We start from the raw sequence: 60,948 nt of genomic DNA, 5'->3' as shown, positions 1-60,948 counted from the left end.
GCCAGGCAGCCGATACCACTAGCTAATAGCTCTCATTATGTGCATGTAGTTCTCCGTTGACCTACTGAAATTACCCTTTAAACACAACAACGAAAGAACAATTCAAGATATACATTTATGTTGCACATCATAACGGTGTAACAAAAGATTATGTTAGATAGTAGAAAAGACTTGTGATGTAATATTTCAACATTAAAAACAAAAGCAATGTAATATGGACTTAAATTTACCGGTACATGGACACAATACTGATGAGAATATATAAACAAACAAGTCAAGCTCAATCATGAATGTACAACATCTTCATAAATAAATTGACAGTCCATGATTGCCTGCCCTAACAACTTGACCAGAAATGCTTGAAAATCAAAAACATATTGAGTTTCACAATGCTTAGTAGAAGTATGTGTAATAAATGGTATAACAAACAACCATGAAAACAAGATAACATTAATTTCAAATCATGATCTAGGTTTACAATCCATTATATATATGAAACAAGAATATTGCCAAGCAATAAATGTCCCCTACCAGCTCCACCATTGTCAGATTATTTTTTATAAATATTTGTTGCCATAGCAACCAAATTATTTGACGTAGGAACAAAATGAAATGACATGCATAATGTCCATATTGCTATCTATCCATGTTTCAAGTTTCATGAAAAAATATAAAGATCTTTTAAAGTTATCGCAGGATCCAGAAAAGTTTGACAGACTCGCAGAGCGCAAACCATAAGTCCCCTCAGGTGAAACTGGCAGGGGACAAAAATATGCATATGTTTAAAAACAACAATATGGCAACAAGGTAATCAAATATATACACAAAGTTGAATCTCAACTACAGGTAGTAATTAAGCTTAAACAAGTTTTGTTTTCTATCCAAATCAGATGCTTTTTAACATCAAGGTCATTGCTGTGCATGAAAAACATTCCACTTGCTGGTTTGTTAGATAGCATAGTTAGTTCAGGTTTAAAACAAAGAAACAAGCAAATTCTTTGAATTGATATCCTCCGACAATATGCTTCTGGACACAAAAGTGTTTTATTAGATACTAAAAAAAGCATTTTTTCAAGATACAAAGGGCCATAACTCTTGTTATTATCAGATGGTGTACGATGCCATTTTGCGTGCATCATCCTATTATTCATATATATACTTATACCAAGTTTCGATGAAATCCGCCAAAGCACTTCCAAGATATGGCTCCTGATGGACGGACAGACGGAAAGACGGACGGACAACGACAAAACAATATCCCTCCGCCTATGGCGGAGGATAATTACTCTGAAAATATGGATGCAAGATTTGTGCTTCTTGGGCAATTCACTTCCCTCCATTCAATTTATCTACGGATGAATTTTCACCTTGCTTCTTCTCAGTTTTCAAAATATGACAACAGCAAACATAATGAATAAACATTACCAAAGAGCCATATGATATGGAAGCAGTATTAACAGGCATGGCTCTTGTGTACTGCACTAAACCTCTCAGAGATCCATCTACCAATAAAGAATGAAGATTCACTTAATTTGTTTAACCCTTTACCACTTAGATACATATTTTGACGCATTTGTAGTCCCTTAGAAAGTAACATTTAATTAAATACCTTTCTTACTAAATTCAAGTTTTAAAAGCAACCCTCATTTACTGATGAGCAGCTAACAGCATAAAACCTGAACAGACTGCGAGTTACTTGAGCCTTGTTTTAAGAAAACTGAGCATAATGCATGTGCGTAAAGTGTCGTCCCAGATAAGCCTGTGCAGTCTGCACAGGCTAATCAGGGATGACACTTTCCGCTTAAACTAGATTTTCGGTTAAAAGGGACTTCCTTTAAATGAAAAATACCATTAAAGCGGAAAGTGTCTTCCCTTATTAGCCTGTGCGGACTGCACAGGCTAATCTGGGACAACACTTTACGCACATGCATTATGCCCAGTTTTCTCAGAACAAGAGTCAATTCATGACAAACTATGCAAACATGATCAACCAAGTCTCCTCATATAACGTGAATGTGTGTCTATTATATTTTCAATAAAACGTTTAAACCTTCATTGAGTTCTATGTTACAATGCACTATCAATATACTAATTGCTTTTAAACATCTGTTTTTGTCTTATACAATTCAAAAACCAATAATATCAAAACAGTAATCATAATAAACGTTTCTTAGAATTAACCAAAACCTTGTTTACAATGAACAATGTCAATGCCAGAAATATAATTCATTAGAAATGACTTCCAATTGTCCAGACCTGATATTGCAAAAAATTATTTCAAAGATAATATTGTACAGCATTATCAAACAACTTTTCCTTTTCCAAACTGTAAATCAAGCAATCACCAGTTCCCTTCAATTGCACCCAGATTTAAGACAACACGAACGAAATGTTTTGCAGCATTCCAAAGATACTAATTATAAAAATGTTTTGTACTACACATAATTACGTAAAAGTAACATCCATTATTATATGAATTTAAGTGCAAATCTGAATAATGTTCAAACATTACCCTTTTACAATTACGAATCATCAGTGAACTTAACAACAAATTGCCCCATGGGAGCAAAAAGTAACCCTGTGCCGACTAATTTCCATGTAACATGGTACCTTTTTGCACCAAGGGGGCGATTAATGAAAAATAATGTGTTAATTTACAAATTAATCAATTGTTTGATTCTTTGATTCTGCATGTTTACTTCAAATATGTCTGTGTCACCTACATTAAATGAATCAGAACGTTATTTTTGCCATAAAATGTGTACCCCATTTGTAATAGCAGCTTTGAGATACATAAAATTACAAAATGCAGGATTAAATAAAGAGAAATAGCACATCATATTTTGAGAAGAAAATGCACATTCTTGTGGAGAAAAAATATTAATATGTAAATGTAATTGCATTAACACTGATAGATTGTAAAGATCAATTAATCATCAATGGATTATGTTATGTAAAAGAAGCTTACACGTTGTGAAGAAGCTGCCTTTGGTTGAATACAAGATTAAATGTTCATCATCTACAAAAATAACAAGGTATATATACAAAGTACCGAGGTATACACAGTCCTATCAACTCCTGGATTGATCACTATAAGTGTTCAATAATGATGACTGAGCATTTGAATCACAAAATCAACTGTTTGCTAGCGATTGAATGACAAATGTTTTTCATTGAGTTTTCTTGAATTCCAGTGAATATATACTCCTTTTAACTTTCTTGTTGAGTTTCCAGGTGGTTGGACTTGGTTTCAAGCCATGAGGTCTGATGCTCTGCAATGTGGTTTCAATATATTCATTAACCTTTGACCTGGTGGTAATCCCGGGCCGACTTTTCGGTCCTTTGCTAGCTTTGGAGCTTGCTGTAGAACTACGTCTCCTCACAGGGCTAATCACAGAACTTGCATTTGCCGCATTGAATGGTTTGATGTGTTTTGTTCCTGGTGAAGGCTGTTTCTGGAGGCTGGATGGTAATGGCTGCTCTTGAAGGCTAGATGGTGAAGTGTTCACGTGCCTGGAACTTACACTTACAGCTGAATACATTCTGGAGGGACTGGAAGTACGTGATGACATTGGGCTTGTTACTGGGGTCACTTCATGTGGACTCAATCTGGACATAAAACTGGACTCAGGGTCAGTCTGACCTTGTTTTATATCAAACTCGGTCACTGAACCTTGCTGAATTTGGTAAACCCTTCCACCGTGGATAAGCTGTCGAATTGGTTTCGGGCTTATCTCATTGACACTGTCTGAAGGCTGGGAGGAATCACTGCAGTACGATGACTCGCTGTGTTTATCCTCAGAGTCTGACTTGCTGGGGCTTCCTGAAGTGCCATCCAGCTTGCACATTTTTGCTGGAGACTCTACGCCTTCATCAAGGCCTTCATCAATGTCATGAAAAGCTAAACCTTCAGGTGTGTTGGCCAAGTTGTTACCCATATACAGCTTCCTCTTCAGGTTTAAAACCTTATTTTTCACTCTCCTTTTCACTTCAGCCATGATGTCGAGTTGGCTTTCTTCAGAGTCAGAAATGGGAGAATAAGATTCATTTTGCAAATTTTCTGCAGGGTTTTCAGACGAATCTTCAATACATTGTGACAAATTGTTTACTTGTAACAGACTTGTGGCTGAATCTTCAATACTTTGCGTGACAATATTGATTTCTGACTGACAAGCACCTTGATTCATCTGGTTTTCTTCTAATTCTAATTTATTGATTGTAGGCTGTGTACTATCATAGGCTTGAGTGCCATCCACGTTACATCTTAATCCACTCTTCGTTTTTGAATCTACAGCAGAACTGTTTTCAGTTCTAGTTTTTTCTTTCTTTTTTGTAGGAGTGTTTGATTTATTATGCTTTCTACCAGAGCCAGACCTGATTATGCATCCTTTCCGTGGTGGTGGAGCATTTGATAATAGCTGACTCAGTTGATTATGGACATGGTCAGACGGTTTGTTTGAAGGTGAAAATGTTTCATAACAGGGTTTATTTTCTGAAGAATCATCTTTAAAAGCTTTGGCAGCGCTTTTATTGGAAGGTAATTCACTAAATGACCTTCGCCTGGTTTCCATAACTTTGTCTGAATCTACTGATTTTGGAATCTTTGGATCTTTATTGTCAGACTTTTTATTTGCCGTAACATTGTTGTTAACAACAGATTTAACTTGACTGTTTTCCATGACCATGTCTGAATCTGTTGATTTCAGAATATTAGGACCGTTCTCATCAGACTTTTCATTTGCCTCAACATTTTTGTTAACAACAGATTTACCTTGCCTGGTTCTTTTTGAATCTGCTGGCATGTCTTCACCCTCTTCATGCTGTTTCACTCTCTTCCGTCTAGCAACTGCCGGTGCTGCTATGGATTTTGGAGAATCGTTTACCTGCATTGTGCCTTCCTTATCTGGTGACATTGTCTTTGAACGTAACTCTCTAATTGGACTTGCCTCCCATTTAAAGGGCTTCTCATCTTTATGAATTTCTCTGAAAGATTTCACTTTTGACAGATTTTCTGTCACTACCACAGTTTTCTCAATACTATCCTGACCTGTTACAGCATTGACTGGTATGCCATTGTTTACCTGAACACTATTGGAGCTGGTCATTACTTGTGCAGACCGCTCAACCACCATTTGCATGATACTTGGCTGACTAGAATTGTTGCATTTAACATTTGTTCTTGGTACACCCTGCTGAGTGCGTTGTTGGTTGCACACATATTTAGACTTAAAATTTTCCGTTTCTGAGGATAAACTGCGGGCATATTTTACTTCAGTCCTGGGCACTGACACTGGCATTCTCTTTGCTTTGCTGTGATGGGAGGTTAGTTGCATAGCCAGAGAAGATACCGAAGACTGTCTAGGATCAGCAGCAGCAGAATTTAATAATCCGACCTGACTATGTATGTCATCTGAGGACTGAGATTTCTGAAGATACACTGGCTGCTTTGGCATGGACTGTGAAACTGATAATGGTATCATGGCTCTCACATTTTTGCTGGTTACAGTCTTTACTTTATTACCTTTTGTCATGCAGACAACTGTAACAACATTTGAAACCAGTGGTGCTTTCTTAGGGACATTGGTAGAAGTGTTACTATATAAGCTAGCAACATCAAAATTCTGCAAATCAGTTTCTTCCTCTGGAGTTACAGGAGGAATGTTGGATTCTACACTTGACTGGTTTTCAAAATCAAAATCAGACTGATAGGATTTCACAGCCTTCTTTAGGGCTGATTTTATCTTTTCAGCTCTCTTTAAAAACTCCTCATCTGTTTCATTCTCAAGTCTTATTTCTGGAGGCAGAAGATCCTCCACTGTAGAAGAATTACTGCTTTTCTTTGAATCTGATTCATTTCCATCAGTTTTACCGCCACAATCAATCATGGCTCCCCCAACTTGAACTTCGATATTTTCATGGCACTCGCGTTCCATTTTCACATGACTTTTAGGGTACGGTTCACTAACAGGCTGACTTTGGTTGGTGTCTGAGAGCTTCAAGATTGATACACTCTGCTCAGGAGCAGATTTATATTCTTCACATGCTCTTGATAGTGCATTATCCAGGGCACTACTTTCACGTGTATTTTGTGTAGAACTATTCACATCAGTCAAATTATTTAGATTGTTTTCTGTACTTTTTCCTTTTGCTGAGTTAAATTTGAGAATCAGATCACAAATTTCAGACTTTAATACATTCATACTTGATCCATAACTGGCATTTCCAGAGGTAATATTTCCAACATATTCAAAAACAACTGCCTTTGGTTTCAATTGAGTATTTTCAAAGAGACTTTTGCTTTTAAGAATGTCAACATTTTCAGCTGTCATGTCTGGACTTGTGTCCTTCATGCTGCTTATGTTACGTATACTCTCAACTTCATCGCTACTCATTATTTTAACTGGCAATTCTTTTTGTTCATTCAAATGAGCAGTTTTAAGAGCAAAACTGTTTGATTCTTTAATATGCTGATCTTGACATTTCTTTCCAAAACCTTTATCTTTGTGATCATAGTTGTGATCATTGTTTACTTTTGGTGTACTTGCAGCAATTACTTTCTTCTTAAAAGGATGGCGGTAATCTCTTCGTTTCAGTTTATTCAATCGTGGAGATCTCTTGACATTTATATGATCTATGTCTGAAATTGCAGACTGCATGTTGCAAGTTTTCCCTGCACTTTCAAGTGATTCTTTTGCTTCTTCAACAATGGAATTCATATTATTTGTGCAGTCAACTTTCACATTCTCTATGTGGCTCATCACAACTGTTTTGCTTTCTTCATTACATATGGTGGGAATACTGATGTCTGTTGGTTGTTTCGAATCATCATGTTGAAGTGTTTTGCCAACTGATATATCTCTGACTTTAGTTTCAATATAATCTTTTTCACCTTCACAACTTTTTTCAGCCATCTGAGGGTTACAATAACTGTTTTCAACTTCATTATTACATATGAAATCAGAGCTCATCAAATTGATTGGAAGGTCTATACATGATCTATCATTTTCAGTGGTTGAATCAGTATGACTGCTCATTTCAATAGGACAAGATCTTTCTTGGTCAATCACTGTTTCAATGATTGGTGCATTAAAGTCATCGTTTGATGATTTATCATCACTCAGTGGCAAATTGTCCTCTTTAATTTCATTTACTAAATCACTTATAACACCTGTAACCTCAACAGAATCCTGGCTAAAGCTATCAGCCACATGGCTAACATTTTCTTGTTCACAGCTCACATGAACTTTTTCGGTATTACTACTCTTTTCAATTTCTACATCTGGGTAAATTATTTTCGCATAAATATTTTCAGGTTTGCTTTGAACAAATTTAGAGTCATCATTAATTAAACCTGTACCTGCTTCAAGCAATATTAAAGTCTTTTCTCTACTTTTACAACTTATAGTTTTGGAATGTTCAGTTATAATTTCTGATTCTTTCGTCAGAAGTAAATCCTTAACAACATGATCCACATTGGTGCTAAGAGCTGACATATTGGTGTCTATTTTCTCAGAATCAAACAAAACATCTTCGTTTTTATTATCACTTATTTTAGAGATATCAGTTATCAAACATGCATTTTCAGCCATAGACTTGTCAACTTTAATGCCATTATTCACAATTTTTCCACTCATGTCGGTATTTTCAGCAGGACTATCAACAATCAAATCATAATTTGCTTTTGGGGCAAGTTCAACATTCGCAGAGGTAGATTTTTCAATAACACTGTTATCAATTGCATTTGGTTGTACAAATTTCTCTTCCCTTTCATCACAATCATTCACACAATGACCTGTCATCAGCTGTAAATTATGATCCATATGTAAACCACATGTATCATCTCTGTCAATTTGACCCTGTGCATCTATGGAATAACCTTCAAGCATCATGTTTTCTCTTTCTTCCTGATTCAAATTGTCAAGTTGTTCTCTGCTTGTTTCTTTAATTAAATATGTTCTTTCCTCTGGTGTCCTACTTAAATCTTCATTACTCTCTTCATTATTCATGTCTTGATTTTTCACATGTTCTACCATGTTATTATCTACAGGCATTATTGCTGCATTGCTTTTTAGTGGTATGTTTATTGCCAATTTATCACACACACTGATGTCAGTTATATCATGTGTTGGTTCAACAAATGATTGCTCAAATGTTGCCTCTGAACTTTTATCACACATGTATAGAGTTCCCTGATCATCTGTTTGATATGTCTCTGGTTTAATTGTATGTTCTGTACCATTCTCTACATCTATTTCATCCTCTGACTTAACTAGTTCACTTTCTAATTGTCTGGATGCAACACTTTCCCGATCTGAGGAATCCATCAGCAAAGGCATAGTTAAGTCATTACTAGAATGATGCTGTAACGTGTCTGTCATTTTTGTATAATTTATTTTTCCTTCTACTAATGCTTTGTTGCCCAGAAATTCTTCATTCTCATTTGCTTCAAGTTGACAGGCAACTAACTTGTTTTCCAGCTTTAATGCATCTACTGTTACTGGTTCTGAATGTCCCAATAATTTATGTGACCCAGGTTCTTTAAAGAATGTTTGAATACCATCAAACAGGTCAATCTCTTTAAATTCATCTATCTTCTCACTTTGCTCATTTTCATTCATTTCCTTTATGTATAGGATTTCATCTTCACTGACCTGCTCATTTATACAAGGCTCCGATATAAAACTGATTTCTGAGTCAGACTCGGATTTACAATAGCTGCTTTCATCCTGGATATTAAAGACTGTTGCTGAATAGGATTCTTTTTCCTGTTCATTTACTGCACTCTCTACATTCATAGTTTCAACTTCGTCTTCAGATTTGTATTTTTGCAGAAATTCCTTTTCTCCAAGAGTGTGTGTTGCAGCGATGTCTGAAATACTCTCTTTTGGCTCTGTTTCAAGATGCATACTTGCAGTTATATTTCTACTTTCTAATGAGACTCCTTCTCTAGAAACATTGTTACTGCCTTTAAAATTACCGCAGTCTTCTATAACTCCAGTCAATGTTCTGTTACTGCTATTTTCTTTATCTCCACTCGATGTTTGGTTACAACTGTCTTCTATAACTCCAGTCATTGTTTGGCTAGCACTTATATCTATAACTCCAGTAAATGTTTGGTTACCACTCTCTTCTATAACTGCAGTTATTGTTTGGTTACCTCTGTCATCCATAACTGCAGTGATTGTTTGGTTACCACTGTCTTCTATAATTCCTGACAAAGCTTGGCTACCGCTGTCTTCTATAACTCCAGTCAATGTTTGGTCATCACTGCCTTCTATAACTGCAGTCATTGTTTGGTTACTACTCTCTTCTATAACTCCAGACAAAGTTTGGTTACCACTGTCTTCTATAACTTCAGTCATTGTTTGGTTAGCACTGTTGTCTATAACTCCAGTAAATGTTTGGTTACCACTCTCTTCTATAACTGCAGTTATTGTTTGGTTACCTCTGTCATTCATAACTGCAGTGATTGTTTGGTTACCACTGTCTTCTATAATTCCAGACAAAGCTGGGCTACCGCTGTCTTCTATAACTCCAGTCAATGTTTGGTCATCACCGTCTTCTATAACTGCAGTCATTGTTTGGTTACTACTCTCTTCTATAACTCCAGACAAAGTTTGGCTACCACGGTCTTCTAAAACTCCAGTCATTGTTTGGTTACCACTGTCTTCTATAACTCCAGTCAATGTTTGGTGAACACTGTCATCTATAACCCCAGACAATGTTTGGCTACCACTGTAATCTATTACGCCAGTCAATGTTCGGTTATCACTGTCTTCTATAACTGCAGTCATTGTTTGGTTACCACTGTCTTCTTTAACTCCATACAAAGTTTGACTACCAGTGTCTTCTAAAACTCTAGTCAATGTTTGGTTACCACTGTCTTCTATAACTCCAGTCAATGTTTGGTTACCACTGTCTTCTCTAACTTCAGTCAATGTTTGGTTAACACCGTCAACTATAACCCCAGACAATGTTTGACTACCACTGTCTTCTACAACTCCAGTCAATGTCTGTTTATCACTGTCTTCTATAATTGCAATCATTGTTTGGTTACCACTGTCTTCTATAACTCCAGACAAAGTTTGGTAACCACTGTCTTCTAAAACTCCAGTCAATGTTTGGCTACCACTGTCTTCTAAAACTCCAGTCAATGTTTGGTTACCACTGTCTTCTAAAACTCCAGTCAATGTTTGGCTACCACTGTCTTCTAAAACTCCAGTCAATGTTTGGTTACCACTGTCTTCTAAAACTCCAGTCAATGTTTGGTTACCACTGTCTTCAAAAACTAGAGTCAATGTTTGGTTACCAGTGTCTTCTATAACTCCAGTAAATGTTTGGTTACCAGTGTCTTCTATAACTCCAGTCAATATTTGGTTACCACTGTCTTCTAAAACTCCAGTCAATGTTTGGTTACCACTGTCTTCTAGTACTCCAGTCCATGTTTGGTTTACACTGTCAACTATAACCCCAGACAATGTTTGTCTACCACTGTCTTCTATAACTCCAGTCAATGTTTGTTTATCACTGTCTTCTATAACTGCAATCATTGTTTGGTTACCACTGTCTTCTATAACTCCAGACAAAGTTTGGCTACCACTGTCTTCTATAACTCCAGTCAATGTTTGGATACCACTGTCTTCTAAAACTCCAGTCAATGTTAGGTTACCACTGTCTTCTATAACTCCAGTCAATGTTTGGTTACCACTGTCTTCTATAACTCCAGTAAATATTTCGTTACCACTGTCTTCTTTAACTTGAGTCATTGTTTGCTTATCACCGTCTTCTACAACTCCAGTCAATGTTTGGTTACCAGTGTCTTCTATAACTCCAGTCATTGTTTGGTTACCAATGTTGTCTATAACTCCAGTCAATGTTTGGTCACCAATGTCTTCTGTAACTCCAGTCATTGTTTGGTTATCGCTGTATTCTATAACTCCTGTCATTATTTGGTCACCACTGTCTTCTATAACTCCAGCCATTATTTGGTTACGGCTGTCTTCTATAACCTCAGTCATTGTTTGGTTACTACCATCTTCTATAACTCCAGTCAATGTTTGGTCAACACTGTCTTCCATAACTTTAGTCAACTTTTTATTATCACTGTCATCTATAAATCCAGTCAATGTTATGATCTGTTTATCCTGTCTTTGGAAACTGTTTGCATCTTCTTTACATGCATCACCATCAATATCAGTCAAAATGCACACTGACCTAACATTATCAGATTCAAAGTCTTGCACACCAATTATCTCCGAAGAGTTCATTTTAGACAAATTAGTTTTTCCATTTAACAGGTCATTCTCCTCCTGGTAAATTTGTTTAGTTTCAACTGCCTTATAAATGTCTGTAACATTGTCTTCACCAGAAGGATCATTAACATCAACTTCACTTCCAATGCCGTTTTTCATATCAGACTTTTTAACTTCCAATAAGCATTCCTCTTGAGAATTCAATATCTCATCTGTATTTTCATTAAAATTATTGCCAACCTGAGAAGAGTTTGTTTGTATTTCAAATTCTTTTCCGGAGTTTCCATTACTTTCCTTTCCTAATTGGATTTCTCTATTACTGTATGTAAAACCTGTCTTATTATGAGATTCAAATATGCCTGTTGGTTTATCAGTTTCATTACACTCCTCATGCACTCGAGGCAGTACCTCTGTACTAGTGCCACTTTTCTGTACACGCTTTCCTTCTGATTTATCACTATCGTTCACATTCTCTTCAATATCCTTATTTTCTGAAGTAATTTCACTTGCTTCAGTCATTGATGTTTCAGCTTTCTCTTGAGGATGTTTCAATTTGCCTTTCGTTGTTTCTTCACACTCCAAAATAATTCTACTCAAGGATTCATTATCATGGTTACACTTCACAATCTCTCCAGCTATTGTTCTTTTAACAGTGCTTGTGCTTGTCATATCAATCAACTGATCTCTTATTTCCACCAAATTACTGTGTGTAGATTCTTTTGACACATTATCATCAGGATCAGACGCATTCAGACCAGGAGCATTTTTCTGCTCTGAATGTTGCTCTCTTTGAAATTCATCAAAATCATCATCAATCACAATGATAACATTATTATCTGAGGAGTTCTCTTCAGTATCAATTTCAGCTTTACACCTACCTTCCAGAACAATTTCTTCACAATTAACAACACCTTGATTACTTTCCATTTCTAACCAAGCATCATGCATAAGCTTAGAAATAACATCGTCAGGAGCATCCTGCACAATAATAAAATCAGCTTCACCAAAAGGTATGGCATTCCCTTCTGTTGGCACATTGTCAATCATAACATCATCACAACCCTCATAAAAGTATCCAGCCGCCCTTGGTTTGCTTGTTTGATCATCTATTTCTTCTTTTGACAATCTCTTAACATTAATGGAACATTTGGTCAGATTAAATTTCTTAAAAATATCAGTTTTGCCTTTCTTGTCACAAAGTTGTCTAACAGCTTCATGTTGATCATTTGTTTTTTCCAATCGCACAACAGGACCAGAGTCATGGGAAGCAGCAGATGTGTCAAATTCTCTTTTATTTTCTGCAGTACTAGAGAGATTTGAAATATAAGCTGGATCTTTTGTTAACTTCAGAACATCACATCTGTTAACATCCTGTCTAAAGTTTTCTATGTCATGATATTTTTTCAACACATCTTCCTCCTGAATAGAATGGATGGATTCAATAACTTTTCTATTTGAATTTTGTACATTGGAAGGAACACATGTGTTAACTTGAGATAATTCTGTCTTTGCAACAATGTCATATGATTTACAATCCATCTCTTCAGACTCCTCATGAATTTTGTTTGATTTCGTCCTCATGTTATTTTTAGAACTATTGTTATCTGTTTCAGCTGCATTGCTTTCTGTATCCGAATCATAATGATTATTCCCAAAAAATAGGTTTGCATTAGAAAGTTCCTTCATTTCACTTGTGTGTTTTGTATCTAAATCAGATTGTTTCCTAGAAGAAGATCGTGTTTTTCTGGGTAACGGTTCTTCATCTGAATCGTCAGATGTATTTAAACAAAACAAAATTGTCTTTTCAACACTCTGCTTTACTTTTAATGATTTCCGTTTTGGTTTGTCACTTATCTCTGCATCTGATTCTTCTGATTCCTGATTACTGTCCTTTTGTTCTGATGATTGTTGTCTTCTTGATGATCTTCTTGACCTTGTTATTTCAGGATCTCTATTGCATTCAGAATCAGAGTCATCACTTCGAAACCCAGAAGATTCTGTTGAAAACTGGTCAATGTCAAGTTTCCTAATCTTTCGTCCACTACGAGTTACCATTATTTCCTCAGACATATCTGATTTATTCGGCCCAGCATTTCTTAAAGATCGCAATTTTCCACCATGGATACTTGATGACCTGCTACTGACTGAGGCTGAACGAGACCTACCATAAGAAGCGAGCTCAAATGATATTTCTGACTCAGAAAGGTCAGCATGTGAAGTCAAACGACTGTAATGGGTCAAAATCTTACTACCCTTCATATCCTTAACCATGTTCCTGGTTAACCTTTTTGCAAGCTGTTTTGTTATTGGACTACTATATTCATAGGGAGTACTTACATCAGAAAGTAATGGTGTTGACTTGTTAGAACTTACTTGGGTTGGTGAAATGTGTGCACTTGTGATGTTATAACTATTCAGATCACTTTCCATATTTGCTTCTTCATTTTCAAGAAAATGTAATATGTTCTTTCTTTCTTCTGCAAGTTTCCTGAGCTTATCTGCACATTCTTTTCTGAGAGCCAGTGCTCTCATACCTCTTTGAACTTTTTCTGCTTTAATTCTTGAACGTGTCATGCTGACATTCAAATCGTCAATCACTTTTATTGGAGAGAGTTTAGTCTGCTTGTCAACATTATTAGCCAGTTTACCTTTGCAAATAGCATCAAACACATCATTTCTGTGTTTCTCATGCAGATGGACCTTTATCTTGTTCATTTTACTGTCTGGAACATTGAAGGAACAAAATCTGCATTCAAACTTGTGTCTGTTCAGTCTAAATCCCATCTTATGCTGTACAATATAATGAGTCCCAATGTAAGCGGGTACCTTCACTCTGCTTTGAGGACTAGTATAATCACACAACTTACACTCAAACTGAAGCCTTTTAAGATACAACCTTTGCTCTGTTGTCTGCAGTGACGTCTCTTGTCCCTTGGGAATATCCTCTTCAGACTCGCTCAATTCTTGTCTCCGAGGGCTTCTTGATGGAGTTGAATGCTTTACTGATTCACCTTTTGAGACTGTCTCCACTTCATCAAAGAATTTTCTTTGCTTTATTTGCCTCTTTGATCTTAATCCTCTTTTTCGAAGTAAACGCTCATTAGTAGCAGCTTTTGAAAGATGCCTTGAAGGATGACATTTGGGTTGTTTTTTCTTATTTCTATTTGTGATCAATTCTCTAGTATCAACCTTTGCCTTGGTCTGAATTATTTCTTGACTCTTCTTTTCAACTATCACTTTTGAATCCTTACTGTTCTTAGTACTGTTTTGGTTAAGCAAATTTGTTTTTTTATCAAATGAGACAACAGGAGAAGCTTGTTCTTTTTGATCAGGCTTGTTGATTTCTGCACCTGTCTTCTTTTGCTGCATTTCCTGGCATTCATTTATCTGTCGGAAGCGATCCATATTACCCAATATTTGGTTAACATTTTTTAATTTGCTGGCATTTAGTTTTTCTAAATCGGAGTTGACAGACGCCTTTTTATCAAGTTCTAATTGGTTGTCAGAAACAGTGGCTCTTTCATGAAGTTGCCGATCCAAAGCGTACTTTCTTTCCATGTCAACTTCTGTTGTACAAGTGGCTGATGAATCCTGTACATGTGCTTGTTTAATTGAACGAGCCTTTCTTTCTTTTGCTGCCTGTTGTAATGCCTTTGATTTTTCCTCTTCTTTTCTTTTCTCAATCGCATAGAACTCTTGCCAGTACAGCTTTTCAGCAGACAATCTTTGTTCCTTTGTTGATTCACTGTATTCCAAAATACAATCATTTTTGTACCCTGAGCCTGCATTAACTGTTCCATGAGGAAGCTTACCAATTGAATGTGGTTTCTCCTGAAGGTTTTCTGTATTTACAGGTAATGACTCTTTGTTTCCTAAAAGTTCTGTTCTTTCTTGCATTGAATCTGTTTTGTCTAAAAAATGATTTCTTTCTTCTTGCAAATGATCTGCCCTTACTGCAACTTGCTTTGCTAATTTCTGTGCCTTTTTAATCTCCTCTTTTACCTTACTTTCTTCAGCATTTAGTGGATGGTTAACAGATTCTGAAACAATATTGTTTATTACAGATGGTTCATATAATGGTTTGTTCTTGTTTGTCCCTTCATTTAGTTCTACGTTGTCAGTTTTCTTTTTAACATTTGTCCCTTCATCTGCTGTCATGTTGCCTCTACTTACATCTAAACTGGACACTTCTTTTACCATATCACCCGGTTTTTCATTTACATGTGTCACTTCAGCTTTAACCATGTTGCTTCTATTCTCAGATGCAAGTGTGTCTCTAGCTGTTGCTTTGTAGGCTCCATTCTCATTAGTATGTGTCACTTTATCTATATCCAGGTTATTGCGGTTTTCAATTAGAGTCACAGGTTTAGAGTGGTTATTTTCTAAGGGAGTATCTTCCACTGCTTTATTGAAGTTTTGTTTTTGCGCACTTTCTAACAAAGCATTGTTTCCTTTGGAAGTCTTGTCTGTTGATGTTAAAAATGTTTTACTGCCAACATGATTGTCACTTTCACAATAAGTTCTTAATGATACATTTCTCTCTGAATTATGCTCTACACTATTGCCAACATTATTGTCACTTTCACAATAAGTTCTTAATGATAGATTTTTTTCTGAATTATGTTCCACACTTTTATGATCATTGTGCTTAGATGCAGATTTCTTCCTTTTTATCGCAACATCACTGGTCTGTGCATGGTTTACTCCAACTAAACTTGTGCTTGCAGTATGTTTAGAAAGATCACGATCATCTTGACTTGCGGACTGGTAAATGTGTTTACGCTCATTTTGTTCACTTAACATTTTCATTTGAATCTCATCAAATGCCTTCTGTACTTGTTGTTGGCCGATAGTTACTTTAAGTTTTGGGCATTGTTTGGAAACATGCCGGTAAGTTTTTTCTTTGTCTTCAAACAACTTGGAACACATTAAACATTTATACAACACAAGAACCGTTGCTTGTTCATGGTGAACTGTATCAGGCACCACGGCAGAACAAGAGGAAACATGATTTGAAGCAAATTCCTCTTTAGCAAATACCTGAGCACATCTTGAACATGTGTACAACATTGAAAACTCAAATTGACCTGGATTGAATGTAAGTGGTACTTTAACATTCGATCCGATACAGCCTTCCTTCACATGGTCCTTTATTTTCTGAACGGACTCAAACAGTTTTCCACATGTAAAGCATTTCACTCCAGTAAAAGTGGAGGACTCAGCTTTCAGAAATCGACAGTTTTTTCTTTCATGCCCACGCAGGGTATGTTTATTTTTGAATGTCTTGTTGCAGAATTTGCAATTCAGTTGATGATCCAAAGTTTGATGTTCCAAAGTTTGATGTTCTTCTACTAATTCTCTTGAGGGAAACATCTTTCCACATTGGCCACACTTAAAGATGGTTTGACCACCTTTCTGTTTCCTACCCTCATCCTTCTTTTCCCTCTCCTTAGCTTTTCTGTTGGCATTAAGATATGTAGACTGGGGAATGGTGTTATTTTGCTCTGCCTGATTCCCATCAGTTTCTAGTCCAAGAATAGCTGCAACTTCCTTGGCTCCAAGGTCTGGTAAGTCTGGCACATCATCACTGGCTGTGGATTTGGAAGCAGGCATACCAGCTATGAAAGAACTTAGTTTACTGTTCTTGTAATCACAAGAGTCATCTTCCATCATCAGCTTTTGTATAAGGCTCCCACTTCCTCTGTTTTCTGTAGATGAATTCACATCTGTTGCAATTGGATTAGATGCAGGATTTAGTCCATACATCTCCCTCAGCTGAAGTATCTTCTTGGTTGCATCTGCTACACTCTTAGATATTGACTGACTAGTTGGTGATGTGGTACAAATTTTGTAACCCAAATTAACTTGCTGCTGCGGGGCTGCTTTTGGCAGGATATCCTTAGGCCAGGAAGGCTTTGGTTGCTGTGTGCTTTTCTGCTCGCCCCTTTTAATGAGACTGGCCAATAACTGCTCCACAACCGCTGGACTGAGTTCAGGAGTATTCAGTACAGGGTTTTGCTGAACCTGCTTCACATTTCCACCACTGAGAAATTTGAAAGGGACTTGCACAGATGTCTGCACCGGTACCTGATACTGGTTGACTGCAGGAGGCTGCTGCTGTGACACTGAAGAATCACTGGGTATTGTCACAAACTGCTGCATGACAGGCTGTGGTATACTCTGAACAACAGGTGGTGGTAGCATCACCGAAGACTGCTGTGGCAAAGAAAACACAACCTGATTAGGCTGTGAGTATGTGATGACTGAAACAATGCCCTGATTGTTCATTTGGGAGATTTCCATTTGAGAGCTATCTAAATTTGTTTTCATTTGCCGGGTGTATTGGGCTTGTTCTAGATGTGTCAGACTTGCAGTTGCCAGGGTATCAAGGTTAGCCATTGCAATATCTGGGCTTGCTGATGCCACAGCAGTCTCAAGAAGTCCCTGACTGTTCACCGTCAAGCCAGTGAGAAAGTCTCTCTCATTGGCATTTGACTGAATTGCAGATGTCACAGTTGCGCCCTCATTAAAAGCTTGCTGCGACATAAGAGATGGATTTGACTTTGTAGGGGACATTTTCCTTGTCATCTGATGCACTTTTTGCATGAGCTGCTTGAATTGTTCTTCAGTGAGTGACCGTGGCACTCTCATTGACAGAACAGGCTTCACAGATGTTCCCTTGCCCAGATTCAATCTATTTTCAACCTGCAACGGGGTGATGACTTTTTCTGTTGGCAAAACATATTTGGGATTACTAATCTGGTCATGCTTTACAGAACTGCTAACAGCTTGTTGGCTGTGTTGTGATACAGATGCTGCTTGATTCTGATTGGCTGATTTATTTCCCTGGAAAGTTAGACTAAGAAGGTTGGAAATTGCATTGCCTTGATGACCCTGCAGAACAGCCTTGCTCAAAGCTTTTGCATCCATCTTACCCTGGTTTCTGACTTGCTCAAGTTTCTCTCTTCTCTCTTTCTCTCGCATCTCTGCTATTTGCTGAGCAATCTTGGCACATTCTTGTTGAGAGCTTCCTGTGGGTCTTAAAATATTGAAATGCCCAGAAGGCTTCATTTGCTGAACATTTTTCGGTACACTATTGCTGCTTTGCCCTGAATACTGCACTTGTGAAGAACTAACGGTAGCACACGGGATTTTCCTATTATTTCCTAAAATATTTGGTGAATGTCCATGCAGCTGGTGGGTAGGTACACCATGTAAGTTTCTGGTTTTGCTTCCTACAAGGTTTGCAGAACTTGACGGAGGTTGGTGTGTCATCTGAAAGCTGGTTGATGGAACTTGATGTGACAATGTTCCCAAGGTTGATGGCAATACCTGATGCTGCATGGATTTACCTTCAGACAATTGCTTATACAGAAGTTTATTAGCATTAACATGATTGTCAGGATTTGCAGAACTTGAACCAACAGTGTTATTGTGAGCACTAGCAGCAACTGGAGATTTCTGCCTCCCACGAAGGGGAGAAAAGTTCTTTTCTAATGATTCACGGAATGAGGTCTCTTCATAGATTGATTTTTTTAGAGATTCAATTGTCTTATCCAGTTCCTTCATATCTAATGCAGGTGCATCATCAAGGTCCGTATTTCTAGGGAATCTTTCTCGAATCAATTTCTCAATCTCCTCCTGTGACAAACGCTTTTCACTGAGCAATTTTTCAATATGGGCTTTTTCAATATCCTTTCGTTTACCTTTTGGCTGCTTGTGCCCATCAGTTTGTATGACAGTACTTTCGGGTTCTATTTGGACATCTGGCACTTCTCGTTTCTCCACCTTGATCCCCTTCCTTTCCAGATCACAATCATGTTTGTACCGTTTGCACAAAGGAATCAACTGTTTCCAGCTGTAGTCAGGATTCAAACTATCTGGCCGCATTTTGCCAAGCAATCGATCAATCTCATACAAGGTTGCAATGTCAGTTTTACTATGACGTGATACGGCTGAAGTGTGCTTAATTGTCCAGTACAACTTGTTCACTAAATTCAAATTCTCCGTTGTTGGATCAAGTGAGAATGCGGTAAGCCCACACAAACGGGACATGCGGAAATCATGCTCCTTCAGCATCAATGACATTCTCACACAGGTTTTAGACAGGGCAAGTTTTCGTCTCTTTGCTTCTGCAAGGTTTCCTGCAGCCATCTCTTTCTCATAGTTCCCTTTATCGATGTTGATTGCGTACTTGCACAGCTCTGTGTACAGCTGAATGAACATGTCCCCACACTGAAAAAGATTAAAAAAATCTTGCTAGAAACCCTTAAGATTGTATATTTGTCCACTAACCATGTAAATCCAATATAACCCTCTCCTTTTTAACACAACATCTAATGTAAGGGCTCCTGTTTCTACTCCAACCATCTATTTCATGTTCTATATACAAGCAATTAAAAACACGATATGTGTTTGTCAGAAACACTATGTCCCCTTTTGCGCCGCTTTGAAGCTATATATTTGACCTTTGACCTTGAAGGATTACCTTGACCTTTCACCACTCAAAATGTGCAGCTCCATGAGATACACATGCATGCCAAATATCAAGTTGCTATCTTCAATATGGCAAAAGTTCTTGTAAATGTTAAAGTTGAGGCAAACAAACATTCAAACAAACAAACAAACACATACAAAAACCAACATACAGGGCAAAAACGATATGTCCCCCACTGTAGAGGTGGGGGACATAAAAAAAAACAACTTGATATATTTCTCTATGATAATCGGTAAAAGGCTAAACCATTAATGGACCATTTGACAGTTCAGGTGTGATAATCTTTTGTTTGATGCAAATAAAAGTATGCACAAAGCATGTACCTTTCATGTTTGACATTGTTATGGTGTTACCATCTATGTGCTATCAATCTATTGAATCTTCCACTGCTATGAAAATTTTGCTTAGTTTATCCTTGCATGTTTCCAATAGTTATTAGTAGACAATTAAAATGGTGTCTGCTAAATTGCAATTGAAAAAGTTACAGGCAAAGAAAACACTATGACGATTTAGATACATGCAAATTCAGGTTTATTGTAGACAGATATTTACTTTCCTTTTGCCCGGATTTCAGAAAAACAACTGTGTACATATTGCATTCAATCTAAATTTAAATTCACTTGTCCATTTGGTGTTTTATCTGAACAGTGCCCCTTGTGTGCACATCGTCTTACCTAATTTGCACATGTTCAATTGGAAAAGCCCTGTCCTATAATGTTCACTTTACATTTTCCAATGCATATGTTTGTGTTTAGGAATTTCTAAAACACATTTATTGTCAATATTGGCCGTATTATTATTGTGTTAATATCACATGCCATTTTATGCAATTTTTGAATATATATGTATTGAAGACAAGCAAATTCGTTGAATTGATATCCCCCGCCAAACTAGAGCTTTGTCACAGATGTAAGCATTTTTTCAAGAAACAAAGGGCCATTTGGCGTGCATCATCGTCTTATCCATATATATACTCATACCAAGTTTCAATGAAATCAGCCAAAGCACTTCCAAGATATGGCTCCGGACACAAAAGTGCCGGACGGACGGACAGTCAGACAGACGGATGGACGGAAGGACAGACAAGCCAAAAACAAAATCCCTCCGCCTTTGGCGGGGGATAAAAAGTAGCATGTATCCCCTTATCAACACTCTAGGGTTTACTTGCAGGTATTGGAGACTGACAAAATGTAAACACAAAATTGCAAATTAACATATGAGCACTGAACATATAACATGGTCTGTTTATAATGAGGCTTGGATTCCGTCATGCCAGTAAATGACAACTGCCTTCTTAAATAAGAGGCTTAGTGAGAATGGCTGCAGAAAGATTTCTATATTATTTTTTATAGCAAAACTTGAATTATGCAATACAGAATCACTGACTAATAACAAGGTAGAAAGACAGGGACTTTACCCCTCAGATACATACTTTGTAGTACTTTGTAGAAAAACACTTTAAGTTAAAGAACTTTCTTACTATATAAAAGTTTAAATGGAAAGTTTTCCACCCTAAGTAGAACAATGAGCAGCAAATATCATAAAACCTTAACAGACTGCGAGTCACTCCCAGGCTGTCCTGATTTCATGCTGGGTGCATATAGCCATTTAAACTATGCGTCTAGGCAAGAAAAGGTTATCCAACGAACCTCCTTCTTGACTCCATCTATGAGTGTTCCGATCTGCTCGGTGTCTCTGCACACCTTGGCCACGGTCCAGATGCTCTCCAGGAATCTCTCCTCGTCCTTGTCAGCCAGATACTGGTGGTGGATCCACAGCTTTAGCAGCTCCTACAAGTTATTGTATAGTAGAGCAGGGCTTGCACTAAGAGGCGTACGGCCGTTTATTACGCCCGATAATTGTTTCCATACACCAAAAAAAACCCCATGACGTCCACTGTACTTCCTTAAAATTGGTCATACGCCGAAAATAGCAACCCGTGACGTAAGTAGTCGATTAAAATAACACTTCAATCAACACTGCTTTCTGCCGACTCAATGTGTTTTGCACACGTCTCGATCAGTCTAAACTCGGCCTCCTTATATTTGCTACCGCCCGCAGGTGATTAGCAAGTTTATTGCGTGTTGCTTATCTAACGGTTACACAAGTTACCCCCCCCCCCCCCCCCCGGTCGCAAATTGACCGTTACAAAGCAGTCGCTTAATATTGGTTGCTTTAACAACACACTCGTGCCTCTTTGCGCGTGCCGTATGTTGTCTAATGATTAGGAGATAACTGCTGGTTTAGGGCAGACGGCACGGTAAAAGAAAGACGGCAAAAATAATTAAAGAAAAACAAAACTGATCAAAGTTTAATTAATTACATAGATTCACTACCGTATTAGGTCTCGCCAGTTTTCTCAGTTTGTTAATCCACCGATAATTACGAGTAATAACCATCTTATATAAACTGGAATCACAGTTCATTTTCTATACTAACAAGTCATTTAACTAGTCAGAAACATTCAGAAAACACATTTCCTTGATAAGATATAAATTATCCGAGTAAAATTAAATTGCTACGTCATGACCTTCGACATTGCAAATGGCTGACCTATTGTAACATTCAACCCGCATTCAGTTTAAAGCTGGCAATTCAAATTACAAGTAATGTTGGTTCAATAATGGAGAAAACATTAAATGGATTTAACAAACATTTGATAAGGTTTGTAAAAATAGATAACAACATGGAAAGTTTGGATTATTTAAGTTAAACTGGTGAGGCATTTATTAAGTGTACATATTTCGGACATGTATAGTATTCGGATAAACAGTAATTGATATACTTCATGTAGATGCTCCATCATGACCATTCATTAAGATTGTGTTTTGTTGCAAATGCAGTCATAGGGATGAGGATAATAAAATGACAATAAATATGTGATGAAAAGGTGCAACTGCACATATCTCAAATTACTTAAATGTGTTGAATGACTTAAATGTGTTATGATTAAGTAGATTTTAATGAGAATTTATTGTTTTTACAATGAACATAGTAAAATGATAGAAATAATAAAAGTTTTGAAATTAACATGTTTTGTCTTTTAAGTCGATATTGTTTGCACAAATTTATACCCTGATTTTCCAAACATCTCCCTATTTTTAAAGCCTAGGGTAGTCTCCGCCTTATTGTATGATATATCTAGTTACTTTCACAGAATTAAAGTGACCCAAAATGGATGGGAAGAGTTTGTGATCATTTACGCAGTTGACATTCCGTTAACATCAACATTAAAGTTGTTTGGACTTCCAACATTTTTGAGTGGGACTTCCATAAGTAAAGGGCAGGAAGTCAGGACTTCCAAAATTTATTTCTTAGTGCAAGCCCTGAGTAGAGCAGGGTTTTTTCTGCTATGTAAAAAAAGGCCTATATATAGTAGAGCAGGTTTTTTCTGCTATGTTAAAAAGGTTGTAAAAAGGGACTTGATCGCAAAGCAAACGGACCCGATCCCAAACCAAAATTGTATAAAACTCCTTATTTTCAACAACAAAACAAGAGATGTGTTTGTCAGAAACACAATGCCCCCTAATGCACCACTTTTTTTTTTACCTTTGACTTTGAAGGATGACCTTGACCTTTCACCACTCAAAATGTGCAGCTCCACAAGATACACGTGCATGCCAAATATGAAGTTGCTGTGTTCAATATTAAAATAGTTCTGATAAAACTTTAACAAGTTTTAGGAAAGAAAAATACAATTATATTTGACATTTGACCTTGAAGGATTACCTTGACCTTGACTTTTCACCACTCAAAATGAGCAGCTCCATGAGATACACATGCATGGTAAATATCAAGTTGGTATGTTCAATATAGCAAAAGTTATCAAACTTTAACCTAGGTTAAAGTTTTTGACAGAATGACAGACAGACAGACAGACAGACGGAAAGACAGACAGGACAAAAACAATATACCCCCGATTTATCCATCCGGAGCATAAAAATCTTATATATATCAATTTTATTTCAAAAACATCTAACAAAGTATCATTTATATGATTTCTTCTCAAAATGGCCCTGGAAAAGGCCTGATAATTCAATATTTGTTGATACAAAAAAATCCCAATTTTGTCCATGTTGTCAATAAAAATTGCCAAATTTGCCATTTTATAAATTAAAAAAATCCCACTTTGACTAGACTCTTTTACCCAAAATGGCTACAAAGTCCCCTGTATGGGAATGATCAAAGTCCTGGGCCAAGTATCATTAACATAATGAAGTCAATATTTGTAAAAGACTCAAGTTTTTTCCTCAAATTTTTACATAAGTTTGATGGTGGATCAACAGATTTAGCAGCTACAACAGAAGTGTATGACATTGAACAGCGTTCTAGGAAAACAGGGTTTAAGCATGTGCAAAAAGTGTCTTCCCATATAAACCTGTGCAGTCCACACAGACATATCAGGCATGACACTTTCTGCCAGACTGGATTTTGTCTAAAAAGGGACTATCTTTAAACGAACATAACAATAAAAGCAGAAAGTGTTGTCATTGATTATTCGGTGCAAACTGCACAGGCTATTCTTGGCAGACTTTCACCCATGTCTTTAACTCATTTTACAACAGTGCATCTTATACAAGGTTTCCTTAATTTAAGCAGTTTAAAAAAATATTCAGAAAACTAAGCAGGTGATTTCAATCATAATTTGTGGCATTCAATGAGAAATTGACTGCGAAATAGTGAAGTTCATTCCTTGATATGAATACAAAATTGTATGACCAAAATGAAACAAGGGCTGTTTGTAAAGCATGCATGCCCCCCATATGGGCTGTCAGTTGTAGTGGCAGAAAATGTGTGAATACGTTTTTTGTCACTGTGACCTTGACCTTTGACCTAGTGACCTGAACATCAAAAGGGGTCGTCTGCCAATCATGATCAATGTACCTATGAAGTTTCATGATCCTAGGCCTAATTATTCTTGAGTTATCATCAGGAAACCATTTTACTGTTTTGAGTCACTGTGACCTTGACCTTTGACCTAGTGACCTGAAAATTCTTAGGGGTCATCTGCCAGTCATGATCAATGTACCTATGAAGTTTCATGATCCTAGGTGTAAGCATTCTTGAGTTATCATCCGGAAACCATTTTACTATTTAGAGTCACTGTGACCTTGACCTTTGACCTAGTGACCTGAAAATCAATAGGGGTCATCTTCCAATCATGATCAATGTTCCTATGAAGTTTCATGATTCTAGGCGTTAGCATCCTTGAGTTATCATCCGAAAACCATTTTACTGTTTCGCGTCACTGTGACCGTGACCTTTGACCTAGTGACCTGAAAATCAATAGGGGTCATCGGCCAGCCATGATCAATGTACCTATGAAGTTGCATGACAATAGGGTAAGCATTCTTGAGTTATCATTCGGAAACCAGTTTACTGTTTCGAGTCACTGTGACCTTAACCTTTGACATAGTGACCTGAAAATCAATAGGGGTCATCTGCCAGTCATGATCAATGTACCTATTTTGTTTCATGATCCTAGGCGTAAGCATTCTTGAGTTATCATCCGGATACCATTTTACTATTTCGAGTCACTGTGACCTTGACCTTTGACCTAGTGACCTGAAAATCGATAAGGGTCATCTGCCAGCCATGATTAATGTACCTATGAAGTTTCATGATTCTAGGCCTAAGCGTTCTTGAGTTATTATCCGGAAACCACCTGGTGGACGGACCAACCGACAAAGGGACCGACCAACATGTGCAAAACAATATACCCCCTCTTCTTCGAAGGGGGGCATAATAAGATACTTGTTCCTGCTTTTGTTCATAAGAATAGATAACAAGCTACTGCAACTGAACTGTCTCAGAATATCAAAGCCACATGTAATGTAACTTTAGAACTTTAGTTTTTATAACATTTAATTTCTCCAAGTTCTAAGATTACAGAAATGTTCCTCATTGCTCAGAATGTGTTCATGTTAGTAACAGATCAGCAAGATGTTTTTTGCGGTAAACAAAAAACCTTAATACTGTCTACAAAGGGAATTATAGCGTGCACAATAAACAAGCTGTTCATTGCCTCACCTGCGTACAACAGTTTCTGTTTGGGTTCACCCAGTCATGTATAAGGAACACCTGTGCCAGACGGATACATAGAGCCTGGTTGGCAGGGTTTTTGGCAAGATGTGACATCACCTGGATGCCGTCATGACATACGATGGTTTCGCACTGTAATTGGAAACAAGACTATTGTCAAGCAATATAAGTCCCCTACCGGCTCCACCATTGTCAGAAATTCAACCATTTTTAGAATATTATTTTTATATTTGTTGCCATGGCAACCAGAATTTTTGACATAGGAACAAAATAAAATGATTTCAAGTTTCATGAAAAAATATGAAGAACTTTTTAAGTTATCACAGGATCCAGAAAAGTGTGACAGACAGACAGAAGCACAGAGCAAAAACCATAAGTCCCCTCCAGTGAAACCGGTAGGGGACAATAACAAGAGCACCGCATAATGGGTGCCACGCTCGGCTACGGGTGCAGTTTTGAATAAATGAAAACTTGTCAGAATTTCTATTTATTTTTAGATATCACAGTGACCTTGACCTTTGACCAAGTGACCCCAAAATGGCGGACGACAAGCTGGCTATGACAATACCTCAGGTTTTCTCTGAAAACTCCGAGCTAATAAAATTATCAATTGAAATGTTAATTTCTAGACACATCTTTATTTTTTAATTCAGCTGAGGTATTATCAAAACAAGTGGGCCTGAAAGGCCCAAAGTCGGTCAACTGAGATACAAAGGAACTGATCTGTTCTGTGCAGCCCAAGGTATCATAAGAACAAATGTTTTGTGACGAGTGAACTACAAATGCAACTTTCTTAGAGTGCAAACAAGGTTTTACTAGTCTATAGCCATATAAGGATAAATTCCCTGCCTCCTGGCGGCAATGCTTTTCAATGTTTTTCAACAGACCGGAACCATTTTCGAACTCGTCCAAGATATAATCAGCATAAATCCTCTGACCAAATTTCATGAATATCAGAAAATAAAAGTGGCCTCTAGAGTGTTAACAAGGCGAATGTTCACACTGCACGACGGACGACAGATAAAAGGCGATAACAAAAGCTCACCATGAGCACATTGTGCTCAGGTGAGCTCAGATATCTTCTAACCAAGCTTCATGAAGATTCGACTAAAAATATGACTTCTAGAGTGTTAACAAGGTTTTACTGTAGGCATATAAAACCTTTGCCCAGCAACATGGTGGCCAATTTTTCTCTACAAAGCACAACCATTTTTCGAATTCAGCCAAGCTATTGATCACTAGATTAAATGTTCTGACTAAAATTTCTTGGAGATTGGACTAAAAATCTCTATTCACAAGGTTTCTCCTTGTCATTTAACTTAAGTTAAGGAAACCTGACCTGCCCCTGGGCGCCATTATTATCGACAAACAACAGTCATTGCAAACTCAATTGAGACATTCTTAGAACAAATTGTCTGACCAAGTTGCATGAATATTCAACTATACATGTGACTTCAAGAGTTTTCACAAGTTTTTTTTCAATTTGACCTAGTTTTACACCTCAAGCAACATAGTTAAGAACACAGCCAACATATCATTGGGACAAATGTGACCAAGTTTCATGATAATTGGACATTAAATGTGGCCTTTAGATTTTTGACAAGTTAAATGTTTAGGTCGCATTCCAGAAAACACACTCCCAAAGGTGAACAAAGGGTATCAAGAAAAGTCTTAAGTGCCATGTTGCCCCATCAGCAGCCCCATAGAGACAGAGCCCTACCATTTTTTTTTAGTTCAAATTTGGGTTCGGTAGGGGAACAGACTCTCAATGGAAAAAAGGATATATATTTTTCCGAAATAGGACCTAAAAATTCCCAATTGAAGGTTTAAAAACAATCAAAAATATTGAAATAAGAACCACCATTTAATGCATCTCAAATCAAGCTCTTTAAGCTCTTTAAGTTGAATGTTAATTAATATAATATTGAAATATCTTGAAGTCTCAATTTAGAGTATTTATTAGCAAAAAATCCTAAACACTTATTTCCCAATATTAGTGAAAACAACGCTATTTTCCCAATCCAAAGTGACCCAGCCACATTTCCAAAATGGTGAAAACAAGAGATGTGTTTGTCAGAAACACAAAGCCCCCTACTGTGCCGCTTTGATTTTGTATTTTTGACCTTGACCTTGAAGGATGACCTTGACCTTTCAGCACTCAAAATGTGCAGCTCCATGAGATACAGATGCATGCCAATTATCAAGTTGCTATCTGAAGGGACATAGAAGTTATGAGCATTTTTCGAAACCTAAGCGCAAAGTGTGACGGAAGGACGCACGGACGGTCCGATCACCATATGCCCTCCTTCGCGGGCATGAAAACACTGCCTACTGACCACTTCCTGCATCTTGGTGTACTCCTCCTGCTTGTGAAGGATGAAAATCTGCTGCTCCTTGATCTTCAGGTTGTTGGTCCTCATGGCCGGGTGACGCAGCGACCAGTTGCACAGGTTGAGAGCGAACTCCTCACAGTTCTCGTGGATCATGATGTCCACACGCAGCTTCAACACCTCCGGATCCTGGCTCCTGATGTACTCCAGACCTGGTACCAGACAGCCATAGTTTAAGCAATTTCAGCAGACTCTTAAACGTTTTTACGTAACCTTTATTAAGTAGTTTAGTTTATACCTATTTATTTTAGATTGATTGCACCAAAAGCCAAGGGCCTACTGTAATCCTCTCGAGTCTGTTTCCTGGAATGAACCAGTACTTGTTATCTTTGAGCAAGATCTAAAGAATGCTCCTACAGACCCTGACCTTCCAGTCGTTAGGTGGACACCATATCCATTACACTATAACGGTTTTCCACAGCATGTGTTTTATCGCTGACAGTGGACTGTGATCATTTTTACGTCAGCTCAATTAAGTAGAAGTGTTTAGAAATGTTGAGACAGGTTATATCTGTAGTACAGTTTATTTGGGGTAGAATAAGGAGCTAGATACAAACTGCTGGTCATCATTGACCATTTTAGCCTTGTTTTTGGAGAACTGGGCTTAACGCATGTGTTTAAAGGGTCATCCCAGATTAGCCTGTGCAGTCCACACAGGCAAATCAAAGACAACAGTTTCTTTCTACACTAAATTTTTGTTTGGAAAAATCTTCTTTTTAACAAAAGAAAGTTTCCTCCCTCATTAACCTGTGACGACTGCACAGCCTCATCTTTACACACATGCATTAAGCCCAGTTTTCCTAGAATGCTCTCAATCAAACTTCAAAAATCCCTGCACTGTATCTTACATTCCTCATCGTTCTCGTCTTCTTCCTCGCCAGACATGATCTTGCTGAGAACTGGATGAGTCCAATGGCTGTCCATCAACTCCTGAATAACCTGCAATAGGGAGAGTCCAAAAAAATTATCAACTCCTGAATCACCGCGAATAAGGAGTCTAAAATATTATTAATTCCTGAATTATATGGAATTTGAGTCCAAACAAGAGCTGCATTAGTGAACCACAACGCCCCCTACTGCACTCTGCAATACAGCAGCTATATCCAAAATGAAAACATGACAAAGTTATTGTCTATTAATATTTGACAAAGTAACAGGCCTTGAACAGTATCTGAAAGCGTTTTGGAAAAAAATCCGGAAGTGTTGTTTTTTTTTAAGTCCAAGGTCCGTTACTTCCTCAAAAATCTATTGACCTGAAACTCACACATCATCAGTAGGTCATAATGGTAAACTCACATACCAAACATCAGCTCTATACAGGACTTACGGACCGACAGTGCGACTGCTACATGCCACCCTACTGGAGGCATAAATATGATCAACTCCTAAATCACCTTGAATGAGGAGAGTCATAAAAATTAACAACTCCTTAGATTTAAAAACAAACTACGGTACCAAAAAGCAATGTCCAGTATTAAGACACAGAAGAAGAAAAGCCTTGGAGGCTTAGTGTATCTTTAACAGCTCAAGAGTAAAGTAATGATTGAAACTGCCCAGAAAATTCCAGAATAATAATACAAAAATAACAGAAAACATACTGTAGTGTGACCGATATCAAAAAGTGATATACAATAGTGCCCTGTTTAAATTCAGATTGTCTACATGTATATAGTCTTTCCTAGCAGTTTTATAATGATTGAACAAAAACTTCAAGTATTGCCTATACAGACTGATTTGGGGAGTCTGATTAATGGCCTGGGGAACAACACCAATCTTAACTCAATTAACCTTTTAACCCTTTTCCACTTAGATATGTATTTTGATGCATTTGTAGTCCCTTAGAAAGTTACATTGTATATTTAATTAAAGACCTTTCTTACTAGATTCAAATTTAGAAGACTTAATTTCCAACCCTTAGATACTGATGAGCAGCAAACAGCATAAAACCTGGGGGGGTTGAGAAGGGTATAATGTGGGCTGTGGTCATTTATAAGACGATCTTTAAAAAATAAAAAAAGGAAAAAACAATAGCCTTGATACTTAAGAAGTAAAGTAAATCTAAACACACAATTTAACCATATATTCAAAGTTAATAAGTCCCAAAGGGCAATAAGTCCGTAAAAATAACAACCAGAATTATGCAACTTGTCCTTTACTTTCCTCTTATGATAGTTTGCTAGTGTTCCAAGTATGAAAGGCTTTAAGCAATAGCTTTGATACTTTAGGGGTTAAGTGGACCAAAAAACAAAACTTATCAAAATTTTCAATTTTCTAAGTATAAAGGACCCATAATTCCATCAAAATGCCAGTCAGAGTTACATTACTTTGCCTGCACAGTCCCCTTATGATAGTAAGTGTTTTAAGTATGAAAGCAATAGCATTGATACTTTAGAAATAAAGTGGACCTAAACACAAAACTTAACCAAATTTTCAATTTTCTAAAAAAAAGGGCACATAATTCTGTTGAAATGCCAGTCAGAGTTACATAACTTTGCCTGCACAGTCCCCTTATGATAGTTAGTAAGTGTTGCAAGTATGAAAACAATAGCTTTGATACTTAAGGAATAAAATGGACCTAAACACAAAACTTAACCAAAATTTTCAATTTTCTAAGTATAAAAAGGACGCATAATTCTGTCAAAATGCATGCCAGAGTTATCTGACTTTGCCTGCCATGTCCCCTCATGATAGTAAGTAAGTGTACCAAGTTTGAATGCAATAGCATTGATACTTTATGAGAAAAGTGGACCTAAACCCAAAACTTAACACATGCCGACGCCAAGGTGATGACAATAGCTCATAAAAAAAATTCATAAAATAGATGAGCTAAAAATGCTTGATACAGTGGTCTGCTCTTGTTTATAGGTTGGAGGTCATGTTGGTAAACAAGTATGCAACATATAAAAGCAATATGTCAAAGTATATAGAAAATATTTAGGGTAGTACGCAAACTATAAAATAGATTTATCAATAATATGCTTATTCTAAGTATAAAAGGGGCAATAATTATCAGTGTCCGACAAATGCATTGCCCGGAGCCCGGGGGCTACCGAAATTTTTCATCGGGCTACTGAAATTTTCCAGCTGACGCCCGCCGGGCTACTATAAATCTATAAGAGCGGTAGCCCGGTTTATTGACAGACATACGTAGAATAAACACGCTGACCATGTGTTCGTACACTGTGTATTGCTTATAATCCGATAACAAAGTGCAATCAATTATCCAATCAGTCACCGATCACTTGCGGTAATGTCTCAAACAGTAACAGTGTATTTAAATCATCCAATCAGAATCAACATTTGTCGTCTGCTAATAATATAATGAGAGCCGGTTGGATAGTTGGCTCACATGATGCAACATCATTTCGCAGTTTGGAATTCTGTGTTAACCGCAACAATGAGTAAAAGAGACGTTTTTGATGTCGTTAAATATCCAAGGACGCCAAACATTAAATAAATCAAAACAATAGCGGATTCTTCAAAACGGTAAAGAAACCGAAAATGAATATTAATGACAACTTTGTGAACGCGGTTAACACCTGCTAATTAGTTTGCATTGTCAATTAATAATTGGATTAATCGACTGTTAATCAATAATCCCATATATGCCCGATTAATATTTTTAAAACCAAATTATGGTTGGGTAATATAGACGATAAGAGTCATAAACACAAACATTTGAAATTTTCTAAAGTGTCAAATGAATTTCGGCATATGGTTCTATTTAAAGATATGATGAAATAAGCTCCCAATCAGGACCATTGTATTGCAACATGCGTAAATAACCTGCCACGGTTTGCACGCGTTGTGTACAGCTATTTTAGGTTACAAAATTCTACATTTAAGAAACGAATTTCTTTGTCCTGATAAAAAGCGCGTGAAAATTGGCGTGGGTGTATTTATTTGTAAATAAAAATTTTGTAGCGGGTACAACATTTGAGATCATTTAATTTCCATTAAAAGTTTCGTTGTCAATTTCAACTTAAGTACTGGGGTATCTGGCGCATTATTTGGCATTGACATTTTCTCTTAATAAAATATCATGTAAGCACGCTGTATCGTTACCGTTACGCTGTATCAGCTCCTTCATTATTGAAACAATTATTGTAATGTATACTGACTGCACACAAGTGTCGTAACATACGGATGCAATAAGTAATTCGGACAGTACTTAAAGTCGGACATAAGTAAATAAATGATTTAATACATGTACTCTTGATTTCTTGAAACTCGGTATTTGTTGTTAAAAAGAGCAATTGCATTGATTAACACCATACGAGTCAATCGTATTGATCATCTAAACGCTTTATTTACGTTTACGACTTAACGTGCTGTCCGAATTTAAGTACACATACATGTGCACATACATGTAATATCTACATGTAGTATATGATTTTCTTTGGTACATTTACATTTAAGTACACGGTGCCTGTACTGTAACATTAATTTACGATATTGACTGTGTACATCAGACTACTTGCTGTTTTATGTATATGTATGTATACATATTATGTATATGTAAATGAAGAAATAAAATAAAGATTAAAACCTGCCTCTTATCATTTTGTAGGAAAATTTTATGGGCTACCAAATATTTTTATTGGTAGCCCAGTGGGCTACCTGAAAAATAAGAATTTTGTCGGACACTGATTATGACAAAATGCTTGATAGAGTTGTCTGCTCTTGTTTATAGGTTGGGGGTGATGTTGGTAAACAAGTATGCAAAATATGAAAGCAATATGTCAAAGGACATTGAAAATAAATGGGGTAGTACAAAAACCTTAACATTTGCTGCATATTCTAAGTGGAAAAGGGGCCATAATTATGACAAAATGCTTGATACAGTGGTCTGCTCTTGTTTATAGGTTGGGGTCATGTTGGTAAACAAGTATGCAACATATGAAAGCAATATGTAAAGGGAAAATGAAAATAATTGGGGTAGTACGAAAACTTTAACATTTGCACGCTAACGGAACGGAAATGCCGACGCCGGGGTGAGTAGGATAGCTCCACTATATATATTTTATATATAATAGTCCAGCTAAAAAATATACATGCATAATTTGAAAATAGAAAAATCATTTCTTTGCGTAATTTTCAATTATGAACACAAATAGAATTAAAATGGATACTTCTCCTACACCCAATCAATACACAGCTCAATCATGTCATACTTTGAACAGGACATACCTTAAATTTGCTAAATCCATGCTGTTCAAGTATTTCAGTGACATTTTTCACAGCTTCTATGAGATTGGTCTTTGCTGCATTGTGCTCATCTAAATGCGACCACTGTATGTGCAGTACTGTCTTGGCACAGAGTCTACAAAAAGATATATATATATCAAGTTTACTTAAATCCAAGTTATTCAGAAAATCTCTTCACTAAATTACCAGCGTTCATGAAAAGTTTTTAAAGTTTTAAAAGTACTAGTTTTCTCTACATTTCACAGTGAATGGGAATATAATGTTGTCACAAGTATTATTTAACAACATAGATTTACAAGGTTAAACAATTATAAATACTGAATAAATTATTTTTTTATTTAAATATAAATATTTCATTAATTACAACTCTTATGTGTATGGAAAAACAAACTCATTTCAAATAAAATAGTTTTAAAATTAATAATTTTTTACAAAAAAAAATGTTATTACCATAGTTATGGTACTCACATTTTCATTTTGAATGAGCTTTTTCTAATTTATTAGTGCATTTTCTCAAAACCCTTCTAATCAAGACTTTGTAATAGTCATGGTCAGTAAACATTACATGTACATTAATATTTATATATGTTTGAACAATATAAACAACAAGAGCACCGCATAACGGGTGCCACCATCGGCTGCTGGTGCAGTTTTGAATAAATGAAAGCTTGTCAGAATTTTTATTACTATTTTTTAGAGGTTTTTTGACCTAGTGACCCAAAAATGGGTGTGGCATGTAGAACACATCAAGGTGCAGCTACATATGAAGTTTCAAAGTTGAAGGTTGAAGCACTTTGATTTCAAAACTTTAACAAAATGTTAAGGTTTTAGCACGACACGGACGGGCGGACTGCGGACGACGAACTGGCTATGACAATACTTCGGATTTTCTCCGAAAACAGCCGAGCTAAAAATTAATTTATTGTACTTACTGGAAGATGTATTTACAGAGTTGATCTCTGTGGTTTCCCTGGGTAAGGTCTTGATAAATGGCAGCCAGCTGGTTGAGGACTACATACAGTACGCGGATCTGTTCCTCGTAGTCTTCAGTCACTTTCTGGGCACGCTTCAAGATCTGTCAAGTGACAAAAAACAAACATGACTTTAAGAGTGCAAACAAGCGTTTCCTTTCATTGGACCTAGTGAATTATTAGTTGTTGTCGCCACATCACTGAGTTTTGAACTAATCTGAGATATCATAGGGACAAATGTTTTGACCAATTTTCATGAAAATTGGCAATAAATGTGGCCTCTGCAGTGTTCATAAGGCAATTATTGACAACGCATTAAAAAAAGCTCTCTATAAGCATGTTGTGCTCAGGTGAGCCAAAAAGAATTAATTAATAAGAGCTGTTTGTAAAACATGCATGCCCCCCATATGGGCTGTCAGTTGTAGTGGCAGCCATGGTGTGAATACGTTTTTGGCACTGTGACCTTGACCTTTGACCAAGTGACCTGAAAATCAAAAGGGTCATCTGTGAGTCATGATCAATGTACCTGTGAAGTTTCATGATCCTAGGCGTAAGCTTTCTTGAATAATCATCCGGAAACCATTTTACTGTGTCAAGTCACCGTGACCTTGACCTTTGCCGTAGTGACCTGAAAATCATTAGGGGTCATCTGCGAGTCATGCAGGGTTCGACATTAACTTTTTTTACCGCAAGACCGTCGGACCAGCTCCTCTTAAAATGTACTAGCCCGAACCTGATGTCTACTAGACCACAAATGACATAGTTAATGAACACAATTGTGTCATGTAACTGTTTAATCAGGATTTATCAGTAAATAATAAGTGAACACCAGATTTTTTTTTGATGCATAGAGTAAAACAATAAAATAAACCATTTTTTTTGCTTTACTCCGTCAAATTCAATCCATGGGAACTGACTCGATTTTCCATCTAGGATAAAATTGACATTTTCGTGTTTCTTCATATTTACGTTTCGTGTCAGTTTAAGCGTCGGATTCTTTTTTATTAACTGATTTGTCGGACGAAAATCTGAACTTGAACAAAGCCATTCTTTAAATTACATTCTCTTGTCTGCTACGCAAAAATGTTTACATTGACGATACCGATTTTCGATAGAAGTCGTAAAATCATGCTCTACAGTTTTACGACACTGCAGAAAATCATTAATATTCATGACAACTTGACCAATCTAAACAAGCAATATCTGCAGGAAGCTCTTCTTTGCGTCTAAAAATAGCAATGAATCATGCAAATGCTCCGCGTTTATTTAAATACACTAGTTTTGTTTTAATGTAAATAACGGATACTAGAGTAATTTTACACATTAAAAAATAAAGGTTTTCACAGCATTCAGTTATAGTTATATGAATCAGTATAGATTTTTTTTGTACGACCAGTCGGGCAAGCTAGCCCGCAGTTTGACTAGCCCGACCACCGATCTTACTAGACAATGTCTGTCGGACGTGCCTTAGTGTCGAACCCTGTCATGATCAATGTACCTATGAAGTTTCAGGATCCTAGGCGTAAGCCTCCTTGAGTTATCATCCGGAAACCATTTTTTTGAAGTTGAGTCACCGTGACCTTGACCTTTGATCTAGTGACCTGAAAATCAATAGGGGTCATCTGCGAGTCATGATCAATGTACCTATGAAGTTTCATAATCCTAGGCATATGTGTTCTTGAGTTATCATCCAAAAACCATTTTACTATTTCGGGTCACCGTGACCTTGAGCTTTGATCTAGTGACCTGAAAATCAATAATATCATCTGCGAGTCATGATCAATGTACCTATGAAGTTTCATGATCCTAGGCATAAGCGTTCTTGAGTTGTCATCTGGAAACCATTTTACAATTCGTGTCACTGTGACCTTGACCTTTGACCTAGTGACCTGTTAATCAATAGGGGTAATCTGCGAGTCATGATCAATGTACCTATGAAGTTTCATGATCCTGACATGATTAAGCGTTCTTGAGTTATCATCCGGAAACCATTTTACTATTTTGGGTCACCGTTAGAGCTGCAACGATTCGATCCGATGCATCAAAAATCGGTTCTAAATGCGTCGATTCGATTACGATACTAAACCTACCACAAATTTGATTCCATTCTTTAACATATAGACATATATAGACATAGATACGTAAAGCTCACTGTATTTTGACTATTTGATACGGGAAGGTGTAGGTTTTTCTTTACCTGTTATTACGACGCGCGCGATTGGCTGCTTATTACTTTAGTCATCCAATCAATAAGCGCATTACGGTCTACTTTCGGAAAAAAGCGTCAAAATGGCTTAACAAGTTGTGGCCGACAAATTGAAAGTATCAGATGCGACTAAGAAGCTAAAATCAAAAGTGTGGCAGTATTTTGTGTTTCGGGATGGTAGCCCTCCCGATTAAGCAAAGTGTAAACTGTGCTTCACGGATGCAAACATAACGTTGATTTAGCAAGACTTATAAGAGGTAGCACAAGTGCAACTACTCAACTCAAGTCTCCAGCCAGAAAAGAAGTTCTGTTTCTGTTGGGAATTTGTTAAGTTTATTAGAGAATAATGCATTGTCCTACAGGTAACAGGTGTGTTAAGTTTATAAAAAAAATATGCATTGTACTACAGGTACCAGGTGATGCTGTCACGGCTAAATGGTAGACATGCTTGTAGCGGTTTTGGATAACAGTATAATAGTGATAGTACTATCACTCCACTGATTCCAGATTTTCTTATGATTATTTATTTAATTTTATATTATTGTGTATTCAACACAATCTTCTAGTCAGAAGATTTTTTATATTAAAATTGAGTCTTAATTTGCTATTCTTTTTTATGTGTTTTATTGAAATATTGACATAGTTTGAAAGACAATTGGCAGTTTCTTGCAACGTATTCCTTACAAATGTTAATTTTACACACTTTCAACAGTTTTTAAAACACTGTTGAATCAACCAAACTATATCAAACAAACACACAATTTGACAAATGCCAAAGATATCTAGGTATGCGACACTTTTGAACAGAAATGTTTATTTTGAGGCAAAAGAGTGAATATATGATAAAACTAAGTTTGAAGATGAATCGAATCGAAAAAATGTGTATCGGAGTGTCTTAAATCAAATCGAATCGAGCTGTTGGTGAATCGTTGCAGCTCTAGTCACCATGACCTTGAAAAAGTGCGTTTTTATTTGACAAGGGTGACCTCAAAATCAATAGGGGTCATCTGCGAGTCATGATCAATGTACCTATGAAGTTTCATGATCCTAGGCCAAAGCGTTCTTGAGTTATCATCCGGAAACCATCTGGTGGACGGACATACGTACGGACCGACATGTGCAAAACAATATACCCCCTCTTCTTCGAAGGGGGGCATAAAAATAGTGAACTGTAAAGTGTGCAACATTAACTCGATGACCAATATTACTCACAGCTTCCCCTGGCTAAAAAATTGTCTTAAGGTACACTTGCCTCGCTTTGGAAAAATTCCTCTCATTTTGTCGATTTTATGAAGTAAAATGAAGAAAAAATTGCAGCAAAATAAAAATTAATTTAGCCCATGGGCCAATTTGTAGCCATACTTTACTCTGGCAAATGGAGCTCTGATTAATGAATACAAATGTGCAAATAATGACTTTATTGCCATTGCATTTGAATATGATCCGACATTTGTGGAAAGAAAAACATTGAATAATGCAATTTGTACAACACAAAATATTTTGTGTCACCAGCCTTGCTATGGACTATTTGAGTCGCGTTCTGAGAAAACTGGGCATAATGCTTGTGCGCAAAGTGTAGTCCCAGATTAGTCCGCACAGGCTAATCAGGGACGACACTTTCCACTTTTATGACAATTTTTGTTTAAATGAAGTCTCTTCTTAGCAAAAATCTAATTTAGGCAGAAAGTGTCGTCCCTGATTAGCCTGTGAGGACTGCACAGGCTAATCTGGGACAACACTCTATGCACATGCATTTTGCCCAGTTTTCTCAGAACAGGACTCATTTTGAAGCCATGCATTTCCAGTTGTTTATGTATAAATTATCATAACTTCTGTCATTGAATTCTAATAGAGGAATCTGAGATAACACGCGTGACCCACAATCCCAGGATTGCAAGTGTGATTTCCTGCAAAACCTTATCTGCTACATTTTTGTAATAGTCTGTTACATGCAGCTGTGTCACAGCTTTTTTTTGGGACACATTTTATTAGGTTCTGTATGGTCATATTCCAAATAGGAAAAAGAAGTTCTTTTCCCCAAAATCCAGTCCCAACATTCCCAATTTATAGTTTGACTTTAAATGTTTTAGATAAAGAGGTGTGCCATACATTGAGAAAATAAAGACTTATAATTTTAAAGTTGTAATAATCATTTTTTTCTCAAAATTGTCTACTTTATGAAAGTGTTATCACTTTTTGTATCACTTATTATAATTATTTAAAAGTTGTTCATCAGACAATAATAATTTTAATCAATTTAAAGAAGATTGATGCTAAATTCTCTTGAAATTTCAAAAGTGCACATCCCAAAATGGTAAAAATGCTGCAAACCAGTGTGCTTCACTAAAATTTTCAACTAAATTGAAAATTGCAATATGCGGTTAAGTTGTAAATGAACGCATAGTGTTGATCACACTTTTATTCCCCTTTTCCTAGTTTATTTTACAATAGTCAATCATAGTAACAATAAATGATATAAAATCTAAATGACTCCACTGCACTCTGACTGATTTCAGTTTGAACATTTTACCAATTTAACTTTTAACTTTATACCCACCATCAAATCTAAACAAATTTTATTTTGCTGCAGCTAGTATAAATATAAGTCATTTAACCCTTTCCCCCATAAGAAGCTATATAGAAGTGAATATGGCTATGTGCAAACAGCATGAAACCAGAACAGCATGCGAGTAACTCCCTGTCTGTTCAGGTTTTTTGCTGTTTGCTGTGTTCTCATCAGTATCTAAGGGTTGGAAATGAAGCCTTTAAAAATTTAATCTAGTAAGAAAGATAGTTAAATAAATTTATCTTTCTTAGTGACTACAAACAAGTCAAAATACATATCTTAGTGCTAAAGGGATAAATGACAAATTAGGTAACAGTCAAATTGTAATTTTGAAGCTATCAATAACAAAAAAAATTAAGTCAACCTTCATACTAATTTTAAAACAAGCCTCACACTATGAATTCCTTTTTTCATTTATCAACATTCAATACAAGTTCAGTTTCTCAGAAGTGTTACATAATTTGTAAACCGCAAGTCAGAAGTTTAACTTTCTCTAGATCTGAGGGAGATCAACACACAGGCCTTTTTTAATACCTAATTTAATGAAAATTTCACATTAAAATTTTAAGAATTTCACTTTTTGAAAAAAACTCCATTTTGGGGAAAAAAAATCCTGAAACAGACCATTAATTTGTATTTACCATTACATGTAAATACTGATTTAAAGGGATCTTTTCACGCTTTGGTAAATTGACAAAATTGAAAAAAGTTGTTTCAGATTCGCAAATTTTCGTGTAAGTTATGATATTTGTGAGGAAACAGTAATACTGAACATTTACCATGCTTTAATATAGCCATCATATGCATCTTTTGACGATTATAAAACCTAAAAATTATAAAGCGTTGCAACGCGAAACGATTGAATAATTTGGAGAGTTCTGTTTTTGTCGTTAAATTTCGTATAACTACGAAGATTGCTTATATAAGGTATAAAATACGTAAAGTATGTGTACTCGGCGGAATAGCTCAGTAGGCTAAAGCGTTTTTACTTCAGGACTCTGGCAGGATTCCAGGGGTTACTGGTTCGAAACCTGCTCCGGGCAATGTTCTTTTCCTTTTTTTAATTTTATTCTTGATTTTTTACTGGAGCTTTTACGATCCAATGTTTACATTTATCAATATAAAGCATTTAATGAATAAGTTAAAAAATGCCAAAATCTGTGAAAAGGCCCCTTTAAATTGGCTCGAACATCACAATTTACATAAATCTATTATTTTTACAACTTGTGCAATGTACATGTAGAGTGAATACCCGTAAAAAGATGTTTGTATACATAACAAATAAGAAATCATCACTCATAGACATAAAATGATTTAGATGATCTGAATATTTTAAAATCATGCTACATGTAACAGCTGTGAACTGAAATAAAATTATGTAATCTTAACTTTCCATGCATAATTAATTACTTACAACTCAAAGCAGTCGAATGTACACATGTTCATGTACAAACATGCTTGCAAGTAAAAAATAGTATCTTTCATTCTAACTATTTTTGAATTTTTATTTCTTTTTGCATCTTCATCAAACAAGCATTACATCTTTATATAAGCAGGCGATGAACTGATTCAGGGCTCCCCCTGGCCCAAAATTTCTGTAGCCAACATTTTAGCCAAATGGATTTTTTTGTAGCCAAATTTTAAAAACTGTAGCCAAAGTATTAGCAAAGCATTCGGAACCGCCTGTTGTAAGTATAGGCTACAGTAGTGTAAAAGAAGAAACTAAACAAAGAAGCTTTAATATGTTTATTACTATAATCATCATGTGTGTATAACAAAAAAAAAACACAGTTGTGCAGAAAAGTACACATTAGTCATAGCCGACACTACAGCCGCTTCACTTTTGGATATTGCTGCAGCCTGCGCATTTGTCATGGATGTTTTCAGACTAGACGCTTGTGAGGCCTCTTTGTGATCTGAAATAAACAAAATCAAATTTGCTAAATTTCAAAACAAAAAGCTCATTTTGAAAAGTGTCAATATATATTTATTATGAACATAAATTATTATTGTTATTTTTAATATATTATTAATAATATAAAAAATATTCATGTATATACATTTTAATATTAATGATTGTCATTCTTTTTTATTACCTTTTGATTTTTCGTGTTTTGAAATGTTGTCTTTTTTCAACATACTACACCCAGATGTGAATGAATTTTTTTTTTTAAACTGTATGCATATTTTGCAATACATCGTTTTTGATTTTGCATTATAATCTAACCACATGAATTCCGAAAGCCAAACATTTTAAATGATCTATTATCAGATTTGATTTTTTTGAGACCGGGTCATTAGATTCATTATGGCAGTCACAATTTCCGACACCTTCGCCGTAAATGTCAAGGGTTTATACCCCTTCATCTATCGTCATTCACAATTGTAACGCATTTAGCCTTTAATTATTACAAACATTACGAACTTCTTGAAATTAAAATCAATTATTAACTTCTTTACTTACGTTCATTGTGTGACTAAGTTGATAAGCTAACGGCTTTTACTCAAATTAATTGAAACCTGCAGCAATCTTTAATCAGATGTAATTGTTTATTTAGTGTTTTATACAGGAAGGAAAAAGGGCGTGGTGCAAAATTTCAAAAAAGGGCACTTTAGCGCGCGACATCCATAAAAAGGGCACAAATATATCTGTATAGTGACTTAATAACAAGCTTTGTTACACACAAACATTGTATGTATAGTTTTGAGATTTATTGTTGAATAATTAAACCAACAAAATCCAGAATGTATATTTTATTATGTGTTTTATATTTTCATGTAGTAACAAAAAGCAAGATTAAACACCATAGGATATATATCTTATACAAACTATAGCTTTTCAAATAAGTCTTAGAATACTGTTAAATGAGTTACCCTCTTAAACAATTATTTATATTTAAAACGTTACACACATTGCACAAACAAGTCCTTTATATGCATCTTAAATGGAGATTCACAAACACTAACACTTTGTTGAATAGTCAGAAAGTTCTGCGTAATGACATTGTTTTCATGACCACGTGTTGTATTGTGTACATTTTATTTCACAAAAAGTGTAACTAGGAACGGCGCCGTACTGTCTTTTGTTCATTGTCAATTAATTCAATACACGTTAATTGGTCTCCGATATAAACATGTTTTGCTTACAAAGCAATTTGCATCAATTTCTAATTTACGTTTCGTCGAAAGTGGAATGCCAAAATCCGAAAGCGTACGTTGCGACATTCTAAACATGAATGATAAGTGGTACAAGTTCAATATTTTTGTAAAATTCATATCTGTGTTTGCCAATTAACATATTTTGACAAGTTACAAACGGGTCATAATGTTCTTAATTGAACCAATGGTGCAGGCCTACTACTGTTACAACAATAAACAACTTTTGGCTAAACAGGGTCCAAGACGGGGGATCAACTTCTTTGCCGACATTCACACGTTATTGTAATCAAAACATCGTGACAATAATCAAGCACGTGCTCCAATTAAGCGCGGTCTGCCTAACCGTGAACAGCAAACGTGTTAAGATTGTCGTCTGCTACAATTCATCAACACACATCTACTGTGAGCCTGCGCCAATTGGATAGGAGGCGGAGCTTTATTTTAATTGACAGCTTTAATATGAGCCTGCGCCAATTGTATTGGATAGGAGGCGGAGCGTTATTTTAATCGACAGCTTTAATATGTCACGGGTTGCTATTTTCGGCGTATGGCCAATTTTCAGGAAGTACAGTGGACGTCATGGGGTTTTGTAATCGGCGTATGGAAACAATTATCGGGCGTAATATACGGCCGTACGCCGCTTAGTGTAAGCCCTGTAAATTAATTTTTATTAACTTAAAACTGTTTTGCATTCAATTGAAATCCAATCAATATTTTACAGATACAACTGGTGTTTTTTTTTTATTTAATTACGCGTAAAAATAAATGTTTTGATATAACTGAATTATGCATGAAATGCACAATTTCCACGTGAATAACATCGAGGTTTTCATCAAGTCTCCTAAGTAACTGTGCACGATTGTATCCGGACCGATTAGTGTTACAAAGCCACTGAAATTATCGATTGATATTGACACATGGTTATTCACGCATGACGTATTCACAACCGCGCGAATCTTCGCTGATAATAGTCGGCTTAGGAAGCTTGGTTAAGAGGCAATTAAGATGTTATCAATAAGGTAACGCACGGCGAAAAACAGGGCGGCGGCCTTTGAAAAGGGCAGCGTGGCGCTGATTTGCTTTGAAAGGGGCAGCGAGGCGCTTCAAAAAAGCGGCGTGGCGCCGCGCCACGCTAAAACGGCCTGGATAAAACACTAGTTTATTTAAGCCGATAAGATCAACGGTTACACCAGTCAGTTTCCTTTGCCTCGGTATCCGGTTTCTGACAGGTGTTAATGCAGACTGCGTATCAATTTTGCGGGTCAATAAAACGGCGTTGTATTGAAGCACAGTCTAAAGCTGAAAGCGTTTACTTTCTGGAATGGCATTTGTCAGGAAAATAATCGTTTGGCAAAAACGTCCGGCGAACAATTTTTTTCCTGACAAAAATCGTTTGCCCGACATTTTCGCCAAACGATTATTTTATTCGCCAAATTTGATTAATTTTCGCCATTGGCAAATCTTGGCGAACGGAAGCGGGAGCCCCGACATTTGGGCTACAGTACAGGCAACGTGTACTTTGACAAACGCCACTCGTCGCGGTGTTCATTTTACGGTGTTCGCTTACCAAACGACCCCCGCGATGGGTGTTCAGATCAAATATTCGCGGGGGCCGTTTTCAATAAGGTGGACACCGCGAATCACCGCGGACCCATTATATCTACCGCGGTGTTCATCGTGTTCGCTAAAAATAAAATAATTAAATATAAACTTAAATTATTGATCCCTTTCATTTAAAGCGGGTATATACGTTGTTGTCAAATATTTATGAACTTATATAAAATGTGTAATAAACTTATTATATATATATTTAAATATAAATTAAAATAAAAGTTAAGAAGAACGTGTCGAAAAATGCGAAATAAGCCAGATATTTAATTCTGAAATTTAAAACGGCTGTACAGCCGAATTCGCTAGCATGTAAACCATACATGTACGATGTGAATCTAAACTTAGTTTAACGGTTTATTTGAATTCCTGCAACGATATCTATTCATACGACACACGAACACTAACTCCGATCCTAATGCAAAGACGAATGCTTCGGTTATTGTAGGAAAATATGTACGTCACAATCGACTCGGGGCGCTAATTTTCTTTGCTGCATTTTATGAAATTCGGCTTTAATGTGTAATTTTTCTTGCCTATTTTGTGTTATTGTAACATATTTTATCAATGTATTACACTTACAATTAAACACATATAAAAATCGTATATACCCGCTTTAAAGCGATAATGAATACAAGTAAATATAGTCTATTTTTATGTACATGATGGTCGAAGGATATTTTAGGTATTTAACGTAATATTATGCGCATCTAACAATATATGCAATGTTTATAGGTGTCTATCGCAACCTTCGGTTATTTTTTGGTGTTGTCACTTTACATAAACTTATATCTATGAATGCAGCATCAACATTCTAAAACGATATCCCGGAAAAATCAAAAAATCATTTGAATATCAATTGTACTTTCGTTATGATTCGGGTTACGATGTGAACCTAAATTTCATTTTAGTGCAGATTCATTCATACGACACAAAGACACAAATTTGTTTTACGGATCATTTCGGCTTAGAGGACTGAACTGTCATGAAAAATATCGAATATTATATTTTTTTATTAACCACTGGAAGCAAGACGAGTTGTAGATAATTGGTCAGTTACCATATTTTAACTAAATATTTTGACCAGTTTCCCTTTTTCAGCTCAATTCAACAGTCGAAAATGCGCATAATATCAATCTAAAACATATTGGCGACAACAAAATGCGGCGTGTTCTATCCAGAAGCCCTGGCAGAAAATGTATGGCGTGACAGTGTTGTGCCTAAGGTTAATGAACTTCTTCGCCGCCAGGGTAGAGAGGAGAGACGAATGAGGAGAGATGCGGGCACATCTGCCGACATCAACGGGTACATGGAGGACCTGCACGGCATGCTTCCCGAGATAAACACCTCATGCGACACTTCGCTTCTGTCGCTTCTGAACAACAGCATGTGAATACTTCTACTGAATGTAAATTATGTAAATACTGTATATATTTTTCTGTCGCTTCTGAACAACAACATGTGAATACTTCTACTGAATGTAAATTATGTAAATACTGTATATATTTGATATTCACTGTGCATTTCGAATAAATACCGACTTTATAATGTTGTTGTTATTACGTACATACATGTATATACAGGATTCTATCTATTAAATAATGCAATGTTATATGCTACAGTACAGGCAACGTGTACTTTGACAAAAACGCGTGTCCGCGGTGTTCAATTTTCCCGATGGGTGACATTTCGCGGGGGGCGGACACGCTACTGACCGCGGTGTTCGGCGTACACCCGAAATCGCCGCGATTGCACGTCATCATTAACTGGAACACCCGTGATCACCGCAATGCCGCGCGGCCATTGATACATGTAATACCTGTCTGCGATGGTCATTCAAGAGTTTTAAATTTACATGTACATGTACAATGTACAAATGAACATAATAAACTACATGTATGTGCAAATGTATGCGTACTTAAAGTGATATTATGGGCAACTAACAGTATTTACAATATACAATGTAGGTGTGTATCGTAACCGTTGTTTATTTTTTGTGTTTTCGCTCGATATACACTTGCATTTGTTAATGTAGCATCAACATAATTAAACAATATCCCGAAAAGAAAAATAATCCATTTAAATATCAACCGTACTTTCGTTTTGACAACTTACGACAGAAATGAATCGATGTACGATGCGAGTCTAAATGTAGTTTTCATGCAGATTCTTTCATACGACACAATGACACAATTTGGTTTTACGGATCATTTCAGCTTAGAGGGATGGGTGAGTCATGTAACATATCGAAAATAATATATATTTTTTATAAACAACCGGTAACAAGATGAGTTGTAGATAATTTCAGATACCACATTCATTATAACTTATTGTTTTCACCCGTTTCTTTTCAGCTCAATTCAACATGAACAAAATGCCCATCACTTTAAATTCGGACAGCACGTAAAGTCGGAAACGTAATTAAAGCGCACGTAATTAAAGCGCTTAGATCATCAAGTCTATTAACTGGTATGGTGTTAAGCAATTCAATCGCCGTTTTTTAACAACACATATCGAGTTATAAAGAAAGTGAGTATTAAATAATTTATTTGCGTCCGCCTGTACTGTCTGAAATAACGTACTGCATCAGTATGCTACGAAATTTAGATATTGTCAACTGTCGATTGCAACGACTGCAATCGTAAACTGTTGGGTTTTTCTATTCATATACATGTATTTTAACAGATTATATTTTATGTCTTTCAGGTTTCTTCCATTTCAGCACTGGACTCCTTTGTTGAAATAAAGTTCTTTTAGATCTTTGAAAGAAGTTCAAAATTAGTAAATATAGCATGTATATAGAGAATGATATTCCGGATCATTCTCTTTCATGCGGTATTTTCGTTAGAGTTTGTTTTGTTCGTTTGTAACTTTTTGTGCTTCTTCCCGACTTTTTCTGCTGACATTTCCGCTTGTTCTCAATGCTTTGCATGGCGAGTTGTGAACAATATCTGATGTAAGATATTTTATATTGATCTAATCAATATTTACTTTCTAACGTAGCCCATGTCATCCTTCGTTTCCAAGTTAGTTATTATTTATAAAGATTTGTTACCGGTGATAAATTTACATATCAGGTTATGAATATTTGATAACAACTCGTGATATTCGTTCATGTTGAATTAATTGTTTGTTTTTGTTTTTCCTGCGTCTTCCCCTTAGCATATAACACTGCATTATTTAATAGATAGAATCCTGTATATACATGTATGTACGTAATAACAACAACATTATAAAGTCGGTATTTATTCGAAATACACAGTGAATATCAAATATATACAGTATTTACATAATTTACATTCAGTAGAAGTATTCACATGTTGTTGTTCAGAAGCGACAGAAAAATATATACAGTATTTACATAATTTACATTCAGTAGAAGTATTCACATGCTGTTGTTCAGAAGCGACAGGAGCGAAGTGTCGCATGTGGTGTTTATCTCGGGAAGCATTCCGTGCAGGTCCTCCATGTACCCGTTGATGTCGGCAGATGTGCCCGCATCTCTCCTCATTCGTCTCTCCTCTCTACCCTGGCGGCGAAGAAGTTCATTAACCTTAGGCACAAGACTGTCACGCCATACATTTTCCGCCAGGGCTTCTGGATAGAACACACCGCATTTTGTTGTCGCCAATATGTTTTAGATTGATATTATGCGCATTTTCGACTGTTGAATTGAGCTGAAAAAGGGAAACTGGTCAAAATATTTAGTTAAAATATGGTAACTGACCAATTATCTACAACTCGTCTTGCTTCCAGTGGTTATTAAAAAAATATAATATTCGATATTTTTCATGACAGTTCAGTCCTCTAAGCCGAAATGATCCGTAAAACAAATTTGTGTCTTTGTGTCATATGAATGAATCTGCACTAAAATGAAATTTAGGTTCACATCGTACCCCGAATCATAACGAAAGTACCATTGATATTCAAATGATTTTTTGATTTTTCCGGGATATCGTTTTAGAATGTTGATGCTGCATTCATAGATATAAGTTTATGTAAAGTGACAACACCAAAAAATAACCGACGGTTGCGATAGACACCTATAAACATTGCATATATTGTTAGATGCGCATAATATTACGTTAAATACTTAAAATATCCTTCGACCATCATGTACATAAAAATAGACTATATTTACTTGTATTCATTATCGCTTTAAAGCGGGTACATACGATTTTTATATGTGTTTAATTGTAATTGTAATACATTGATAAAATATGTTACAATAACACAAAATAGGCAAGAAAAATTACACATTAAAGCCGAATTTCATAAAATGCAGCAAAGAAAATTAGCGCCCCGAGTCGATTGTGACGTACATATTTTCCTACAATAACCGAAGCATTCGTCTTTGCATTAGGATCGGAGTTAGTGTTCGTGTGTCGTATGAATAGATATCGTTGCAGGAATTCAAATAAACCGTTAAACTAAGTTTAGATTCACATCGTACATGTATGGTTTACATGCTAGCGAATTCGGCTGTACAGCTGTTTTAAATTTCAGAATTAAATATCTGGCTTATTTCGCATTTTTCGACACGTTCTTCTTAACTTTTATTTTACTTTATATTTAAATATATATATAATAAGTTTATTACACATTTTATATAAATTCATAAATATTTGACAACAACGTATATACCCGCGTTAAATGAAAGGGATCAATAATTTACGTTTATATTTAATTATTTTATTTTTAGCGATCACGATGAACACCGCGGTAGATATAATGGGTCCGCGGTGATTCGCGGTGTCCACCTTATTGAAAACGGCCCCCGCGAATATTTGATCTGAACACCCATCGCGGGGGTCGTTTGGTAAGCGAACACCGTAAAATGAACACCGCGACGAGTGGCGTTTGTCAAAGTACACGTTGCCTGTACTGTAAGGGGAAGACGCAGGAAAAACAAAAACAAACAATTAATTCAACATGAACGAATATCACGAGTTGTTATCAAATATTCATAACCTGATATGTAAATTTATAACCGGTAACAAATCTTTATAAATAATAACTAACTTGAAAACGAAGGATGACATGGGCTACGTTAGAAAGTAAATATTGATTAGATCAATATAAAATATCTTACATCAGATATTTTTCACAACTCGCCATGCAAAGCATTGAGAACAAGCGGAAATGTCAGCAGAAAAAGTCGGGAAGAAGCACAAAAAGTTACAAACGAACAAAACAACTCTAACGAAAATACCGCATGAAAGAGAATGATCCGGAATATCATTCTCTATATACATGCTATATTTACTAATTTTGAACTTCTTTCAAAGATCTTAAAGAACTTTATTTCAACAAACGAGTCCAGTGCTGAAATGGAAGAAACCTGAAAGACACAAAATATAATCTGTTAAAATACATGTATATGAATAGAAAAACCCAACAGTTTACGATTGCAGTCGTTGCAATCGACAGTTGACAATTTCTAAATTTCGTAGCATACTGATGCAGTACGTTATTTCAGACAGTACAGGCGGACGCAAATAAATTATTTAATACTCACTTTCTTTATAACTCGATATGTGTTGTTAAAAAACGGCGATTGAATTGCTTAACACCATACCAGTTAATAGACTTGATGATCTAAGCGCTTTAATTACGTTTCCGACTTTACGTGCTGTCCGAATTTAAAGTGATGGGCATTTTGTTACTGTTGAATTGAGCTGAAAAGAAACGGGTGAAAACAATAAGTTATAATGAATGTGGTATCTGAAATTATCTACAACTCATCTTGTTATCGGTTGTTTATAAAAAATATATATTATTTTCGATATGTTACATGACTCACCCATCCCTCTAAGCTGAAATGATCCGTAAAACCAAATTGTGTCATTGTGTCGTATGAAAGAATCTGCATGAAAACTACATTTAGACTCGCATCGTACATCGATTCATTTCTGTCGTAAGTTGTCAAAACGAAAGTACGGTTGATATTCAAATGGATTATTTTTCTTTTCGGGATATTGTTTAATTATGTTGATGCTGCATTAACAAATGCAAGTGTATATCGAGCGAAAACACAAAAAATAAACAACGGTTACGATACACACCTACATTGTATATTGTAAATACTGTTAGTTGCCCATAACATCACTTTAAGTACGCATACATTTGCACATACATGTAGTTTATTATGTTCATTTGTACATTGTACATGTACATGTAAATTTAAAACTCTTGAATGACCATCGCAGACAGGTATTACATGTATCAATGGCCGCGCGGCATTGCGGTGATCACGGGTGTTCCAGTTAATGATGACGTGCAATCGCGGCGATTTCGGGTGTTCGCCGAACACCGCGGTCAGTACCGTGTCCGCCCCCCGCGAAATGTCACCCATCGGGAAAATTGAACACCGCGGACACGCGTTTTTGTCAAAGTACACGTTGCCTGTACTGTACATGTAGGTATGTCTAATGTGTACCATGACTTTCTTCAGTTGTGAAAGAAGTGATGACCCGAATCACATTTACTAGGGTTAATTTGACTCTTAAGGTGAATTTCATCTAATTTCATGCTTGACATTAAAATCACTAGTAAATAGCTAATTTCATGATTTTTACTGAGCAATTTAAGAAATGAATTAATCACATAATTATGGGACCATTGTAAATTACAAATGAAGCTAAATCATATACACCATTTTAAAGTTTATTTAAGATTGTCAGATTTGGTACTGAGCTAAATATATTTACAGAGTTCTAGAAATATATTATCATAAACTTACAAAATATGAAAATGTGATGGAATATCATCTCCAATGGACCATTATACTTATGAAAAAAATCCTGCATGCAATAATTTTAAGTCTTCAATTACCCAAGCTTAACAAACACCAAAATGAAAAAATGGTAAGAGAAGGCATAGTTTCAGTCCTGAATTTAAAGACTCAGGCCAAAAAAACAAATTAGGTCTATTTTGGGTTGCCCGACCGTGTCTCCCGAATTGGCGCCGACCCTCAACATTTTATTTGGGTCTCAAAAAAAACAAAAACATTTTCCTTCATATAAGATGTACTAATATCAAGCAAACAAAGCATATATATAAATGTATTTCTTATTAAAAGCTTTAGTAGCCTTCCATTTTAGTACACTCCCTCCGAAAACAAAAAAAAATATATGAAAATAAAATCCCTACCTACCGACCCTGTTTATGTTTCTAAGGAGACCAGAAACGGACCTATTTTTTATTTTGGCCTCAGTGTCTATGAAACTGACCACATGGGAGAGACTTTTGGTGGACTTGGAACACATTAGCCCTATTATACTCACATTATTTGGCAGGGGATTTTCAGCACTGTCTGCATCTCCGGAAAACGGAGGCATTCCCAAAACAATCGGACCCGTTCCCAAACCGAAATTATAAAAAAAAATCCCAATTTCCATTATAAGGCTCTATATCTCAATTTTATTTTTTAAACAACCTACAAAATATATAACCATAATTTATAAGATTTTTATGCAAAATGGCCAGGAAAACCCCTGTTGTGTTAACATTTGTTGATAAAAAAAATCCCAATTTGTTCCTTTTTGATTTTGATAAAAATTTCCCAAATTTGCCACTTTTATTGATTAAATAATCCCAATTTGACCAGACTCCATTTCCCAAAATGGCTGAAAAAAAACTTTTTGGCATGTTTAATTTATTCTAAACTGACTCATTTGTATTGACTGTCAACAGTCAGTTACAATTGAATTTTCATTAAAAAAACTATAAAAAAATTGCCGCATTTCGTGAGACAATGAATGCAGGGTCTTGAAAGTCATTCAGAACATTATAACATAACTCCCCATATCAATGAATTAAGGAAGCCATTTTGTTTCCAAATTCCAATTCAATTTCCATACGAAAGTCCAACAAACCTGTGCATTTAAGTTAGGTAGCCGAAATTGCTATTGAGAAATAAAAGGATAGACAAAAACACACGTTGAACGTTTATAAAACCAATTGATATTCAGTAATTCACAGAAAAGTGCGTGCGTGACAGAAGGCAAATACGCCAACAAGCAACATTGCAAACCTTTAAAAACAACATTGCAAACCTTTAAAAACATGTCCACATATGCACTGGTCGAGATTGCAGGCTCTGTCGATTTTCCCTTGTATTTCTCCGCCACATCTTTAAGATCTTGCAGCAAGACGGAAAAATCCATCTTTTTACTTTCTTCCGCTACATCAGAATCTAAACACAAAACACAGCGCTACCTACAATGGCGGCGATAAGCAAGGGACGTAACTGCGTAGTGACCATTTTATTCATTCATCTGTCAATCAGTAAACTACATATTCAGTCATTAATACAGACAGTAAAATATGCGTTAAGATTGTTCTAAATAACATAAACGCATATTTTATGTCTAAATAATAATTAAAATCTAAAAAATTTGAGAGAATATAATAAAATAAGTTAATTTACATTACCGATTATTTATAAATCGACAATCAATCATAAACCCGACATGTATTCAAGTAGAATTATATGTTATAAGTAAAATTAATTATATTCAAATCGGTCGACCGAATTGTTACTTTAAATCAATAAAGACATAAAAACGCCATTCCATCAGTTATGCATCGCCGTACCAAGACAAGGTAAAATTCATTAAGTCATTCATTGATTAATTAATTGATTAATTAATTGATTAATATATTTATTCATCCATCCATGCATTCATTCATTCATTCATTCATTCATTCATTCATTCATTCATTCATTCATTTATTTATTTATTTATTTATTTATTTATTATTTATTTATTTATTTATTTATTTATTTATTTATATAATTCTTAATTCATTTCTTTCCTCGGAGGTCATTCATCCTCTCACTCAAAACCACCCACCAACCCGCTTAGCATACAGTTAGCCACTCACTTATGTATTCATTTCCTCACTTGTTCATCCATCCACTCATACCGATCCCTGAGCAGTATATCGAGTACTTGCCTAGATTGTAGTCCTTTCATTAACCGATAATTAATATGTCAGATAAATTCATCATCATCAGCAGCAGCAGCAGCAACAGCAGCAGCAGGTGCATCATCATCATCATCATCATCATCATCATCATCATCATCATCATCATCATCATCATCATCATCATCATCATCATCATCATCATTACCTTGACCGATAAGGCCGTTTGGGGTGGGGGGTGGGCGCACAAATCCTCCGCCAGTGAGGTCTGTTGCGTGATGCTCAGAGTATAACTAATTCATGGGAAGGGACGTCCACTTATTCAAATCGTCCATTCAGATTTTCTTTTGACGGCATCGACGGCGACCTATCTCTAGCGTGCCCTGGAGCACAGTTTTTCACAGTTTTTCCTCAAAGAATCATGACTGGTGACGTGTCCAGACATAGCCTGATTTCAACGTTTGACGTTCGCCAGGAGAGGATCTCGTGTCACCCTTCTGTCAATTAAGAAGTGCGGCGCTACTTGCGTTTCTGTAGAGTACCGTTACTTATATGACTTGCAGCAGCTCTTCGTCAATTCCTCTCAGCACCTGCCATTTCATCATGCATGACGCGGTCGAAAACTTTCTTGAAGTCGATAAAGTTGTGGAAGAGCTCGCGTTAGTGTTGCAGGTGTTTATCAATGATCAAGTTGAAGATCTGTTCCACTGCGCTCCGCCAAGTTTTGATTCCAGTCTGCTATTCCGCCAGCAGTTCCTCGGCTTTACTTTTTTATTTAGGATGATGCGTAGCATGAATTTGCTGGCATGACTGATGATGCTGATGGTGCGGGAAATGTCGCTGTTTTAGGTACGGAGCTGACCATGACTGGGTCCACTCTTTGGGCTACTTCCTCTTATCCTTTATACATTTGTACATCTTTTGGCAACTCGGCGTCATTGCTGCAGTCGTTGCATCTCATCGGAAGGGACTGCGCATTGCCTCCTCCACATCTGTCTTAAGTATCGACGGACTTTCGTCGACCGCTTCTGGTCTGGACGGAGACTGGCGTCTTCTTAAAGCGGGTAGTCATAGAGATCGTTGCATTATTAAGTCAACCTGTTCAGGACTACGGCAATATCGGTCAGGAGGTTCCCGTAAGCGTTTGCTATAACGCTGGACTTGGGTTGCTGGTCTTCGTAAGGGTCTTAAGGGTGCTGGATTAATTAACATCCTCTTTCTTTCCTTGGATTCCTGTTTCCATAATGTCAGAATTCGCATCAGCACACATATGCTACTAGATCTAACTGAACATACTTCCAACGGTCTCCGAAGACACACAACAACTTTCAAATTTATCTACGTGAAAATTCGACTTGTTTTGAGTACATTTATATCTTAATTAGCAATTGATCACTCTGGGCCTTTCGGTTTAGTGAGATATTATTTGTTAAGCATATGTTACTTCCGTACCAGTCTTTCGCCAAATTGCTCCGTTTAGTCAGTACCCTACAGTTCGTATAGGTCCCTGTTTTAGTTGGATAATTTATTTGCATAAATCAGAGACATGTCTAGGCATTTGAATAAACATATAATACCACGTGATAGCAAAATGCTGTTCGTAACAAAGCGAGAAAAAGAGAGAAAAAACAACATCAGGCAACTGTCAGAATGTGACTCGAACAAAAGAAAATAAAAAGTATATCATCAAAACAAAACACAGCAATATAACTTTTCTAAATACGTGTTTGTGCCAATAACACTTTAGTATTACGTGTGTTGGGCACTTTTTTGTGCTTTTAAACGGTTTTTAATGGTTCCGCTCCCGCCCCCCCCCCCCCCCCCCAACACAGTCCAGTATCTGCGCCTGTAAAATTTGCGCCGGTAAAATTAATATTGTACCTATGTAATGTGCTCTGCGCTTCTGAAATGTACATGGCAATTATGTATTGCGCAAATATCAGACTGTATTCAGGAAGAAACAATGCCATGGATCTGCATTTAGGTAAGACGGAGTCTATTCTATTTGGTTCTAGGCATAAAATCAGGTCAAACTCTTCTCTTGATATTTCTTGTAATGGTACCATTATTGAATCTACATCTTCAGTCAAATACCTAGGGGCTACATTGGATCAAACTTTGTCCTTTGATACCATGGCTCGTTCAGTCATTCAGAAGGCCAACTCCAGGTTAAAATATCTATATAGAAAAAAAGAATATCTCACTCAGCAAACCAAGAAACTTCTTGTCATGTCTTTAATCCAATGTCATTTTGATTATGCTTGCTCTATATGGTACCATAGTCTCACAAAAATGTTACAAAATAAGCTCCAAACCACCCAGAATAAGTTAATGCGGTTCGTTCTAGGTCTCGATGCAAGGTCACACATTGGGCCAGAACATTTTCGTTTGCTCAACTGGCTACCAGTCAATAAACGTGTAGACCAGATTGTTCTTGGCCATGTTTTTAAGATTCAAAATGGTTTGGCCCCTGACTATATGGGAGAACATTTTATCCCGCAGGCCTCTATTCATTCATACAGGACCAGGTCAACTCAAAAAGGTGCATTTGCTGTCCCCAGGGTCAAAGGTTTCGGGTCAAAGTCCTTTTGTTACACGGGATGCTCATTATGGAACAATTTACCCTCCAGCATTACACAGATTGACAGATTGCCTGTTTTTAAGTCATCTTTAAAAAATTATTTATTAGAAAATCTGTAATTTTTTATGTAATTGTTTGTTTTTTCGGCTTAAGGAATCAGTTTTAGTCAGCAATTTTTATCAAAATTGATCCTATCTTTCAAAAATGTTATGCATTCTCCATTTTTTATTCTATGTATTTTAGGATGGTGTAATAAATGATGCTATCTGTGATATCTAATTTATTTCTTACACATTTTTTAATAGTGTATTTTTAGGATCTCATAATTAATAATGATATCTGTGATATCTTAAGTATCAAAATGGTCTGTGATATACATGCATAGTATTTAATATATTTATTTAAATTATGTTGGTCATTTTATTGATGTAATTTTGTTTAATATTTAAGTGCCACTCTATGTCATGCCACCAGCTCAAAGGACCACAATGGAAATATGGGTTTACCCATTTTTGTGTTATCCTTGGTGTTGGTATGTATGTAATGGTATATTTATTTTCATGTATGTTATATTTTATATTTTGTACATGTTGTAAATGCCCTTGTATGCATTCCTTGCCGAAATAAATCTATCTATCTAATCTATCTAATGTAAACATTGACAGCTGTTTTCATCAAATTTGAGGCTACTTCAGAAAAAAGGGTTGACACTGTCTTTCTACGTCAAACAAACTCACGGTCGTTAATCTCGTCACCTCTTTTTTTGAGATGCATTAATAAATTAGCAAACTTTGCTACTGTCGAGGTAGCGCTACGGACCGGAATATTTTTAAATACATGGAGAAATTTACAGGAGGAGTAGTGTTAAACTTCAATCTTAAAAGAAAGAATGGATGTAATGGTCAGCGATGCATGCATTTACAGGATAAGTAGTGTAATGGTCAGCGATGAGTAGTGTAATGGTTAGCGATGAGTAGTGTAATGGTCAGCGATGAGTAGTGTAATGGTCAGCGATGAGTAGTGTAATGGTCAGCGATGCATGCATTTACAGGATGAGTAGTGTAATGGTCAGCGATGCATGCATTTACAGGATAAGTAGTGTAATGGTCAGCGATGCATGCATTTACAGGATGAGTAGTGTAATGGTCAGCGATGAATAGTGTAATTGTCAGCGATGAGTAGTGTAAAGGTCAGCGATGAGTAGTGTAATGGTCAGCGATGAGTAGTGTTATGGGCAGCGATGAGTAGTGTAATAATCAGCGATGAGTAGTGTAATGGTCAGCGATGAGTTGTGTAATGGTCAGCGATGAGTAGTGTAATGGTCAGCGATGAGTAGTGTAATGGTCAGCAATGAGAAGTGTAATGGTCAGCGATGAGTAGTGTAATGGTCAGCGATGAGAAGGGTAATGGTCAGCGATGAGTAGTGTAATGGTCAGCGATGAGTAGTGTAATGGTCAACGATGAGTAGTGTAATGGTCAGCGATGAGTAGTGTAATGGTCAGCGATGCATGCATGATAAGCCCCGCCTCAGCCAATAGAAGCTGGCGGTATGTTATATGCTTGTATTTCTTTCAGTTAGTTGCGCTTTGATAGCTGTAGTAAATAAACGTGTGTAAATCTATTCCTCTTTGGGTCTTGTGTTTTAAACCATCCCTTTAAGGGTCTAGACATTATTCATTTATTATCGTAGTACAACGCTCTCCCGACCACGACGGTCTCAGCGGCAGAATCGCCGACCGCCGCGACGTTACGATGGGTTACTGCGAAAACTTTCAGTGCATGTGTGTGTTAAATTAATGCATTATATTTGGTAACGATTAAAATAATTATTTTGTGAAAAGTGCTTTAAAATCAGTTTGACTCAGGCCATAATAGTGCCAAAGTTAAACAGTGTTATTTCACATGAAATTAATGAATCGCGTTTCCAGAGTAAATAAGTATCAACTATTTGCTTCAGGATCTTTATTTCCAACCTCGACAATTATCAAAATCTGAAATTAACGATGATGATAATTAGATCTATAAAATGATAATTAGAGAAATTATGCTATACTATCCTCTATCTCCCCCAAGTCTTTGGGTATGAAATGTTCATATGAAATAATATGACATTTAAACTAAAGTTGAAACAAAGACTGATAAAAATAAAACTGGGAACATTGGAGCCCACTAGGTCTACTCCCTTATAAAGTAAGAAGAAATTTGAACTTTTAAACAACAAAAAGGAACAAAACAAATGTATTTGCTGTGGTCAAATATATGAGTCTTTGTCAACAATCACATACCATAGTCTTTCTGTCACTCTGGGGCAATTCTAGTTCTTCCTGATCGTCTGACTGGAGTGCACAACAGGTCCGTCTGCGGGGTTATGCGGTTTGGTGTCTCGCGACTTGGTCCTGTGTCCACGGAAACGTCTACTGGTCGACTGTCAGGACTCGGAGGCTCAGTATAGGCTAGCTGACGACGACTCTGCAGCAGGTTACCTCGGCTGGGTGTCTCAGTGTTGCTTGGCGTTATCGTAGTGGGTGACAGAGTAGGGTGAGGAGCAGAGTGTGTTGGGATCCCAGTGTTGGTTGTAGCCGGCGTAGATCTGGTTGCATGTGTTGGGGTCACTGCTGGTGTGATTGAGTGTCCTGTGGGAATTTCAGTTGTTGCTGCAGGTAGTCTGAGTGCTAGGTCACTGGACAGCCGTCGTGGTGGTAGTTGAACGGGGAAATACGTCCGTAGGAACTTTCTATTGCGAAGGGTTACCCGTCTTGAGCCATCAAGTCGTACCACATACTGGTCAAATTGGCGAACTTCGATTACCACTCCAGTCTTGTCCCACTTGCGAGGATAGAGTCTAATTTGGTTTTGCAGGCAAACATTCCTTCCCACAGCTAGAGGTGGTAATCTCTGAGTGTGCTCTGACAGTTTTTCTGCACACCGCATGTGCCTGTTTCGCAAGGCTTCTTCACGGGCCAGTGATGTGCCTAACCAAGTTTCATGAGGTTTATACTTTCCAGGTGGAATTCGTATGAAGTCTCGAGTGGGACGGCCAAATATGCACATGGCTGGAGAGAGTTTGGTATCCCTGTCTGGTGTGTTTCTGTACTGAAGCATGGCACGCTGGAAGGCATCTGTGTTTATGTCACTAGTGGAAGTTGTGGTATCCATTAGGAGACGTTTCACTGTCTTTATACCAATTTCGGCCCTACAGTTGCTGTGTTGGAAGGCTACGGAGGATAGGCAATGATGTACACCCCAATCACTCAGGAATCGACGTGTGGCTGCAGCAGTGAATTCAGGGCCACCATCAGAGGCAAGTTTATCTGGTATTCCATATGTCACAAAGATACGTCTAAGACATGTGATCAGTCCTTGGGCTCCATTAGCTGACTGCTCTACATTGGGCCAGTTGGAATAACGGTCCACTACAACAAGGAAATGATGTCCTTGGTAGCTGAAATAGTCAGCACATAGACACTGGAATGGATACTCTGGACTTAATGGAGGTACTGGTGGTGCGCTAGGATTTGATGGTTCACTACGGTTGCATTGTTGGCAACTGGTACGAAGAGCCGTAATGGCAGGTGTTATTCCTGGCGAAAATACTGATGTCTCTGCCCAAGCAACCATAGAGGTGACACCTTGATGAGCTGCGTGCAGAGCCTCGAGTACTTCTTCTCTCAGTGATGGTGGTATGACAACACAGTCTTTGTATAGGATGGCGCCATTGTAGATAGACCTTTATGGTACTGAAAGTATTCTCTGAGCGATTCTGGCAGCTGGTGACGGTGCTCCGGGATACCCGATTCGATGATCTCCGTCAATGCTAGCATGTCTGTATTGCTAGCTGTGGCTGTGCGAACTCTGTCCCAGCAAAGCATCGTCAATACATTTAGTTTTGTGAGAGATGTCGGCAACAATCTCATCATAGCGTCGGGTGTATCCATCACCTGAAGCAATGTAGCCCTGAGGTGCAGTTTTGTAGCGATATCTTCCCCAGGGAGTGATGAATGTGGTCAGATGGCGGTCTTCTTCACACAGGGGTACACTGTGATAGCCGTTCCATGCATCAAAGACTGTTTTCTTCTTCCCATGGGAGACTGATCGTGCTTGAAGAAAAGGTGATGGTGTGTTGTGTTTCACGTGTGGCATGAGCATTAAGGGCCTGCAGATCAACAGTGCGCATTGGCTGTCCATTTTCCTTTGCACACACAACCATTCTATGGCACCAAGTGACAGGCTCTCCAATAGGGACTGGCTCAATGACGCCCAGTCGTACGTCTTGGTCAAGACCTGCCTTGACTGCATCTCGCCAGTGGATTGGAACTGGTACTGGTGTGTGGTAAGCAACTGGTTTAGCGTTGGGATCTACCAGAAGTTTCATTGGCGGACTCTCCATCAGTCGAAGTGTTTGATGTTCACATGTGTTAAAGGTACTTGCTTTGTAGAACTCAATGTGGTACTGTTGCAGTTTGACACGATTCTCTTCTGTCGGTGAGCATGGTAATGTACTAGGTGGTGCTGGCGGTAGTTGACGGGCAGAGCATCCACATGGAGCTTTGTCTTCACCATTCAATGCTGCAGCACTGTATTGTTGAGAGGAATGGGTTTCCGGAAAGTTGGCTGTGATGATACCAAGATTGATACAGGCTTCTCGACTGAGAAAAAGTTTGTTCGATTAGTCGGTAATATATGTCATCTGCCTGGTTTCAACTACTTGACCACTAGAGTCCTTGCTCGACATCCGCAGTAATAGGGCACCGAGAATTTTAATGCCATCATTGTTCACTGTGTGCATGCGCATTGTCACAGGGATGAGGACAGATTCACGTAATCCAAGGCGATGTACAACTTTGAGACCGGCAAGGCAGCTCTGGCATCCAGTATCAGCCATAGCCGGTATCACTGTAGCTTGAGACGGTTTGGGTAGATTGATGCCAAGTGCCAAGTAGTCCTCTAGAAGAGCCTGGAAGAACCTGTATAGACACTTTTACGAATGGTTGAGGCTTAGAGCTTCTGCGAATCCAAGTGTCAGACAGGTTGTCATAGACATGATGATCAAGCGGGATGCTGTGTTTATTATTGTTAATAGTGTATACACCCTGATGTATTTGAGAGGATTTTACAGTACATAATGAGTCAAACAGAGCACTTTCCTTGTCAAAGGTTTTATGCTGAGTGTGTGAATGGCGCTTTGGATTGTCCACACTACGGCACACACTTTCAAAATGGTGTTTACTTCTGCATTGGGTACACCTTTTGCCATAAGCTGGGCACTAAGTCTTGCGTTCCTGTGCAGTTTTTTCTTTCCGTGGCCCCGTTTGCCACAGCAGGAGCAAGCTTTTTGGGTGTCTCTGCTGGACTGTTGCTGCTTCTTGTAACTGGTGGCTGCTCCAACAGCATGCGAGTCTAACAGTCTCGAAGCTGACCTTTTCCTTTCTCATTGGCTTCCATGAATTGGAACACTTACTCTAGCGACATGTTTTGGTTTTTATCACCAAGTAAGTCAAGTTGAATGTCAGGGTCAGAAACACCTCTTGTGAGAACAT

The 60,948-nt window shown here is 36.9% G+C and overlaps 2 protein-coding genes across 2 annotated transcripts; both read right to left on the bottom strand.

Moving 5' to 3' along the window:
• Window positions 1-1,852: 1,852 nt before the first annotated feature.
• On the bottom strand, window positions 1,853-11,964 carry LOC127831754 (uncharacterized). The gene is made up of 2 exons (XM_052356791.1): window positions 9,446-11,964; window positions 1,853-9,157 (listed from the first exon to the last, which is right to left on the bottom strand). The coding sequence occupies exons 1-2, from the start codon at window positions 11,919-11,921 to the stop codon at window positions 3,171-3,173; spliced, it is 8,463 nt and encodes a 2,820-aa protein (XP_052212751.1). The 5' UTR covers window positions 11,922-11,964; the 3' UTR covers window positions 1,853-3,170.
• On the bottom strand, window positions 11,927-52,103 carry LOC127831199 (uncharacterized). The gene is made up of 9 exons (XM_052356190.1): window positions 51,957-52,103; window positions 34,322-34,464; window positions 33,372-33,504; window positions 29,030-29,120; window positions 28,128-28,333; window positions 25,780-25,923; window positions 21,399-21,539; window positions 12,008-19,487; window positions 11,927-11,937 (listed from the first exon to the last, which is right to left on the bottom strand). The coding sequence occupies exons 1-9, from the start codon at window positions 52,065-52,067 to the stop codon at window positions 11,927-11,929; spliced, it is 8,460 nt and encodes a 2,819-aa protein (XP_052212150.1). The 5' UTR covers window positions 52,068-52,103.
• Between the last annotated feature and the right edge of the window lie 8,845 nt (window positions 52,104-60,948).

Source organism: Dreissena polymorpha, chromosome 5 (assembly GCF_020536995.1).
Source record: "Dreissena polymorpha isolate Duluth1 chromosome 5, UMN_Dpol_1.0, whole genome shotgun sequence".
Lineage (NCBI taxonomy): Eukaryota > Metazoa > Mollusca > Bivalvia > Myida > Dreissenidae > Dreissena > Dreissena polymorpha.
The sequence above is the reverse complement of the archived record's forward strand: the minus strand, read 5'-3'. Positions and strand labels throughout refer to the sequence as shown.

Coding starts and splice junctions, on each gene's coding strand:
- LOC127831754 (XM_052356791.1), bottom strand. CDS start 11,921: ATGACAAGCACAAGCACTGTTAAAAGAACAATAGCTGGAGAGATTGTG. Junction 9,158..9,445: donor TGCAGTTATGAATGACAGAG/GTAACCAAACAA, acceptor TGGATGACAGAG/GTAACCAAACAATAACTGCA.
- LOC127831199 (XM_052356190.1), bottom strand. CDS start 52,067: ATGGATTTTTCCGTCTTGCTGCAAGATCTTAAAGATGTGGCGGAGAAA. Junction 34,465..51,956: donor ATGTGGACATGTTTTTAAAG/GTTTGCAATGTT, acceptor GTCACTTGACAG/ATCTTGAAGCGTGCCCAGAA. Junction 28,334..29,029: donor AGACGAGAACGATGAGGAAT/GTAAGATACAGT, acceptor GTCTGGTACCAG/GTCTGGAGTACATCAGGAGC.